Source organism: Panthera onca, chromosome D1 (genome assembly GCF_046562875.1).
Source record: "Panthera onca isolate mPanOnc1 chromosome D1, mPanOnc1 haplotype 2, whole genome shotgun sequence".
Lineage (NCBI taxonomy): Eukaryota > Metazoa > Chordata > Mammalia > Carnivora > Felidae > Panthera > Panthera onca.
This window is the reverse complement of record NC_138348.1, coordinates 109,806,108-109,878,196: the sequence shown is the minus strand read 5'-3', so window position 1 is coordinate 109,878,196 and position 72,089 is coordinate 109,806,108. Positions and strand designations below refer to the sequence as shown.

Genomic DNA, 72,089 nt, shown 5'->3' with positions numbered 1-72,089 from the left:
ATGAGTACTGGCCTAGTATTTTGCAGGATATAGATTTGTCTCATTAGACTAAGTTACGAGTTTTGGGGAAGAAGACCACAGAGGTGAAGTATTGTTCTTGTTCTCATCACATCATATCAATGATACTTATTATCCATGTGACTTTTTGTTGTTGATGTTAACCTTGATCACCTGACTGAAGTGTTTGTTAGTTTTCTCCCAATGTAAATTTACCTTTTTTCTTGCTTTCCCATACTGTACTCCTTGGAAGAAAGTTAATATGCATAACCCACACTTAAGGAGTGAGGAGTTATATTCCATCTCCTTGAGGATGGAGTATCTATATAAATTATTTGGTATTTATCTGCACTGAACATTGTCTCTTCTGCATATTTATTTAAATATTGCTTGACATCAGCATACACCATGGATACTCATTTTTTTTTACTTTGTGATATAATTCAGTATTTTATTTTTTAAGTCTTTTTTCTCAATTTTAGTATAGTTAACATACAGTTAACTATACAGGTGTACAATATAGTGATTCAGTACTTCCATGCATCACTCACCCATGGATTGCTTCTTAATTCCCACCACCTATTTCATTCATCCTTCTACTCAGCTCCCCTCTGGTAACCATCAGTGTGTTTGGAGTTGAGAGTCTGTTTCTTGGCTTGTCCCTTTTTTGTTTAACTTTGTTCATTTGTTTTGTTTCTTAAATTCCATACATGAGCAAAATCATATGGTATTTGTCTTTCTCTGGCTGTCTTATTTTGTTTAGTATTATACTCTGTAGTTCCATCCATGTTGCTGCAAATGGCAAGATTTTATTGTTTTTTTATGGTTGAACAATATTCCATTGTATATATGTACCACATCTTCTGTGTCTATTGAGGGGCACTTAGATTGCTTTCATAATTTGGCTATTGTAGATACTGCTACAATAAACATGAGAGCATATGTATCCCTTTGAATTAGTGTTTTTTTATTCTTTGAGTAAATACCCATTAGTGCAATTCTTTGATTGAAGGGTGGTTTTATTTTTAACTTTTTGTGGAATCTCCATACTGTTTTTCAGAGTGGCTGCTCCAGTTAGCATTTCCACCAACAGTGCATGAAGGTTCCTTTTCTCCACATCCTCACCAACCCTTGCTGTTTTTTGTGGTTTTGATTTTAGCCATCCTGACATGTGTGAGGTGATATCTCATCATAGTGTTGATATGTATTTCCCTGACGATCAGTGATGTTGACCATCTTTCCATGTGTTGCCATCTGGATGTCTTCTTTGAGAATTGTCTGTTCCTGGCTTTTGCCCATTTTTAATTGGATAATTCATTTTGGGATGGTTGAGTTGTATAGGTTCTTTACATATTGGATACTAACCCTTTACCAAATATGTCATTTGAAAATATCTTATCCCATTCCATAGGTTGTCTTTTAGTTTTTTTGATTAGTTCCTTCATTATGCAGAGGCCTTTTATCTTGATGTAGTCCTGATAGTTTATTTTTCATTTTGTTTCCCTTGTCTCAGGATTTTTATATAGAAAAATGTTGCTATGGCTGATGTCAGAGAAATTACTGCCTGTGCTCTCTTCTAGGATTTTTACGGTTTCAGGTCTCATATTTAGGTCTTTAATCCATTTTAAGTTGATTGTTATGTATGGTGTAAGAAAGTGGTTCAGTTCTATTCTTTTGCATGTAGCTGTCCAGTTTGCCTAACACCATTTGTTGAAGAGACTTCTTCCCATTGCATAGTCTTGCCTCTCAAAACTACACATTCATTTTCTTGTTCAAGTTGTTCTAAATTTGGCCATTATAAGCTCTTTCAGTTGGCTTCTGTGTCCCTTTGACATATTTTTCATCATTTCCTTTTATCCTATAGCACTTCCTTACTTTCCAGCACTACAGAATGCTTCAGCTCATTTTTCTGCTCCAGTTTTTCAAGTAGCCTTTTCTTCAAGGAGCCCTGGTTCCTTGTATTAGAGAATGGTTTTAGATAAACCAAGAGCCGGGTACTATCCTGGAGACTTGGTGCATCTATCTACCACTTTCTCACTATGAATCAACTTCTATTTTTTCCTCCTGTGTTCTAATTTCTACTCCTCAAATGATTATTTCATACCTTCTCTTTTCTCTTCAAACTTTTTCACCCTGACCCATCCCTTTCACTTTTACTTGATGATCTCTCCTCATATTATATATTTTGTTGAGAACATTGATGCAAAAAGGAAACCTCCCATATTTTCACTACCAAAACTACTGATATATCCATCTTTACCCAGATCGTGCCATTTCATCCAATACTGAGGTTGAAATGTCCACATTCTGGGAACTGAGGAAATTAAGGAAAAGTTAATTTCTTGATATTACATGTGAAAAACCCCACCTAATTTTTTTGTTGTCAATATTCTCACCTTTGTCCACAGCTAATTGTGTCTTATTTTCCTGAGTCACTTGCCTCTTTGGTTCAACTTCTGTAGACAGAAAACTTCCATCTTCCACTGTGATGGAGATGAAGTGTCACTGGTAAGAGTAGAAAAAGTTGAATTCACCTGTTTGAGTCCACTTCAGTCACCAATCTTCAGAGATACCTAGGACACCACTTCCCGAGCTTTTCTAGGTTCTGTGGTTTAAAGAAATACCTTTGGAGACTCCGTTCTCTCACATCATCCCACTTCCCCCGCCCAAGTCTGCAACCTATTCCCAATCACTTAGGTTTTATTTTCTTTATCAAAATAGTTGCCATTCAGGGGCACTTGGGTGACTCAGTGGGTTAAGCATCCAGCTCTTCATTTCAGCTCAGGTCATGATCTCATGGTTTGTGGTGTTGAGCCTTGTACTGACAGCATAGAGTCTGGGGTTCAATATCTCTCTCTCTCTCTCTCTCTCTCTCTGTCTCTCTCTCTCTCTCTCTCTCTGTCTCTCTCTGCCCCTCCTTCACTCACACTTTCTCTATCAATATAAATAAATAAATATTTTAGGGGCGCCTGGGTGGCTTGGTCGGTTGGGTGTCCGACTTCGGCTCAGGTCATGATCTCACGGCCCGTGAGTTCGAGCCCCGCATCGGGCTCTGTGCTGACCGCTCAGAGCCTGTAGCCTGTTTCAGATTCTGTGTCTCCCTCTCTCTCTGCCCCTCCCCTGTTCATGCTCTGTCTCTCTCTGTCTCAAAAATAAATAAACGTTGAAAAAAAAATTTTAAAAAAATAAATATTTTAAAAAGTAGTTGTTATTCACAAATATATTTTCTATACTCCATGACTTCTTATCTGCTATTTTCTCCTCTCATTAGTCTGTACGATTTATTATTTTTTGATTCATTTACCATCACTTTAGTGAGATTTTGGGAAAGAGATGTAAGAAACATGGTCAGTCTGCCATACTTTATCAAAAGTCTCAGATTTCAGCAATCCTGTTTTCTGATATTTACTCTTCTATTTAATCACCTATTTCTTCCCAAACTTGCAGATTCCATCATCATTGCTGGAGTTGAAGAACCAAGATCTAGAAGGAAAATAACTTTTTTTCTTTGAAGGCAAGAGTCTCTGACTTGGATCTTAGTCATTCTGTCTACAGTTACATACCATCAAAATTAGCAGTGTAGGCTTAAACCAGCAGAAGTCCTTTGTTTCACAATTTCCTAGGTCGGAAATCCACTATGAGTGTTGCAGCGGGGTCATCCCTTCTCCAGATGCTCTAGGGGAGGTTGCTTTCCTGAACTTTTGTAGCTTCACTCTTCCTTGGCTTCTGGCTGCATCTTTCCAATTGCTGCCTCCATCTTCACATTACCTTCTTACCTGTGTCTATCTTTCTCCACTTCTTTCTATTTAAAAACACTTGTCAAAATCCCTAATCCTAAATTGCATCTGCAAAGACCCTTTTTCCAAATAAGTCAATCTTCATAAGTCCCAAGAATTGGATCTTTATATCCTTGCACATTCATTATCCAACCTACTATTGTAGGTGTGTCATTGAGGGCTTTTGCTGCAAAAAACAGGAATTGACCCTGTTTGTCTTAGAATAGCAGGAATCTACAGAAGGCAGATACTGGAAGCTGATAGTTGGAGACCTAAAATTCAGTTTGGGGAAATGGTGAAGAACAAAGAAGGTGTGTCTGGAGGCTAGGTAGCAGGTACATTCTGCCCCAGGAAAATGTCACTGTGAATAAATTGTAACCAAACTTTTGCCTTTGATTTATTTGATCAAGATTCAAAGCTTTTCCCAAGAGCATCTGGTTGACTGAGACTAGGTCATGTGTCAAGTCTCCAGTTCTCAAAGGCAGAGACATTGAGGCCCTTGTTAAAAATAAGTATCTTCAAATAGGAGAATGGGGTTAGATGTTAGAAAAAAAAAAAAGGAAGCAAGTGGGCAAGGAAGGAAGGTGTCCCCTGGAATGAATAACCAAATTCCTCGATTTAAGAAGATGAAGAAACAGGTAATCAATTCAGTAAGCATGGGAAATAGGATCAAATTCTGAGGCTACTAACTACATAGTTTATATTCCTTTAGTCACTGATGATGCCTTCTGCTCTACCAAAATTCAATGTAATTATAGGAGACTTTGGCATTAATAAAATAATTATGTGGATATATATATATATATATATATATATATATACATATATATACATACATAAGTATATACATATATATACATATTATACATATATATGTGTGTATATATATATACATACATAAGTATATACATATATATACATATATATGTGTGTGTGTGTATATATATATATATATATATATATATATATATGTGTGTGTGTGTGTGTGTGTGTGTGTGTGTGTGTATCTCCATCCTAATTCACATTGGTAAATAAATGCCAAAAACATAAATAACTGGTTGAATAAAAATTGGGCTCTCCCCCAGCATGGAATATAAAAACATTCAAACTCCATCCTTCAAATATATATTAAACAGTACCCATTCAAATCTAATCCTGAAAATTCTATTTTTGAAAATAATGCTTCCATTACTCAAAACAGTTTTAGAACTCCTATTTTTAAAATTAAGACCACAGTCCCAAGTTTGTGTCTTAAAACCCAATCATGCGTGTTTAAATTATGTTGTTGTGTCTACTGAAATATTCATTTTAAATGACATCCTGGAAAAAAAATGATGCTTTCAAGAAACAATTTTTTGCCCAAATTTATTCTGCAAACAACTTGTCAGAAAATGCTGGTTGCTACAGAAACCACTAAATTCAGATTTCAAGTTCTATAAAAAGTTAGAAAAAGGGGAAACCACCAACCTTTATGAAGATATTCCTGACTTGCCAGCTTCGTAAGAAAACAGAATGTCCATTTTATTATTAAATTAAGAGAGCTTCTCTCTCTCTCTCTCTCTCTCTCTCTCTATACACACACACACACACACACACACACACACACACACACACACACACATATTTCAAGATCTTAGAGCTATAAGCACTCAGAGTTTTAATCCTAGACTAACAGCGAAACCCATGCACATTTTAAACTTAAAAAAAGATAAGAGAAAGCAGAGTTGTATCTTAATTTTCTTTGCAAGAAAGATGAGGTAGCTCCTGAAATACAAGTAGGGGATAAATGAAGAGTTTCTTTGTTTCTCTCACTTGATGCAGATTTGACAGAATCTCCACATGTGAGCAGTAGGGGGGAAGAAAGACTTTTCAATGGGAGATAGCAAATAATCCCTTCATAGGTTTCAAAGCAAAAGCAAAACGAAGATTATGGTTTAAAACAGGTGCCTAGTGAAAGAAATATTAAATCACATTAGCACATTCTTTTACAAAATGGTCCTTAAAATTCTAAGTTTAGTTGTTTTAATGAAGATTTCCTCTGTTGATTGTTTCAAAGACAGTATATGAGAAGAAAAAGGGGTTTGTCTCTCTTATTTAGTTATCTATTAAGCGACATTTTTTCAGGGCATGTGATTCAGGCTTATTAGACCACAGTCTCAAATATTTGGAATTATGATCTTCCAGGGAAACATTAAACACATACTTAAAGCCCTGTTAAACAAATAACTTGACATTTGATGTACCTGCTGCCTAACTGCACAGCCCCTTTCTAGCTGGTGGCTTCTGCTCATTCTTTCTACCCAGCTCACACAGTTTCAGCTCTGTAAAGCCTTACTCAGCCTTCATTAACAGAGCACTGGCACAATCCTGGATGATCTTGATTCTATCTGGGCTATGCTGGTAATTACTTATGAGCCTGTCTCACATGTGTGTATGAGTACCTCAAAGATAGGAGTCGTGAATTACAAAGTTTTTTTTTTTCCCATTCTGAATGACAAGTATAGCATCTGGTGCAAGTGACTAGAGTTATCGTAAATATTTTTTTAAGTGGATAGAGAATATCTGAATGAATGAGTGTGAGGAAAAAACTGAGCAAAATTCTGTCTCCCATGGAGTAACTGAATACACTGATTCACGAGTCAGTCATATTTTTCCATTATGAGCTCTGGTTTTTATTTTCTGTAAGACTCAGATTATTTTGTCCATGTTGTTGAGAAAATGGTAAGAAGAACAGCAAAAAATGAATATAAAACAGCTGGGAACCTAAGACTGATAAGGAAAGCTAGTCCTATACTAATCTCTGCCAATTATTCAAAGACTCCCACACCAGTTCTTGGAGCCAGCTAAGTGTCTGTGAGTTTAATTTTTTTTAAACATTTATTTATTTTTGAGAGACTGAGAGAGACAGAAAGCAAGTGGGAGAGAGGCAGAGAGAGAATAAGATCAGAAGCAGGCTCCCGTCTCTGAGCTGTCAGCACAGAGCCAGAAGTGAGGCTCTAACTCATGAATAGTAAGATCATGACCTGAGCTGAAGTCAGATGCTCAACGGACTGAGCCACCCATGCGCCCCTAAATACCTGTGAGTTTAAAGAGGACTCCACTCCTGAACTGGGGGCCCACGGTGCAGAGTCTGATGTTCAAGTGGCAAATACAAGCTGAAGCCACTCCTTATTATTTAGCAGGTTGTTTCCCACACTAACACAAAGGCCTTGACATCTACCAAGGTGTAGTTCATTAGAACTGAAGACATACTAGAGAAAGAACTATTTTCTTGTTTTTCTAAATATTAAAAAGCAGTCACTTCTTAGATTTTTCACCTGAGGCTTTGGGTTCATTCTCAGAGGCAGAAGGGTGGTGGGTGATGACTCCTGTCCCAGTAACATTTTTGAGATCATGAAAAGCACATGTTTATTTCTCTAAGTAGATTTGAGACCTTTGACCTCTTCTGTGTGAACTGGTAGCTCCTTTGTAAATACTTATAGGAGTTGTAAAAGTCATAAGGATGGGAAGTGAATATATATATTTTCTCATCTTTTTAAAGAGAAGACTGTAAATCCTCTACTAAGTTATTCAGCCAGGGAAACATCAAAACCATGTGTTAGGGGAAAATGATTATTAAGTCAATTAGTAGAGAATCAAAACATTAGTGTATGCTATCTATATACAATTGAATTAGGCAAAATTTTTCTAATTCTACAGTGCTGGAGAGCTTAGAACATGCTAAATCCATCTACAATTACTCGAAGAAGTCTGATTTTCTTTCTAACCTAAAAACTTTTTAAAGACAGAGACTGTAACTGTTCTCTTGGTAGCTTTGTTGCCACTGTCTAGCTTTATATATTTTCACTGTTGAGTGCCAATATTAACCTGAGTGAATTCTTTTCTTTAAAGGCTTTTTTCTTCTAATATTTAGGAGAAGCAAGGGACAGTTTGCTTAAAGCTCTCTTCTACATCATCTGCTTAATCACTGCTCTGGTGAAATACTTGACTTTATGTTGGAAAGGTAAGTCTAGAAAATCATGTGCCAGAAATAAGAGGACCATGAAAGGGAAATGAGGTATTGTCAAAATAACACATGAACCATCTAGAATAGACTCTCACTGCCCAGAGATGGAACAATATGAGCATCAAAAATAATGATAGCTGTAATTGATTAAAACACATTTAATATAAAAAGGTGAAGCATTCATAAATGTTTCTTTTTAAAGAAACAAACCAAAACTCATTGGACTTTGGACATCTATCTGAGATTTTTTGGGCACCAATTCAATATTCTGAATATTGGTAACTGAAAGAGAAGAACTCAGCATTTACCTTGCCATTTGGAAGTAAATGGTATTTCAGGATCTCACACAAGTCCTATGGATGTAGGAAAGAATTTCATATGAAAGTGTTCCCAGTTGATAAATGCAGAATGATTTATGGAATGATGGAATTAGGAAATCATTATGCAATCATTAATAAAGTAACTAACAGGCAGTCATCATCAATAGATGACAAAATCACTAAATGTGAAATTGGTGAGTAATCTATAATCCAAACAGAGACACTTTGCAAGTGAAAGATGCACTGTTAGTAATCATGCCAGGACAACAGGCATAAACCGTGACAATCTAGGGAAAGATTTCAGGTCATCCAATGCCCAGGAAACTGACTATAAAGAGAACAGGATGTCACTGTCTGAATTCACTGATGGATTTTAGCAGACCAAAGACAACCAAATATGATGTGCCTTGCGATGTGAGGCAATATGAAGAATTAAGCACTGTCTATGATGCATACGTGTATGTGTGTATGTATACATTATATAATTACATAATATACATAATATAATTTCTAATTATGTAATTATAATTATCGAAAGTTATATAATTTATTATATATTATATTGCATATATTATATATAATAAATACAGTTTATCATTATATTACATATAATATATATGCATATATCAAGACTTTAAATCTTATCTCCAGTCACAGGAAACACAGGGGATGGAAAACAAGTCAAATGATACGAGGGGAAGTACTTACCCAAATCCATAATATGGAGTCTTTCTAAGTTCCTTCAACATTGCAATAGTGGTTTAGAAAATGATTAAAATAGCCTTGAAAGAGACTAAAACAGATTTAATGATTTTTAAGTTGACTTCTAGAAAGTATGATTCAAATAAATTAACTGACAAAAAGCAGTTTGGTGACTAGTTGGGTAAATTTTAATATAAATTTGGCATTAGATGATATTAAGGAATTGTTGATTAATGTAGAGGTGAGACAATGACCTCATGATGCTGTAAGAAGTTTCTTGTCCCCCTCACTCTGTTTTTTTAAGAAATGTGTTGGAATATCTGGGAGTAAACAACATGATGACTGGAGATTGTTTTAAATTACTGCAGCTGAAAAGGAAGGAGGGTATATGAAACAACTCTGGCAAAATATTGATGATTGTTGAAGGGATGCATGTGGGTTAAAGTTGGTGGACCCTCTACCCTGTTTCTCCACGCCTCCCAATCCTCTGCACTGTGTCACAGGTCACCACTGCCTCCTTCCTGCTGGCTGTGGACTGGGAGTTACTATGACAGTCCTTAAATCTCTTTTTGAGCCACTTGTTATTTTTCTCAACCTACCACCTAGCACCACACAAAGTTGTACTGTTAATCAAACTTTATGAACAGCTAGAAGGAGAAGAAACTAAATGAAATGACAATACAGGAAAGAATGCCTCTTTAGGCTTTATTCTGACATCTATTTTGTAAAATTCCACCTGTAGGGGTGGAAAACGTTCCTCCTCCCTTCTAGGTTTTTTGGCTGGTCTAATTCAATTGACATAAGATAGATGATCAGAAAAAACAAATTTTGAATGTATGGTAGCCCCATAAAAATATAAGACTCCCCTGAAGTCAGGTAATTGAGGCTTACGTACAATCCTGAGCCAAGGAGGAGAGGGTAGGGGTCAAGGGCTACAAAGGGGAGGAAGGGAATTCACAGGAAAATGAGAAGAGCAAATGTTTCCTAAACAAATGTTTGTTCTGCAATGAAAATACCTTTCTGATATAAAAAAGTTATCTCTGGCAGTAGCTTTCTTCCTGGCATAGGCCCCCTATCTCAATTCTTTTCTTCAGTTAAAGGGGAGGTTAAAAGTTCTCCGTGAATCTGCTGGGGCTTTATTGTCTTCAGCTTGAAATAATCCACCTGCCACAGTGGCACATTCTGGAATGGCATGTTCTGGGAAGCTGATGGTAAATTATAACTATAGTAGTACATTTCTGTCAATCTGACTAAAATGATTGAATTTCACACAGCATAAGTACAAATACACACACATGCACACACATATACACACCACTTTCCCAAGAATTATCATTAATACTCTACCATTTCATGGCCTACTGAGGAAAAAAAAAACTATCCCTGGCTGCTTCATAACTGCAGCTCAGCTTGTACACTTGGTCAATTTGTCTTTTATATTATTATGCAGGGTGGTGGTAGTTCCTTCTCTTCAGTGGCACCTTGGTCCAAAATAAGTATTCTTGAACATACTTGAAAAAATAAAAAGACTCTGTGAGCCACATATCCTTTAATGACATATCCCTTAGCTATAAATAGTTTATGTCATGGGTTTAAAATTGTAATTTGTATAAAGACCCAACTCTGTCTCCAGACCAGGTACTGTCCTTTCCCCCATCTGCTCTGGAATTAGGGAGATGGGTTCCAGCCTCCCAGTTACGTTAATTTTAATCAAATTAAATCAACTTAAATTGATCTGGCAGCTCTGAAAGTCATGTTGTCATGTAAAGTTTGAGATTTGAGTGATAAAATATATTCCAGGGAAAGTAGCATCAAAATTACCAAAATTGGGACAAGTACTACTTCAGTTACTTCAGGGAATTAGACTCTAGATAGTACTGATTCTTTTTCAACAGAAAAATTAGAAGCCCTGGAAACAAAAGCTGTAAGCTAAGGACTGCTTACTTGAGTAACAAAAGCTGACATTGAACCATACCCCACAGGATCACAGATTTGGGCACATTTTCTATAACCTCAGAACTTAGTGGGCTTGGAATCAGACTGAAAGAAGTGTCGGAGTTAGAATGGAGTGTAATACGTGGTGTGTAACCTTCTTTCATAGCAGTGCCTTCTGAATCCACACTAGTAACCTGACAGTAGGCATTGGGCTAAGTCTTATGTTTAGGACCTCATAACATGAAGGGGACTTAAAATTATGTTACATGGATAAAACAAGCCTGATCATATGAAAAAGTCAAACATGAAAAGTCAATAGCCAAGCTGCTTTTAAAAGTAATAAAAGAAAAAATGCTTTGAAAATTAATATGGTTTTTGAGACAGAAGTAAGAACAATGAGTTCTGAAAAAGAAGTGGGCAGATTGCTTTTTACCCAAGGAGACCAGAGAGGCATTCTAGCAAAGATGTGTCTTGACCTTGGATTTGGGGAGAAAAAGATGGAAAGGAGGGAGAATTCCAAACAGTGGAAGAATAGATGAAAAGCACCAAACAGTGAAATTCAACAGTTCACAGACTGATGAACTCTATAGTAGGGAATCACTGGGAAATAAAAATGAAAAGATATGTTGATAATATTGTCTTGGATTCCCTTACCTAAACATTCAGATCCTGTCCTCTCCTGGGGTGTGTACTAAAGCACATAGCTCACTGGCTTACCAGCAAAGTGGTGAGTCAGTCCTGTGGCTGAAAACCCTAGGACTTTCTTCTGAAGAGTTTCCTGTTCTCCCCTCCTAAAACTTTGCTATTGTTGAGCTAGGCCTTGCCTGAGTCTTTTCCTCTTGGTGTTCCAGAAAAAAATCAAGCCCATTTCCTTATAAAACTCAATGTTAAGTATTCAAGACTATAGATTGAATACATTTATTTTATTTACACAAATCCAGACTTCAGACTTCTGAGTGTGACTTCCCCATTCCCAAACTAAGGTATTGATTAATTTCATTAATTCACTGTTCCTTTTCTTCTTTTAGTCTTGTGTAATGTTCCTCATTGCTCTTTATTTTTTAGTCTGTCCAGTGGAATCCCATTTTCTCATTTATTTTAATTCAGGAGTTTACTTGCTTGACTATTTTTCCTGAAATTGGCTGATTTAAGAATCCTGGCTCTGACTGTTTTTAGCTAATTGATTTTAAAAATCTACTATTAGGCAAAACGTTGTTAACTTTTCCATTAAATGCATCCTTAACATGAAACAAGCAAAGCACCATGTATCATTCCTGCCCCACTAACACTACCAACCTTGCCCACTCCCTGGATTTAAGCAAACGAATGTAGGTTACATTAGAACATAAAATGGTCTTTGATAGCTTAAAGTTGATGGCTCATTTGTTTGAAATGAATAAACATCTTCTCACAATAGGATAAAGAAAGGATAGATTATTCTACAAATACCAATGAACTAGAAAATAAACATTAACAGGGACTAAGGCAGCCCTAGGGAAGGGCTACTCACTTTCTCTCAGTTACCATGGGGTATCTCCTCTTTTAACTTCTGTATGTCACTCTGTGTATCTACCTGAGGCAGCCTCTGTATCAATCAGCATTTTGTACACTTGTAAAAATTCTCATTCTTCAAAATTTCAACTTTGCCTTACCATGCCCATTCCAGCCTGGATCCCCCCTCATCGGATTCCTCTAGAAAAATTTTGTCTTCTAATATTTTCAGTTGAATAATTCCTTGACAGGAAATGGACTTCCCAGTATATCTTTTCATGCCAAACCATGGATTTAAAATTATAGATTATACAATAATTTTTTGGCTTTCCAACTGGCTCATTGTACTCGGGTCAAGTGTCCAACTTTGACAGTCTATCACTAAGGGGTCAGGATATTTTTGTACAAAATTTGGTCACTATCCCCTCACCAGTGCCCTAGGTGGAGTTATTTCTCTTTGAAGTAGACATGGGAAGCACTAAATTCTTTTTTTTTTTTTTTAGTTTATTTATTTATCTTGAGACCAAGAGAAAGAGAGAGTCAGGCAGAGAAAGAGGGAGAGAGAGAATGCCAAGCAACCTCTATGCTCAGTTTGGAGCCTGACAAGGGGCTTGATCTCACAACCAATCAGATCATGACCTGAGCTGAAATCAAGAGTCAGACACTTAACTGATTGAGCCACCCAGACCCCCTTGGAAAGCCCTAAACCTTTTAAATATAGATGTACCACAATCCTCAGAAATGGACCCATTAGCAATATGAAACAGCTGGACTTTGTACCCACCATGAGAAGAAGATATTCTTAGCTCAGGGTTAGTTTTAGGAAAAACTCAAACAGTTTGCTGACTTTAGGGATATGAGTCAGGCTCTGGATCTGTCATAGTTTCTCTGTTCAGACACTGAAGGATGCCTAAGGATTCTTTGAAGGCATTTCCTTCTGAATAACCCCTCTTCAGGATTCCTGAAAAGGGGTCATCCTGTTTCAACATTGATACCTCTGGTTGGTATGTGCATGTTTCATTATAAAGAACAACGTTTTCAGTTGCCTGTGCATCAGTTAAGATGTAAATAGCAGAAACAGGCTCTGCTAAAGCACAAAATAAATATATTGATGGAGTATTTCTGTATCAAAAACCTTAGAGAAGACTTGGGGAAAACAGGAATCAGAGCATCCCTGAGACTTCAATGAGTTTGCGGATCTTTCCCCTAAATACTGCAAGTAATATTACTCAGTTACCAATAGCTCTTCCCCCTGTGTTTCCAAATTTAAAATTCTGAATTATTAAGAAGAATCATTTGACCAGAAAAGGGTCAGCGATCCACCCTTTAGTAGTCAGCTACGGCTATAGGGTCAGCTGACAGGAACATGCTTCTTGGTGGTGGGCAGCCCTTCTGAGAGAAGGGCTTTGCAGAACACAGTAAATGGCCACCATAGGCATAAATTAAGCTCTTTCAGTTAGTATTCAAATATCTCAGTAATAAGATCTCAACCTGTTTTCAGCATCATGTTTTCCTATTTATTTTCCCTCTTTAACCTTTTCTTTGAGTCAAACTTTATGACATGATGATGACAAATGACACCATTTACCATCATACTTTTTGCTTCTTCTCATACTGTTTCCTCTGCAGGAAAGCCACATCTATAACTGTCCAATAAACTCCTCATTTTTAAATTTCTATCAGTTAGTTTAATAGTATAATTTTAAAGAACAGATTGTCCTTTTCTCTCTTCAAACTTCTTTCTGCTTCTCAGAGGCAACTACTTTCAACCGGTTTTTTTCATCCATGTTACCAAATAAAATTTCTATGCTTTCATTTTACTTTCTTTTCTTTGGGGGGGGGGGAGAGAGGGAGGGAGGAAGAATGCACAAGAGTAGGAGAGGAGCAGAGGGAGAGAGAGAGAATCCCAAGCAGGCTCCATGCTTAGCATGGAAACTGATGCAGAGCTCCATGTCATGAATCGTGAGATCATAACCTGAGCCAAAATCAAGAGTTAGACACTCCACCAACTGAGCCACCCAGGTGCTCCTCTTTTTATTTTCATACCGAATTACTGGCTTCCCACTATGGAAACTTCCTTCTCTATCCACTTAGACTTTTCCTCTCTTCTCTATGCTGCCGAGATAGTTTACTGTTTATAATAATGTAAATGTTACTTAAAACTAAACCACATAGTGTACATTATTTTCTTGCATAATTTTTTCCAAGGAGCTAATAATTGGTTGATTCTTAGTTGCTGTAGTTTCTAAATACTCATTATTAATCCACAAACTCATCCACAGTTTGTCTACCATTAGTATAAATCTTACTGATGTGTTTAAAAGTATCCAACTCACTTTTTTTTTCTTTGAAACATTCCTTCTGGAGTCTTCGTTTTTCCAAGTACAATCTAGATAGGCTGTTTCCTAGAACTGTGGCAACTCTGTTATCCTTGGACGTCTCTTTGCCATCTTCTTGAGGCTTCTCTTTCCTTCTCTCTAGTGTTAATTTCAATATCTTCCTTTCTTTTTGTGTACTCCCAGAACTCCCCCCAAATGCATGGATGGTAATATGTAAAGAGCTTTTATGACAGAAACTATCTTTAAATTTTTTAATGTTTATTTATTTTTGAGAGAGAGACAGAGACAGAGCATGGGTGGGAGAGGGGCAGAGAGAGAGGGAGACACAGAATCCGAAGCAGGCCCCAGACTCTGAGCTGTCATCATACAGCCTGAAGTGGGGCTTGAACCCAAGAACCAAGAGATCATGACCTGAGCCAAAATTTAACACTTAACTGACTGAGCCACCCCTGTGCCCCAAAACTATCTTTATTGTACCCTTACCCTTGATTACTTGGCCTATATAGAATCCTGTGCTGAAATAATTTTTCCTCAGAAGTTTGAAAGCACTGAACCATATTAATGTGGGTTCCACACTTACCATAATAAACTTGATGACATTATAATTCTAGACACTCTGGACATAATCCCTCCATCCCTCCCATTCCTCCTTCTCTCACCCCCTTCTATCTGTTTCAGATTTTAGGACCATCCCATTGTCCACAGTGTTCTGAAATTTCATGATGATGTATGTTGCTGTGTGCCTTTTCTCATCTATTTTGCCAGACAATTGAAAGGTACTCTCAACCTGGAAACTCTCATCCTTCAGTTTCAGAAATTTCTCCTAATTTATTATTTTGATAATTTACTCCCTTTAGATACAGCTCTATATTTCAGGAAGTCCTATTTTTAGTTTTAGAAACTGTAAAATTGATCTTATAGTTTTTTCTCAACTTCTCTCAATCTTGCTTTTTGTTATTCTATTTTCTTGGGGATTTCTTCATAACAGTATCTTAAAGAAAGGGATTCGTGATGAACGTGGGTGTGTTTGTGTGTGTAAGATTCCAAATGCATTGACTGTAAATATTGTTGCCAACAGAATGCCTGTATAAATTTTCTAACTCTTCCACATTCCTAATTCAGTTCCATCTACAGTAAAGATTTCTTCATTCATGTTTCTTAGTCGAGTGGGTAATTTAGTAAGCTAATTAAAATGGCCCTTTGTACCGTGTTCTCCCAAAACCTGTTTTGTGAAGAGCCACCTTGTCACACAAATAAGGAGGTAAAATTAGTCATTCATTTCTTTCTCTTTTAGATTCTTTCTACACCTCTAACCACCCATACCATCATACAACAAAATGATGCTTGTTACTGTTCCCACATTAAGATGCACACAAACGCCCCACTTCCATAAGTATTTGGAAGTTGATGCTGATCATTGTCAGGTAACATACCTGCAATTTGCCAGAGGTCTTCTTTTCCCGATACCTTCACCCAAAGGGTAGTCATTAATGGTGTCACCTGCAATCACCCAACCCGGTGGGGACAGACTGGAGTTGGAACATTCAGAGCCTCTGAGACCACATCACGTAGGCAGGACTCTCTCGCTTATGTGCTGTGAGTACATCTAGAATACAGCCATATAAACAAAGTTGTCTTTTCCCAAAGCCTGCCTGCCTCTTTGTGAATGTTTTGTTTGAGTGAATGGAGTGGTCTAGAATAATTTTTCTCTTCTCTCACTTATATTTTTGGTCACCAAGGCTTTTAGCTATACCTCCTAAATATTTCTGGAAATTTTTAAATCTCTTTTTATTTCCATTGTCACTGTGTGATTTCGTATGGTCATCATTCCTTTCTGAATCACTGTGGTAGCTTCCTCTTACCTCCCTCCCTGCAGCCACACTCACATCTGATTCAGTGTTATTGTTGCAAAATGCACAGTTGATTGTGTACACCCACAGTTTAAAGTACTCTTTATACTGGCTGCTGTTAGTTTTCAAGGAAGACTCAAACTCTGAACCATGCTACTGAAGCCATGTTATGAGCTGACTGGTTGCTTCTGTTCCTGCTCACTTGTGTTCCAGTCAGAACTGGCACATCATTTGAGGGGCCTACCACAAAATGAAAATACAGGTGCCTTGTTTAAATACTTAAGAATTTCAAGATGGTGACAGAAAAGCATTAAAGCAAACATAGGGACTTTCTAAATGTGCAGTTTATGTGATTGTACAGATTGCATGCTCCTGAAGCCAGTTCTTGCCCCAGGCTTTAAACTCTAAAATTAATCCTAATACTGCTACCACTTAATAAAGACCTTTCTCCCATGACCCTTTTCGGAGCCCCACATGTGGTGGCACGATTCTCCAGCCTCCACTCTTGCTTCCTTGGCTCAGACTGTTTTCTCTTCCTGTGTCTGCTGACCTTCCACCATCTTGACCTGGCTAAATATTATTCCTTATAAACTCTTTATAAACTCAGATCAGAGACCTTCAGCTCTGGAAATGTGTTTTTCCTGAACTCTCCCTTCCCTTTAACTTGCAGCCTTGACTACATCTCTCTTGTATGCTCCAATCAACCCATGTGTGTACATTTGTGGTAGATTCTACAATTAAGTCATTTATATCTTTGTCTTTCTCCCAGGTTTGGACTCTTTGACATTCCCTTTGAAATCCTTAGAGCCTCAGACAGCCTTGGCACAGAGTATGCACATAATAAAAGATTGTTGAATATAAAATTAAAGATACACTTAATTTAGGAATAAAGTTCAGAATTTTATTTCTGTGTTATATTGCCTATAATTCTTACCTTTGCACAGAGTTAAAAGTACACATTTGCTAGCATATGCTGTGTTAAAACAGTCTTCACTATGGGTCATGATGATTAGAGGGAATAATTTGACCTTTAAAATTGATAGGAGTCCATACTACAGCTATTAAATAGCCAGTTTTAATTCAACCTTTTAATGCCTCATACTGCAGCCTAGTGAATAATTAACTTTTCAGGAACTTTGAATATTTTAGAAATACTCTGGAGCTTTTAAATTTATTTTTATACATTTTACAGCTTCTTGCTAATATTTTCAGTGACATTTAAAATCTAAAATTTATTTAAGAACCAGGGAAATGGATCTATCAGTATTTTCCCTTTTCCTATGCTCTGTTTTTTGCTGTTGTCAGAAATGATGTGTCTGTTAATATTTGCAGTAGAATTTTAGAGCAAAATATGGTCTCCTGTAGAGTTATCTGGATAAATACAAAATCTTCTTTAACTCAGTTACATAAGCTACCTATTTTAAATAGGAAAAACTAAATTCCTAACATAATGGGTTCCCAAAATTTATTTACTGATAATATTTTAAGAATAATCTAATAAACTAATTAATTAAAGCATCTACAGCTAGTGTTTACTCCAAGGCAGTAGTTAGATATATGAAACCTACTGTACTCAAGATTTTCTCCGCTCCCCACATTTTACATTAGTTACAGGTATACTTAAAATTTTAATTTAATCTCATATCAAAATTATTTCTCCATATTATTAAAAACCATATTAACCTAAATGTGAAAAATTACATAATGTTTTCCTGTGAAGAAAGCTTTATTTAGTTATTTCTTTTTCCTTTTTTTAAAAATTTTTTTTTAACATTTATTTATTTTTGAGACAGGGAGAGACAGAGCATGAACAGGGGAGGGTCAGAGAGAGGGAGACACAGAATCTGAAGCAGGCTTCAGGCTCTGAGCTGTCAGCACAGAGCCCGACGTGGGGCTCAAACTCACGGACCATGAGATCATGACCTGAGCCAAAGTCGCTGCTTAACCGACTGAGCCACCCAGGCGCCCCAGTGATTTCTTTTTCCTATGGGAGTTCTCAGTTGTTTATAAGTTTTTGATGAAATTCATAGTACTCTAATAAATATATACATATAAAGCTTTGAAGATTTTTATTTTCCTAGGATACATGTAAATGGCTCAGACTGCATTGCCAAATTACTTCCCATGTGGACTGCACCAAGTGACATTTCAAATACTTATGCATTAGTCACTTCTAATATTGTGTGTTTTCTTTTTTTTTATATATATATTTTAATGTTTTTTATTTATTTTTGAGAGAGGGAGGGAGACAGAGTACGAGCAGGGGAGGGGCAGAGAGAGAGAATAAACAGAATCCAAAGAAGGCTCCAGGTTCTGAGCTGTCAGCACAGAGCCCGACGGGGGGCTTGAACTTGTCAACCATGAGATCATGACCTGAGCCCAAGTTGGTGCTGAACCAACTGAACCACCCAGGCACACCATGTGTTTTCTTTTACTTCATCTCATTTTGAAAAATATTTAATAAAAAATTTGTTTAAACATACATTTGTTGGAGCGCCTGGGTGGCTCAGTCAGTTACGTGTCCGACTTTGGCTCAGGTTATGATCTCATGATTTGTGGGCTGGAGCCCTGCTATGGGCTCTGTGCTGACAGCTTGCTCAGAGCCTGAAGCCCGCGTTGGATTATGTGTCTCCCTCTCTCTCTGCCCCTCCCCTGCTAGTTCTCTGTCTCTGTCTCTCTGAAAAACAAACATTATTTTTTTAAATAAACACACATTTCTTTCATTACTAATGAGATTTGTGAATTTGTACAAATGATATCTTTTCATTTATCCATTCAAAAAACATATAACAAACATGTATGTTTCCATCATTTTGCTTATGGACCAGAGCAGTGGTTTTCACTTGGAAGCAGTTTTGCCCCTAGGGGATATTGGACAATATCCAGATCAGTTTGGGGGTGTCTCAACTGAGGGATGGGGAGGAGTGCTAGTGGCATCTAGTGTGTAAAAGCCAAGGATGCTGCTAAACATTGTAAAATGAATAGCACTCTTCCTTATAGCAAAGAATCATTCAGCTCCAAATATTAATAGTGCTGTGGCTGAGAAGTCTTGAGCTAGAGCAACAAATTAGATGGAGATAATCCCTATTCCCAGATGGTCCCTACTCACAGTGAACTTGTGGTCAGCTTAAAGTAACCCTTACAAGGGAAAAGTTACAATAGTGGCCACAGGGCTGCAAATATAATTATGTCTGATTCATATTAAATATATAGCACAGCTTTTAGCCCAAGGTAGGTGAACAGTGAATATGTGTTGAGTAATAGAAGAGGTGATGATACAAACCTTCTTGTTTTTGCCCTATATGTTGTTATTTAACTATGAATATATGAATATACATGTATGTGTTTGCATGTGGAAGAATATGTGCCTTTGATGTCTTTTAATAGCTTTATTACAGTACCATGAACATACAGTGTACTATACCATTTGATAAATTTTGATGTGTCTATACCCATGAAAACCTTACAAAAGTTACAATAATGAAGATATCCATCACCACCAAAGGTTACTCATGATGTTTTGAAATTCCTCACTCCTGATTTCTGGTTCCAAAACAACCACTGATCTGATTTCTGCCACTGTAAATTGGTTTTACTTTCTATAATTCTATATAATGGAATCACAAAGTACATACTCTAGCTTGTTTCCTTACTTTCATTTGGTAAAAATATTTTGATAAAAAACATGGTTGTTGCATGTATTAATACTTCATTTCTTGTTGCTAAGTAATACAGATTTTATAGATATACTTCATCCATTGATTTCATCTATTGAATTTTTCAATTTAGACATGATAGTTTTTATCCCTAAAAGTTTGATTTTCTTCCTCTTAAAATATATTTCCAGTTTCTACTCAATGTTTCCTCTAGTTTCTTGTACATGTGGAATGTTTAAATGTCCTTTTCAAATATTTCCACCAGATACGTCTTTCCTTGGCCTTAGAAAGTTTCTTCACAAGGTTTTACTTGTAAGTTCTCACTGACTTCATTAGGAGAACCCTGTGGCTATCTATGGGTTGATCACTTTCTGTGACTTCATCATTTCCAGTACTCTGCCCTTTGAGCTAGCTCTATTGGATCCTTCAGACTTCTGTGTCCATAATTCTGACAGTGTGTCCCGTTCTACCTTGGTTTCCCCCCATGTCTTCCTGCAACCAGGCAAAAAAGCTCACTCAAGACATTATAAAATTTATAGCATTTATAAAAATCTATATATAATGAGACAATATAAAATTTATAGCATTTGTTTTTCTTCTCTCAGCATAACTGCCTTCTTTTGGTCTGACATCCAATGTATTGAAAGCCATTGATTCACCTAGTTTGTTCAGTGTATTTAGTTGTTTCAGATGGAAGGGTAAATCCAGTCGTGGTTACTTTATCTCAACCAGAAGTGAAGTCACTGTTTTTGGAAATTGATTATTTTGCCTTCTTAGATTCAGGTCTATTTTAGGCCAGATAGCTAAGCAGTCCATTTTGCTTTCTGTGCCATATTCCTTAAATAATAGTCTTTAATAAAGTAATGTTTGATGCTCCCTCCCCCTGACCCCCCCCCCCCCGCAAGACAGGGTCCGTATTTATTATATATTAGGGATTTTGAAAGATGTATTACTTATATTCTGCAGTGAAATTACACATGCCGTGTAATTTAGAAGATCACATTATGTGTTTTATGTTCTCTGATCCTAGGAAGTAGAGACAAAGAAAAAATGTCAATTAAAAATATTCCATGATGAAGGTATTTTTATATTATCATAGAAAATACAAAAGCACATATAAAGGCACATAACTATGACAGGATTCATCATCACAAAGTTTTAAGTGTCAACTAATGGGTTTCATAAGCTCTGACAAACTATATCTTCTTGGAGGAAAATCAAGAAAACCATTAGGAAAAGTTCCACAAATTCCCACCATTACATCCACTCAACTGTCTGTTTCTGTACCCAGAGGCTCTGCCTTCTCTTCTGTTACCTTGGATGATCTTTCCGGAACCAAACACATTCCAAACTCTGCACATCACTTTATTTTCTATTCATAAACATTGTCCCAGAAATTCTTTTAATCTTCTGGATCAAGAATTTTTTATTCCTATTTTTTTAATCTTTTTCGCCAGCTTACAAACCTACTTTTAATACTCCCATTGGAGAAGAAAATACCTCTTGGCAGTCACTTCTTGCTCATCTACAATGCCATGTCTCTCCTTCCTCATGCAAATTCCTTACTATCTCCAGTATCTTTCCTTGGTATTCTCTTGAGTCCCATTCTAATCTGGCTTTATCAGATTTGCTATTATCAAAGTTATGAAAATATCTCTGTTTTGCTAAGTACAAGTTCTTAGTTCTCATTCTCCATGAACTAAAAACAATATTTCATACAGTTGATTTCTAATCTCAAGAAAAACACAAACAAGCAACCAAAAAAGACTTCTTTGCCTGCCAAAACAAAACTCTCTAGGCTTATCACTCTGGATGGTCTTTTTCACTTTGCATTACCAAGGTCTTCTCTCTCCCAGCCTCTGTGGGTTCAACCTCAAGGTTCAGAAGTCAGAGGTCTTTGGATCATTACTCTTACTATGCTCATTATATTAAAAATGTTTTGTTGTGACTCTCAATATATATTTTAAGCCCAGCACATTCATCTGGCCTCTTCTACCACCTCTTATAGCATTCAGAGTATATTTTTAAATATAAAGCACAGGAAGACATAATAAAAACAGTAAAATATCATTTTTTTAGCTTTCTCTTATATTAGTTATATAGGATTATATGTATACATTATATATGTTTATATACATAAAATCTACTGCTGAACTGTAAGTCTCCCCGTTAGATGTTTGTGTACAGCTACCAGGTTTTTTTCTAATTATTTGTCTTTAAGTAATTAAAGCAATGATTTGAGCTAGACCAAACTTCTCTCAGGCTGTACTGCATCGACAGTTTCTTCAACCTACAACTTGTTTTATTTTTACAAAGTTCACACACAGCATATTTCTTTCCCTCTTTTTTGTTCCTTGGTATTTCTACGTTGTTGTATTTAAAATTTTAGCTGAAAATTTTATCTTTTTTTTAATGGCCTACATTTTCAAATGTTTTTCTTCCTTATTATTTCTTTCTGCACATAACTTCACCATACTATTAGAAAACTGACAGCATAAATCAATTATTTCATGAGCCTTGTATAAATGATGATATGCGCAATGGTGTTTTTAAGCAGAACTTGCAAATCTGATGGCAAATTTAAAACCCTGGCAACGTGAGTGGGTGCTTTTTACTAAGTTTTGCCAGCAATGATAGCTTTTTTCCTTTTAGGCTGCTTTCTTTTACTGATGAAAATATTAACCCAAACTAAACCAAAGTAAAATGTACATTATAGGCCAGTATTATTCACTTAGATTTCTGGAAGAGAAAACAAAACCAGTCAAATAAATGGATTTATAAAATGCTATATTAGCACAAGTGATAAAGAGAAAATTAAAGCAGAAAAAAAAAGCAGGGATTGTTTTTAGGAAGGGGAAGTTTGAGTTCCTGTGGTCACAGGTGGCCTGAGGTGATATAATTTGATGAAGAAGGTGAGAGACTTAAGTCTTACAGATGTCTGGGAAATGATGAGCAATCAGGGAGAACAGTAAGTCCAAAGGTGCTTGCCTGGAATGTTTAAAGACATGGGGAGCCTGTGTAGTTGTAAATAAGTGTATCAGAGAATAGTAGGACATTAGAACATAGAAGTACAAGAGAGTAGGTTGTTTAAGACTCTCAGGCCTTACTACAAATTTAGGCTTTTTCTCACAGTTTGAAATCTCTTGGGCATTGGGAAGAGTGATTCAGCAAAGGAGTGCTGTGAGCTGAGCTAGATTTTGCTGTGCACTGAATCTTTGTGTCCCCACCCACACCCCCATCCATATGTTGAAACTGCAATCCCCAATATGATGGTATTTGGAGATGATGCCTTTTGTAGGTAATTAGGTGATGGGAATAGAACTCTTATGATAGGGTGAGTGCCCGTAAATAGAAAACACATGAATGTTTACTTCCTCTCTTTGCCACACAAGGACAAGACCAGATTTGAGCGAATTTGAGAATTGTCCGCATATAGAATGTATCTAAAGCCATGATATCATGAGATCTCCAAAGAAGTGGTTATACATTGGGAAGAGTAGAAGTCCAAGTACAAAGCCCTATCACATGCTGACATCAAGTTGATGAATTAGAAGGAACCAGTAAAAGAGATTAAGGAGGAGCAGCTAAAGAGGCAGAAAGAAAACCGACAGGGCTGTGTGGCAGATCAGTGAAGCATTTGGCACAGGGAGCAGGAGATAATCAACCACGTCAAATGGTACAGCTACATCAAGTAGAATTTACTCTTGGATTTACCCCATACAGGTCATTGGTGACTTTGAACAAAGTGGTTTTAGTGGAGTGCTACCAGAGAAAGCAAGATTATAATGGATTTAAGATAGAATGAGAGGTGGAAAACTGAGAACAGAATGGATAGAAAAGGTTTCCAAGGATTTCTGCTGTAGAAAGAAGGGAAGAGATGGAGCAGTAGCTGAGAGGTGAAGTGAAAGCAAAGAGGAATTTTTTGAAGATGCAAATAATAAAAGTATGTTTATTGGCTGATAACAAAGATCCAATGAATCACTGAGGCAGTATCCTTGAGTGAAGCAAGGGGTGTGTGATCTGCTGCTGAAATGTAAGGCGTGATGTTTGCTAGGCTCACTGATATCTACAGAGAGAAGAGGGAAACAGATTCCCTGGCCACAGGTAGAGGCAGGAGGGAAATGTACTGTGGGAATCAGTGGAAACTTCTCTTATTTCTACGGTGTTCACAGTGCAATTGAAAGGAAGATCATCAGTGGAGTATAACACTGGAGGAGAGATGTTGGAATTTGAGAGGAGTATGAAATTGTTATCTCAGAGAGTAAGCAAATCCATGGAAGCGGCAAATACAGTAGACATCAACAAGCTTATTCTGTGAATTCAACTTTCATTTTGTTTTCCAAAAATGGATGCAACAAAGCGGTGGGGGGAGTACAGAGTATAAACAAGGAGTGATTATACTGATAATGATGGTATTTTAGCAAGGTATGGAGGGAAAAGAGGATTGAGGTGTAAGGGACAGTGAAAAGTTGATAGGAGAAATTGACTTTAGCTTCTTTGTTGTGTTGAAGAATTGCTGGAAATGGAGAACTAGAGGGAGTGAGCTAAGTAGGAAGTGGTAGTTAAAGACTAGGACACTTAAAATTGAGCCCACAGAGGCATTTCAGTTATTGATAATTATACGGTAATAGGATATGGTCATAGGCGGCAGTGCCTGAAGTGGGGAGGAGGACGGTGTTACTGGAAGAGAAGTGGTCATGGGTCTGAAATTAATGTGGATAATGTCAGTAGACATCAATAAGGATCCCATAAGGGGAGCCTGGGTGGTTCAGTTGGTTGAACATGTGACACTTCTTTTTTTAATATTTATTTATTTTTGAGAGAGAAAAAAAGTGCAAGGGAGGGGCAGAGGTGGGGGTACAGAGGATCTGAAGCAGGCTCTGTGCTGAGAACTCAGAGCCCGATGTGGGGCTCAAGGTCACAAACTGTAAGATCAGGACCTGAGCCAAAGTTGGTCACTGAACCAACTGAACCACCCAGGTGCCTGCAGAATGTCGTACCCTTGATTTAAGGTCAGGTCATAATCTCACAGTTGTGAAATGGAGCCCCATGTTGGGCTCTGTGCTGAGCGTGGGGCCTGCTTGGGATTCTCTCTTTCCCTTGCTTGCTCTCTACCTCTCCCCTGACTGTGCTTGCTCCAGCATGTGTGTGTGATCTCTCTTTCTTTCTTTCTCTCTCTCTCTCTCTCAAAATAAACATTTAAAAAAATGAGAATCCCCTAAACAGTCTCTTCCCCAGTTTCTATGCTTCTATCAGCTGAAGTTCAGAGGAATCCATAGGACCTAAGTGTGCTCCTGGCCAGACACTTATGTTTATGTGCATGGTGACCATCAGGACTTACTATGTTTTTATTCCTGTTTGCATATGTCACCCCACAAGAAACCCAGGATTCCCTAGTCATCCACCATCCTCCAGACCATAACTCCCATATGACTCTGTTCATTCCCTTCTCTGACACTGCCTTCCACATATACCTATCTTCTGAATCCCTTCACTCTCCTCTCTGGATCTCATAATCAGTCATTAACAAAATGTCCCACATACTCAACATCTTTTTCATTTTCTTTCTCTAACATAAATTGGTCTCTTCTCTGCACATTGCTACCCTACTGTTGCTCTTTAGTGGTAGATGTGTTCTCTCTCACACCCCTCTTACCTCTGGATCTTTAGGTGGGGGTTCCTCACTGTGTCATCCACATTATTTTCCTGCCGTTTTTCTCATAACATACCAGCTATCAATCTCATGTCATTAAACAATGCCACCCACAAACCGTTGTTTCAGTGATTTACTGACCCCATATGACTCCCTGTTACTCCCTGAAGGCTTTAGCTATGTGCCCCCTCCCCATCACCTTCTCAACATGACTTCCATCAAAATCCTTGATGACTTAAATATCCTTCAGTAATATGACCAGTATTACATTAGATTCCACTGGTCTGGAGTGCCTGGGTGGCTCAGTCACTTAAGCGTCGACTTTGGGTCAGGTCATGATCTCGCAATTTGTGAGTTCAAGACCCACATCGGGCTCTGTGCTGATAGCTCAGAGCATGGAGCCTGCTTTGGATTCTGTGTCTCCCTCTCTCTCTGCCCCTTCTTCTCTCTCTCTCTCTCTCTCTCTCTCTCTCTCTCTCTCTCTCTCCCTCTCTCAAATTAATAAGCATTTAAAAACAAAATATTACCATTGGTCCTAGGTCATGTAGGTGGCATCTCCTTGAAAAGTCAGAATGAGTAACTAGATGCCATCTCAAGACTACTTTCACACAAAAAATATGACTTGGTAGACTGAGAAAAAGGAAGAGCAAGTGTTCTAAGTAATTGTCTATAAAATATTTTATAAAGTTGTTCTCAATTGAGAACAACTCCCAAGAGATAATTGCTCCCCAAGAGATAGTTGACATCATTTTGGAATGATCTGGAATCATTTTGGAATGATTTTGGAATCATTTTTTTGTTGTTGTCACAAGTCAGGAGTCGAGTGTGTTACCAGCATCCTGTGAGTAGAGGGTGTATGTGCTACGCAGCCTCCTGTGAGGCATGAGGCACATCCCCACAACAAAGAATTATCCAGCCCAAATTGTCCACAGCACTGGTTGAGAAACCCTGTTACAGGATGATGAATGTTCATCACTTTAAGATTTTCAGCCATGAAAATGTGGTTTATCTCTATTTCGTCTAAAGTAGGACACTAGCAGATGTAGATAAAATAGGAATATAGAAAGTACTTTTAAAAATACTAAAATCTCTGGAGGATTAAAAGATTTTTTAAATATGAAAAGATGATGTTCACATTTTTGAAACCTTCAGGTTTTTAAAATCCCCACCCTCATGAGCACAGAAGTCTTACTAGTGTTTCGTCTGAAGTTGAAATGGAGCTTAGTTCATGACTCCAAGTTTCCGTTTCTTCTTTGTAGCCTAAGGAGCTTTTTATTTAACCTCATTTCTCTTGGGCTTCAATTTGGAAAAAAAATGTTTTGAAACAGAATGTGATGCCATTGATAGAAACTCTTCTGTTTTGTGCACTAGGACTTGGGATTGGTCCTTCAAGTTGCTTTATTTCAAAGTGGGTCAAAGAGAAAAGTTTACCTCAGTGGCGACCAGTGGCCTTACTCTGTAGTGTTCTTGGCTTTCTTCCAGGGTCACTCATTTGTTGTTCACTCATTTCCATGCATTCAGCATCCATTCACATATTTATTTAAAAAGCATTTGTTGAGTGGCACATGGGTGGCTTAGTCTGTTGAGCATTGGACTTTTGATTTCTGCTCAAACTGTGATCCCAGCATCCTGGGATTGGGCCCCACGTTAGGCTCTGCCATAAGCATGGAGCCTGCTTAGGATTCTCTCTCTCCATCTCCCTCTTTACCCTCCCCTGCTCACGCTCTCTCTCTTTAAAAAAAAAATAATAGAAAACATTTGCTGAGTTTCTACCATACGCTAAGCAATGTGTTGACAGTGAGGATATAAAGATATAAATAAGAAAAGGGTTCTCATCTCAACTTGCTTTCACAATGGTGGAGGAGAAAGCCACAGATATAATAATTTAATAAAATATTACTTAATAAATTAATTTAATAATAATACAGTAAGGTAAAAATAAAAAATACTATAATAGCACATAGAAAGAAGTGATTTATAATTCTGTGTGGTGTTGGAAAGAAGTTCCAGCAGATTTACAAGATCACTAGAGCTAAAATTTATGGATTAAAAGAATACACAACTTCATATTTTAGCAGTATCCACCATGAGCCAGATGCTATGCAAGATACTTGATGACCTCTTACTTACCTAATTTTCATAATAACCCTGGATGCTGTTATCTGCACTTCATATATGAGGAAACAAACTCAGATAGATTGGTCAAGGTTATCATGTAAGTAAGTAGCAGAATTGAGATCTGGCCCATACCAGACTCCTCATAATCATGTTCCTTTCAATAAGCCAAAAAGAGGGGACATTGAGGGCGCAGCATACTCAAATTTTTCCAGGTATGCCAGACTTTTCTTTCTCATGTAACCTGCCTTGCCTTGCCTATAGCTTCTGAAATATCTGATTGCCTCCCTACTGCCAAGTACAGGTAATACACAGCGAATCTGTCAACATGCAGAGTGGAGTCAGTAAGACTGTCTCTCAAGAATGTGAACAAAAAGACTACTCATTATGATGTCCATGTGGGAATGGTTTGCTGTGCTGACGGGACACGTCACCATGAGGCTAAAGTAAATCAGAGGGAAGGAAGTGAACCAGTGTCATTTGTAAGCCAACATGCTGTAGGATCAGAAACCATGCATGAGCAGAGAAAACTGTCAGAAGCAGAAGAGACAAGCAAAAAGAAGTTTCTGGAGAACAAAAGCCATTAAGACAGCAGCAGCTATCACTCTTGAAGGAAGATTTCTGTTTCCCTTTAAGCTTAGCTGTATTTTTTCTCAATATCTTACTTCATTTCCCTTCTTGCCACCACCACCATGCAAGTCTTTAGAACTACAGTTTTCTTAGATTTCTTATAATAAAAAGAGATTTGAACTGCACACAGATTAGTAAAGGTAAAAAGAAAAAAAAAAACTATGAGACCGTAAGAGATAATAGCTTAGAATCAATGGAACATAGTGGACACCTTGTTTACACTAATGAATATGGAGAAGGATGAGGCCAGGGCAAGGATATGAACTGCCTTTTGTGTTTGTCCAAGGACTTGAACCCTATTCTCCAAGCTTTTTGGAGCCATGAATGCTCTGAAGCAGCTTCTTGAACTAAAGCGGTTGGTTTTTTTATCCCTGTATCAGTAGCACCTGGCTGAGAGACTTGTACACAATCTATTTTTAATAAATGTTTGTTCTAACAATGAGCAAATGAGAGAAATAAAACTAACTATGGAGTTTCTTCATTCTATTCAGTAACTCTGACCTCTTTGCTAGTCCTTGAAGACACCAGGCATTGTCCTCCTTCAGGGTCTTCACCCTTATTCTGTTCACCCAGAACACTTGTCCCTAATATAACCCCAAAGCTCACTCCATAATTACCTTTGCTTTTCTATAATGTCACCTTAGGAAGGACTTCTCTGTAAGCATCTTAAAATCACACATCTTCTAACCCCAATATTCCCTTCTTCCATTTTTTTAAGACTTCATTTTTCAGAACAGTTATAGATTGACAGCAAAATTGAGAGGTAGGCACAGAGATTTCCCATATACCCTCTGTCCACACACATATGTAGCTTGCCCCATTATCCACACCCTCTCATTATTCACAACCCCCCCCCCATTATCCATATCCCCCATAAGAGGTATATTGGTTAAAGTTTCTCCATGCTCTTTTTTCTTTTAACATTTATCTATTTTTGAGAGAGAGAGAGAGTGCAAGCAGGGGGAGGGGTAAAGAGAGAGAGGGAGACAACAGAATCTGAAGCAGGCTCCAGGCTCTGAGATGTCAGCACAGAGCCCAACGTGGAATTCGAACCCACAAACTACAAGATCATGACCTGAGTCGAAGTCGGATACTTAACCGACTGAACCACCTGGGTGCCCCAGGATTTTTTAGTATAGCATTTATTATCATTTTCCATACTCTATATTTTTTTATTTTGTTTATTATCTCTCTCTTTTACCAAAATGTAAGCTTCAAGGTGACTCATATGTATTCTGTATGAAAGTTTTGTTGGTTTGTCTTGGCCATTCACGTAGAGGAGGAGGATTAAGCTCCTGAAAGATGGGAGACACTGTTTCTGTAAGAAAAAATGTACACTCTAGGACAAAAGCACCAGAATAGACACACCGGCACAGGGAAAACACCCCTCTGTACTATACACTGGACTTGTAAAAATAAAAATATGGAATGAGCTGTATCCAATCCTGACTTCTCTAGGTTAAGCATTCACCTAAATGACAAAGCAATTAAAAGTTGGAAAATTGTAATGAATTGATGACATGTGCCAAATTATTTCTCCTATTCTTCAGTAGGCACTGACAGAAACTCACTTTCAGGCCTTGGGAATATGAGACAGATAGTTGTTAATTTCATGCTTTTGAAATTTTGAGAAATTTTACAGTTCGTTTATTTAAAATGTCATTAAACTTACTGGAGCCAATTTTAACTGTGTAGGAATTCCTTATGTATTTTTTATATCATTGAAGTAAAATTTAAATACAGGAAATAGCATTTATATTATAAAGCTACAGACCAATTTTACAAATTGAACACATATGAGTGTAAATGTTATCCAGATGTCAAAACAAAATATTTCAAGCATTAAGGGGTCTCTTTTGTGTTCCCTCCTGCTCACTATCTGTTGTCAACAATAACCACTATTTTGGCTTATTCCAGATTAATTTTGCTTATTTTTTTTACTTCACATAAGTGGAATGAGATTATATTCAGTATTTTGGTAACAGACCTCTTTTTTTTCAATGTCATTTTTGTAAGATGAATCTACATTGCTGACTGTAGTTGTAGACTGTGTTCTCATTCCTGTATAGTATATAACAATTTGTTTATCCAGTCCACTATAGTGGCTATTTAAGTATTTCCAGTTTGGGCTATTGCACAGCTATCAACATTCCAGTGCACATCTTTTGGTGAACACAACCCACACACACACGCGCGCGCGTACACACACAGTTCTGTTGTACATACACCAAAGAGTGGAATTGTTAGCTTATCAGTTACTATTTAACTTTATTTTTTTATTTTTTAGGAATACTTTTAGTTTTTTATTCTATTTTTGTTTTTATTTTAATTACAGGTAGTTAACATACAGTGTAATATTAGTTTCACATGTACACCGTAGTGATTCAGCACTTCTGTACATCACCTGGTACTCATCACGACAAGTGTTCTCCTTAATCCCCTTCACCTATTGAACCCATCTTTCCCGACCTCCTCTCTGGTACCCATCAGTGTGTTCTCTACAGTTAAGAGTCTCTTTCTTGGTTTGCCTCTGTCTCTCTTTTTCCTTTGCTCATTTGTTTTGTTTCTTAAATTCCACATACGAGTGAAATAATAGGGTATTTGTCTTTCTCTGACTGACTTATTTCGCTTAGCATTATAGTCTGTAGTTTCATCCATGTCCTTAAAATGACATGATTTCATTCTTTTTGATGGCTGGATAACATTCTCTTGTGTACATATCATCTTGTGTACACATCTTCTTAATCCATTCTCAGTCGTTGGACACTTGGGTTGCTTCCATATCTTGGCATTTGTAAATAATGTTACTATAAACATAGGAGTGCATGTATCCCTTTGAATTACTATTCTTATATTCTTTGGGTAAATATTTAGCAGTATGATTACTGGATCATAGGGTAGCTCTATTTTTAACTTTTTGAGGAATCTGCATACTGTTTCCACAGTGGCTGCACCAGTTTGCATTCCTACCAACAGTGCACAAGGGTTCCTTTTCCTCCACATTATGTGTTCAACTTTAGATGATGCTAAATACTGCTGGTGTTCTCATTTTACTTCTTATAATACATAGTGCATTTGATTGTAGGAGACAACATATTTTACTTTGTGGATAGTGCAAGGATATAAGCAAGGTACTGATATGTGCATAATATATTTTGCAATTATATACTATGACAAACTCTCCTTTTACTTTATTTTCTCTTAGGGATCACAGGCCTGTGCTGCCTGTTGCCCAATATTTGTTTTACATATTGTTTCCAGGTTTCACTTTTTTTTCCTGCTTTATTGAAGAACAGTTGACAAATACAATTCTGCATATTGAAGTGTATGATATGATGATTTGATACACATATACATTGTGGAATGATTACCAAGAGCAAGCTAAGTAAACATCCATCACCTCCATAGTTAACTTTTCGTTGCTTTGCTGTGAGAATACTTGCAATTTAATCTCAGAACTTCCAAGTATGCAATACTTGTTTTCCATCAAGCCTCAGTACGTGTACCATTTGACTTACATCTCCCTATCTCCTCATCTCTCCCTCCTTCCAGCTATTGGCAACCACCATTCTATTCTCTGTCTCTATGAAATTTGTTTTTTTTTTTTTTAAGATTCCACGTACATTGTCTCCATTTTTCTACCTACCTATAAAAAGAAATCCCGTATAGTACAGGCTGGAAAGGAAGTCTCTTTCTTTGTCTTTATTTTCTCTCAGTTTGTTTTGAAGTGTTCTATGTAGACGTCTGGCATGAAATTTATTCATTTCCAGATATGTGGTGCTTTTTAATACTATTATAAAATGTATCTTTAAATTTTTTTAATTCTCTTTTTTTTTTTTGCTGATAGAGAGGCACAATTGAATCTTAAGTACTAACCTGGTATCCAGCAACCTTGCTAAGTTCATTGATTAATTCTAATTAACTGTAGATTATTTTTTAACATCTTAATATACAGTTAGTCATGTTTCAGCATATCTAGCTCTGACTGTAAGTCAAAAAGAGGATTAAAGAAAGGTTTCACAGTTGTGGTGACTCTTGATTGTTAAAAAGCACACAGGAAGAGTGGTAGATGAAAGTAGAGAAAAAAGTGGGAGCCAATTGGTAAAAGTCCCTGTAAGTCAAATCTAGGAGTTTGGAGTTTTTCTACTGAGACTTTAGAGTCACCAACATATTTTTACACAGGGGAATAAAGTAGTCAGTTTGAGATTCAAAGACTTCACTCCTGAGGCCCAAACCATCATGTATGACAACAGATGCTTGTAGAGGTCCAGGGATGCCATTTACCTTGCTGCCATGTAAATGGAGCCCCCAGAATTGTGTGCCTTGTGGAAACATGGCGGATAGATTGCAGAGGTGTCCCTGGAGACAGACTACTCTGAAATAAAAGCAAATCCAAATTTAAATGAGAGACTTTTTCAGAAGACAGTATGGTAATCAGGAGAAACTCTGACTATGGGACATGCAAGTGTCTCAAGGTCAGACAGAAAAAGGCATTTCTTAAATGGGGGGGGAGGTTAGTGAGGCTCAAGAACCAGAATGAGCCGATAGAACTGAGAGTGCTCCCCCCTCACTCCACCCAGATGAGCAGATGACTCTGGGTCCTAAGGATGAACAGTTCAGCATTATGATGCTGGGTCAGGCTCCTGTCAAAGCTCAGGGTCCTGTGAGGTAGGGAAAATCTTAAAATTCCATCAGGTCAAATTCGCAAGCATTTTGTCGCTATTGACCAGGGGGACCAACAATTCAGCTAATCACTGATAAAGCATAAAATGGGAATTGGGAGGGTCTGTGCCTGGCCTTGCCCTAAGGTGAACAAGGGGGCTGTTTATTCACAAGTCTTTCTGAGTTATTTAGAAATCTTGGCCTTTTGCGGTAAAACATTTGCCAGCACACAAGGTGTGGGGGATTTCTTTAATTATTGCTACTTTGCAGGATTACCGGGCTCAAGTGAAGTTCAAAATTATCATTATTTAGGAAACTGGTATAAGTGTCCAGGTAGAAACTGATTAGAAATTAATTATTTAAAATTAAAACATTACAGGTATCCAGGATCTCTCTTGGTTTTTGAGCCACAATAAGTGTTAAAGCAGCATCCTTATCTTGCAGAAGTAAAAGGACTTAATGTTTTGTTTTGTTTTCCCAGTGAACATAATGTCTCTGCCTCCAACTGTCTCCACAATAGACCCCCTTTCTATGGTTTTATCCTTTTACCCAAAGAACCCCTAATACTCTTTGCATCTCAATATCTTACTAGGGATGTTATTAGTACTAAAAGTTATAATTAATGTAAAGTATTAACCTAGAGCTTAGTACACAGTGAGCTTTCAATAATTGTTGGATTTTTCTGCTTTTTTTGTTCTTGTTTTGCTGCTGCTGAACAAGGAATATGTTGTCGCTGAGTATACAAATCTACCCTGCAGTCTATTCATGAGTATGGTAGAAAAAAGAAAGCTAGACAAATTTGATTATTAATTACTGGTCAGGTTCTCTAGAAACATAATGCAGATCCACTCTATATAAATCACTGTTCCAAGAAGACACTCAATGATAGAGAACAACTGAGGGTTGCTGGAGGGGAGGCAGGTCAGGGAATGGGCTAGATGGTTGGTGGGTATTAAAGAAGGCGCTTACTGTGATGAGCACTGGATGTTGTATGTAAGTGATGAATCCCTGAATTCTACTCCTGAAACCAATATTACACTATAGGTTAACTAGAATTTAAATTAAAACTTGAAACAAACAAACAAAAATGTTCATTGCTTGAAAAACAAAACAAAACAGGTGCCTGGGTAGCTCAGTTGGTTAAGTGTCTGACGCTTGGTTTCTGTTCAGGTCACAATCTTATGTCATGATCTCATGGTTCGTGAGTTTGAGCCCCACATTGGGCTCTGCACTGACAGTGCAGAGCCTGCTTGGGATTCTCTGTCTCTCTCTCTCTCTCTCTCTCTGTCTCAAAATAAATAAACATTTATAAAAATTTTTTTAAAAATTGATTAAAAAAAAACAAATCACTGTTCCAAATGCCAAAGATAAAAGATACATTTCTGCCCCCACCTTGCCCTGGCTACCACACAAGCATTCACACTTTTCTGCAGTGGGAACTCACAAGTGTGAATTATTTCCATCACTTATTTTCAAGTTACATGCTATACAGCACCACATTCTGTTACAATTCATTGTTCCCAAGTTGCTGGGTGGTCACAGGGAAACTTCTACATTCTATTGTACTATTACTTCCAGTAATCACCTCTAATTTTGCCTCCAACTGAGACAATTAGTAAATAAATATAAATTCCTTTCTTATGGTTTTCATTGGTGATGCAGTGTTCATTTCTGAGAAGCAATGTTAATTTTGGCAGCTTTGAATAATTTCTCTCTTTTCTTACCCTAAACAAAAGGTGTAGTATTCTCAAAAGCTTGCTTCATAGTCATTGCATATTAATGAATGGCATGCAATAAGCAAGACTGATTTTCTAAAGGGACAAACTGCCTTCATGAAACCACAGAGACCATAGGGTAGTAACAAGTTATATATGAACAAAGGAACGGCCCTGAAACATTCTATAAATATTTGTTTACATTCAGAATAACTGAATACATTAGTTTGACAGTTATATGTAACCACCCATCCATACATCTGTTGGTACTCTTCTTGAGAGAAAATTTTTTACAGGAAAAAAAAGGTAAATACTCTCTGCCCAGATGTTCTACCTTAAGACATTGCTGTATGTTCATTGGGTCCTAGGTGCTCTTATATGCAAACTTTGAATAGCAATTTATTCTGCCATCAAAACACATGCAGTCATATCTCAATTCAAGCCAAGAAGATGACATACTTAATTTAGGCTTTGCTTTCAAAGTATGAAAGCAGCAGCTCTATCACCCAGGAGCTTACTGGAAATTTAAAGTAGTCTCTTAAATCAGAATTTGCACTTTTAACAAGATCCCAGATCAGGCAAATGCCTATAAAGTTTGCGAAGCTCTGAGCAAGTCCGAGTCTGTAAATCTCAATCCCCTTAAAACAGTGCACTTGCCAGGCTCCCGAGCCAAATTTGCTGAAAGCAATTCTCTGACGGTGAGATCTAGGAATTGCTAAAAAATTTAAAAAGTGATTTTGATAAAATGCCAGATCTGGAATTACTGATCTAAGGGAATCTTTAGTTACATGGTGATTTGCCTCTGATGCTAATTTGTGAAACCATTCGTCTACACTTGAGAAAAGCAGACTGAAAAAATAAAAATACTAGACTCTATCTTCTCCCATAGGCAAAGATCCAAATATAGAAAATATCTCAGTAGGATAAAATCAGTACTCGTATGAACAGTTGCATATTAACAAGTTTTGAAAGAAATAAATAAATGAAAGAATCCTTGGTTGCTAAGTAATGATCAGTCCAATGTGCTAAAATTTTAATAGATCATGTACAGAAGATGGGTTATAGTTGGCTAAGAAAAACAACAGCTAAGTGACACAGACTTATAAGAATATAGTATAATACTAGAACCCAGGATATATTTATTCATTTATTTATTCTTTATTTCCTCCCATGTATTTATTCTGACAAATACTTTGTTTTATTGGATGCATCCTAAGTGTGGACCTCTCCACCAGGCACTGAATAAGCTGACATGTAAAACTGGGAGTACAGCATACATATTCTCACAGCTACATTCAGATCAATGAGATTGGATAGATTCTTTGCTTGGATAAAGCTATAATTTTAGCAAATGACAGAGTAAGCAGAGTGACTCAACCCTTACTTTACTTCTCTCTGCTCTGCCATTAAGGACAATATCCTAACAGGAAAGGGTAGATCACACTTTGTATAAAAGGAATTAAAACCCAAAAAGGAAATAAGTTATTAAGAGAACACATAGTTACTGTAAATTGACATGCTTGCAAAATTACCTGCCAGTGAGTGGCAGAAACTTGCAGGTGAGCTCCCAGAAATAGAGCAAGCATGGAAAATGTTACCATCACAAGTGACGCTTGCCTTAGGGTTTTGACTCCCTGTACTTTGCCTTTTCCGCTGAACTATGCTATTACTACATCCCGTCAGTATTCTTTACCTCAGTTTCCTCGAGAAACTCTTCTATTACAAACAGGACAAAATGGTTTTTAACCTAGTAGCACTGAAAGCACAGTTATTTCAAAATTAAGGGATATCACTTGTGAGATCTTAGATATGTTATTAATGATGGCTTCCATTCAGTAATATGCTGAAGCTAGGTCCAACGGACCCAGGCAAGCCAATTGGTGTTATTTCTTCCCAACCCTGGATTCAGTGACATCCCATTGGATAGCTTGAAATTGGCCATGCTCAGAGGGTTTACAATATAAAAATCGATGAGGGCTACGGGTTAGGTTCCTTGTTTTTTGAGAGCTGGTTTATCAACACATTATTGGACATTGTATGAGTCTCTTGGTTAAGACCAATAAGAAAATGCACTACCAAAACAAAAATTCAGACAGACCTAAAATTTGTTTAATTTTCTTTTTCCCCAATACCAGCTCTCTTTTATTTTCCCATGCTATGATTCTCAGACACCTCTATAGTTTCCCTGGATAAGATATTGCAATAGCCTTCTTAAATCGTGCAACTTTATGGATTAATTTGGTGTCATAACTCCATACATTAATTATGGAATAAAATGTTGGTGAAAATTTTATAAATGTATTCATTGACTATAAATTCTTTTATATCTGGCATCTTTTTAAAAATTAAAGGATAATTAACGTACAATGCTATATTAGCTTCAGGTGTATAACACACTGATCCGACAATTCTATATGGTACTCCATGCCCACCACTCTTAGTCACCGTACACAATTATCAGAATAATACTGACTATATCCCCTATATTGTACTTTTATCACCATTATTTATTTTATAACTAGAAGTTTGTACCTTTTAATCCCTTTCTCTGTTTCGCCTATCCCCCTACCCTTCCCCTCTTCGACAACCACTAGATTGTTCTCTGTATTTAGGAGTCTGTTTTTGTTTCTTTGTATTTTTAGGTTTCACATATAAATGAAATCATAAAGTATTTGTCTCTTTCTTACTTACTTCACTTAGCATAATATGCTCTATGTCCATCCCTGGTGTCACAAATAGGAAGATCTCATTCTCTTTTATGGCTGAGTAGATAGATAGATAGATAGACAGACAGACAGACAGACAGACATGCCACTTCTTTACACATTCATCTGCTGATGGAAACTCAGGTGGTTTCCTTATCTTGGTTATTGTAAATAACACTGCAATACACATAGGAATGCATATATATACTTGAATTAGTATTTCCTTTTTCTGTGGGTAAATACCCAGTATTGGAATTACTGGATCATATTACATTTCTATATTTAATTTTTTGAGAAACCTCTATACTGTTTTCCACAGTGACTATACCAGATGATATTCCCACCAACAATGCATGAAGTTTCCTTTTTCTCCACATCCTCACCAACACATACTATTTCTTATCTTTTTGATACCAGCCATTCTGATAGATGTAAGGTGATGTGTCATTGTGGTTTTTATTTGCATTTCCCTGATGATTGGTGACGTTAAGCATCTTTTCATGTGCCTGTGGACCACCTGCAATGGTTCCTTTGGGAAAATGTCTGTTCAGCTCCTCTACCTACTTTTAATAGAATTTTCTGTTTGTTTTTTTTGAGTTGTATATGTTCTTTATTTACTTTTGATATTAACCCTTTATTGGACATTTCATTAGCAAATATCTTCTCCAACATGGTAGGTTGCCTTTTCATTTTGTTGATGTTTCCTTTTCTGTGCAGAAGCTTTTTATTTAGGTTTAGTCGCAGTAGTTTATTTTCACTTTTTTCCCCTTTGGTTTAAAAGACATAATCTAGAAAAATGTTGCTAAGGTTTATGTCAAAGAGATTACCATCTATGTTTTCTTTTAAGAATTTTATGGTTTCAGGTCTTATATTTAGGTCTTTAATCCATTTTGAGCTTATTTTTGTGTATAGTGTAAGAAAATAATCCAGATTCATTCTTTTGCATGTATTTGTCTAATATTCCCAGCTCCATTTATTGGAGATTCTGTCTTTTCCCCATTGTATATTCTTGCCTCCTTCATCATAGATTAATTTATCATATAGATGTGTGTTTATTTCTAGACTATCCTGTTCCATTGATCTCTGTGTATATCTTTGTGCCAGTAACAAACTATTTTCATTTCTATAGCTTTATAGAATATCTTGAAATCTGGGAATGTGCTAACTCCAGCTTTGTTGGTGTTTTGGTAGGGATTTCAGTGAAACTGTAGATTTGGGTAATGTGGAAATTTTAATAATATTCTTCATTCTTTGAGCATTGAATATATTTCTGTTTGTTTGTGTTGCCTTCAATTTCTTTTATCAGTGTCTTACAGCTTTCAAAGTATATAGATCTTTCACCTCCTTGGTTAAATTTATTCCTAGGTTTTTTTTATTTTTTCTACAATTGCATATGGAATTGATTTCTTAATTTCTGTTTCTGCTACTTTGTCATTAGTGTCAGAAGTGCACCAGACTTCATTATTATAATTTTGTACCTGCAACATTACTAAATTCAGTAGTCAGATACAATAGATTTTTGGTGTTTTGAGTTTTCTATATACAGTATCATGTCATCTGCAGTATACTATATACATACTATACATACTATATACATACTATACACACTATACTATACATACTACTATACATACTATATACATACATACTATATACATACTATACATACTATATACAGTATCATGTCTTACTTCTTCTTCGTTACCAATTAGATGTCTTTTGTTTCTTTTTCTTATCATTGCAGGTAGGACTTTTAATACTATGTTGAATACAAGTGGTAAAAATCCTTATCTTGTTCCTGAACTTAGAGGAAAAGTTCTCAGTATTTCACCAATGAACATGATGTTTACCCTAGGTTTTTCATATATGGCCCTTATTATGTTGAGGTGTGTTCCCTGAAAACTCACTTTGTTGAGAGATTTTATCATAAGTGTATGTTGTATTTTGTCAAAAAGTTTTTCTGTGCCTTGTGAGAGGATCATGTGATTTGTTTCCTTTCTTTTATTTTTTTATGAAAGAAACTTTTTTAAAGTTTATTTATTTATTTTGAGAAAGAGAGAATGTACATGTGAGCAAGTAGGGGAGGGGCAGAGAGAGAGAGAGAAAGAGAGAGAGAGATTGAAAAAGAGAACCCCAAGAAAGCTCCATACTGTCAGTTGAAATCAAGAGTCAGACACTTAACCAGGCGCCCCTGTCCTTTCTCTTATTAACGTTATATTTCACTTAATAATTTTACTTACTTTACTTAATTTCACTTAATAATTGATTTGCAAAATTGAACCACACTTACATTTCTAGAATAAATCCTATTTAATTGTGGTGAATGATTTTTTTTAATGTATTGTTAATTTCGTTCGCTAATATTTTGTTGAGGATTTTTGCATCTATGTTCATCAAAGATAGTGGTCTTTGCTTTCAGTGTCATTGTCTGGTTTGAATATTAGGGTAATGCTGGCCTTGTAGAGTGAATTTAGAAGTTGTTCTTCCACTTCTCTTTGGAATATATTGAAAATAATAGGCATTAATTCTTGGTTAAATGGTTAGTAATATTCCCCTTTGAAGCGATCTGGTCCTCGTCTTCTGTTTGCCAAGAGTTTTTGGATTACCAATTCAATTTTGTTACTACTATTGGTCTGTTAAAATTTTTATTACTTGGTGACTCAGTTTTGGAAAACTGTGTATTTCTAGGAATTTATCCACTACTTGGTTGTTTACTTTGTTTGCGTATAGTTTATCATAATCTCTTACAATCCTTTATAGTACTGATTTTAACTTACGATCTCTTATTTTCTTGATGAATCTTGCTAAAGATTGATAATTTTTTTTCTATCTTCAAAGAATTAGTTCTTGGTATCATCATATTTCCTATTATTTTTATAGTCTTTATTTCCTTTATTTCTACTCTAGTCCTTTTTCTTTCCTTCCTTCTATTGGCTTAGGGCTCTGGTTTTCCTTTCTTGATTCTTTGATATAAGGTTAGGTGGTGGTTTATTTGAAAATTTTCTTGTTTTATGAGAAAGGCCTATATGAATAAAAATTACTCAGTTTGAATTTATCTTTCTGTATCCCAAATTTTGTACCATTATGACCTCATTTTCATTTGTCTCCACGTATTTTTTTTTACTCCCTCTCTAATATCTTGGTTAACCTACTCATTGTTTAGTAGCATGTTGATTGTCCTCCATATTTTTTATATGAAATGTATTGTCAAATTGGTTTCCAAAAAACACCCAATGCAAATCCCAAATGTGTCCTCTTTAATGCCCATCACCCACTTTCCCCTTCCTCCCACTTCTCCATCAAGCCTCAGTTTGCTCCCAGTATTTAAGAGTCTCTTATGGTTTGCTCCCTTCCCTCCCTATAACTTTTTCCCCCTCCCCCTCCTCCCTGTTCTTCTGTTGAGTTTCTTAGGATCCACATATGGGTAAAATATATAGTATCTGTCTTTCTCTGCCTGACTTATTTTACTTAGCATAACACTCTCCACTTCTATCCACGTTGCTACAAATGGCCAGGTTTCATTCTTTCTCATTGCCAAGTAGTATTCCATTGTATACATAAAACACATCTTCTTTATCCGTTCTTCAGTTGACGGACATTTAAGCTCTTTGCATAATTTGGATATTGTTGACAGTGCTGCTATAAACATTGGGATACAAGTGCCCCTATGCATCAGCACAACTGTATCCCTTGGGTAAATTCCTAGCAGTGCTATTTCTGGGTCATAGGGTAGATCAGATCTATTTTTAATTTTTTGAAAAACCTCCACACTGCTTTCCAGAACGGCTGCACCAGTTTGCATTCCCACCAACAGTGCAAGAGGGTTCCCATTTCTCCACATCCTCTCCAGCATCTATACTCTCCGGATTTGTTCATTTTAGCCACTCTGACCAGTGTGAGGTCGTATCTGAGTTTAGTTTTCATTTGTATTTCCCTGATGAGGAGTGATGTTGAATATCTTTTCATGTGCCTATTGGCCATCTGGATGTCTTCTTTAGAGAAGTGTCTACTCATGTCTTCTGCCCATTTCCTCACTGGATTATTTGTTTTTTGGGTGTGGAGTTTGGTGAGTTCTTTATAGATTTTGGATACTAGCCCTTTACCCAATGTCATTTGCAAATATCTTTTCCCATTCTGTCGGTTGCCTTTTAGTGTTGTTGATTGTTTCCTTTGCAGTGCAGAAGCTTTTTATCTTCATGAGGTCCGAATAGTTCATTTTTGCTTTTAATTCCCTTGTCTTTGGAGATGTGTCAAGTAAGAGATTGCTGCAGCTGAGGTCAGAGAGGTTTTTTCCTGCTTTCTCCCCTAAGGTTTTGATGGTTTCCTGTATCACATTCAGGTCCTTTATCCATTTTGAGTTTGTTTTTGTGAATGGTGTAAGAAAGTGGTCTAGTTTCATCCTTCTGCATGTTGCTGTCCATTTCTCCCAGCACCATTTATTAAAGAGACTGTCTTTTTTCCATTGGATATTCTATCCTGGTTTGTCAAAGATTAGTTGGCCATACATTTGTGGGTCTAATTCTTGAGTCTATTCTATTCCATCAGTTTATGTGTCTGTTTTTGAGCCAATACCATGCTGTCTTGATGATGACAGCTTTGCAGTAGAGGGTAAAGTCTGGGATTGTGTTGCCTCCCCCTTTGGTCTTCCTTTTCAATATTACTTTGGCTATTTGGGGTCTTTTGTGGTTCCATACAAATTTTAGTATTGCTTGTTCTAGCTTCAAGAAGGATGCTGGTGCAATTTTGATTGGGATTGCATTGAATGTGTAGATAGCTTTGGGTAGTATTGACATTTTAACAATATTTATTCTTCCAATCCATGAGCACAAAATTTTTTTCCATTTATTTGTATCTTCTTCAATTTCCTTCATAAATTTTCAGTAGTTTTCAGCATACAGATCTTTTACATCTTTGGTTAGGTTTATTCCTAGGTATTTTATGATTCTTGGTGCAATTGTGAATGGGATCAGTTTCTTTATTTGTCTTTCTGTTGCTTCATTGTTAGTGTATAAGAATGCAACTGATTTCTGTACATTGATTTTGTATCCTGCAACTTTGCTGAATTCATGTATCAGTTCTAGCAGACTTTTGGTGGAGTCTATCAGATTTTCCATGTATAGTATCATGTTATCTACAAAAAGCGAAAGCTTGACTTCATCTTTGCCAATTTTGATGCTTTCGATTTCCTTTTGTTGTCTTATTGCTGATGCTAGCATTTCCAACACTATGTTAAACAACAGCGGTGAGAGTGGACATCCTTGTCATGTTCCTGATCTCAGGGTGAAAGCTCTCAGTTTTTCCCCACTGAGGATGATATTAGCTGTGGGCTTTTGATAAATGGCTTTTATAATGTTTAAGTATGTTCCTTCTATCCCGACTTTCTCGAGGGTTTTTATTAAGAAAGAATGCTGAATTTTGTCAAATGCTTTTTCTGCATCGATTGACAGGATCATATGGTTCTTTTCTTTTCTTTTATTAATGTGATGTATCACATTGATTGATTTGCAAATGTTGAACCAGCCCTGCAGGCCAGGAATGAATCCCACTTGATCATGGTGAATAATTCTTTTTATATGCTGTTGAATTCGATTTGCTAGTATCTTATTGAGAATTTTTGCATCCATATTCATCAGGGATATTGGCCTGTAGTTCTTTTTTTGAGGGGTCTCTCTCTGGTTTGGGATTCACAGTAATGCTGGCTTTATAAAATGAGTCTGGAATTTTCCTTTTCTTTCTATTCTTTGGAATAGCTTGACAAGGATAGGTATTATCTCTGCTTTAAATGTCTGGTAGAATTCACCTGGAAAGCCATCTGATCCTGGACTCTTCTTTGTTGGGAGATTTTTGATAAATGGTTCAATTTCTTTGCTGGTTATGGGTCTGTTCAAATATTCTATTTCTTCCTGTTTGAGTTTTGTGAGTGTGTGGTTGTTTAGGAATTTTTCCATTTCTTCCAGGTTGTCCAGTTGTTGGCATACAGTTTTTCATACTATTCCCTGATAATTGTTTGTATTTCTGAGGGATTGGTTGTAATAATTCCATTTTCATTCATGATTTTATCTATTTGGGTCATCTCCCTTTTCTTTTTGAGAAGCCTGGCTAGAGGTTTATCAATTTCGTTTATTTATTTCAAAAAACCAACTCTTGGTTTCATTGACCTGCTCTACAGTTCTTTTAGATTCTATATTGTGTATTTCTGCTCTGCTCTTTATTTCTCTTCTTCTGCTGGGTTTGGGTGTCTTTGCTGTTCTGCTTCTAGTTCCTTTAGGTGTGCTGTTAGATTTTGTATTTGGGATTTTTCTTGTTTCTTGAGATAGGCCTGGATTGCAATGTATTTTCCTCTCAGGACTACCTTTGCTGCATCCCAAAGCGTTTGGATTGTTGTATTTTCATTTTCAGTTGTTTCCACATATTTTTAAATTTCTTCTCTAATTGCCTGGTTGACCCATTCATTCTTTAGTAGGGTGTTCTTTAACCTCCATGCTTTTGGAGGTTTTGCAGACTTTTTCCTGTGGTTGATTTCAAGCTTCATAGCATTGTGGTCTGAAAGTGTGCATGGGATGATCTCAATTCTTTTATTCTTATGAAGGGCTGTTTTGTGTCCCAGTATGTGCTCTATCTTGGAGAATGTTCCATGTGCACTCGAGAAGAAAGTATATTCTGTTGCTTTGGGATGCAGAGTTCTAAATATATCTGTCAAGTCCATCTGATCCAATGTATCATTCAGGGCCCTTGTTTCTTTATTGATCCTGTGTCTGGATGATCTATCCATTGTTGTAAGTGGGGTATTAAAGTCCCCTGCAATTACTACATTCTTATCAATAAGGTTGCTTTTGTTTGTGATTAATTGTTTTATATATTTGGGGGCTGCCAAATTTGGTGCATAGACATTTATAATTGTTAACTCTTCCTGATGGATAGACCCTGTAATTATTATATAATGCCCTTCTTCATCTCTTGTTACAACCTTTAATTTAAAGTCTAGTTTGTCTGATATAAGTATGCTACTCCAGCTTTCTCTTGATTTCCAGTAGCATGATAGATAGCTCTCTATCCCCTCACTTTCAATCTGAAGATGTCCTCAGGTCTAAAATGAGTCTCTTGTAGACAGAAAATAGATGGTCTTGTTTTTTTATCCGTTCTGATACCCTATGCCTTTTGGTTGGAGCATTTAGTCCATTTACATTCAGTGTTATTATAGAAAGATATGGGTTTAGAGTCATTGTGATGTGTGTTGGTTTCATGCTTGTAGTGATGCCTCTGGTACTTTGTCTCACAGGATCCCCCTTAGGATCTAGGGCTGGTTTAGTCGTGATGAATTCCTTCAGTTTTTGTTTGTTTGGGAAAAACTTTATCTCTCCTTCTATTCTGAATGACAGAGTTGCTGGGTAAAGGATTCTCAGCTGCATATTTTTTCTGTTCATCACATTGAAGATTTCTTGCCATTCCTTTCTGGCCTGCCAAGTTTCAGTAGATAGGTCTGCTACAGTATACCCTTATGTGTCTACCTTTGTATCTTAAGGCCCATTTATCCCTAGCTGCTTTCAGAATTCTCTCTTTATCTTTGTATTTTGCCAGTTTCAGTATATGTCATGCAGAAGATGGATTCAAGTTACATCTGAAGGGAGTTCTCTGTGCCTCTTGGATTTCAATGCCTGTTTCCTTCCCCAGATCAGAAAAGTTCTCAGCTATGATTTGTTCAAATAAACCTTCAACCCCTTTCTGTCTCTTCTTCTTCATCATCTGGAATTCCTATGATATAGATATTATTCCGTTTGATTGCATCACTTAGTTCTCTAATTCTCCCCTTGGACTCCTAGATTTTTTACTTTTTCTCAGCTTCCTCTTTTTCCATAATTTTATCTTCTAATTCACCTATTGTCCCCTCTGCCTCTTCAATCCATGCTGTGGCTGCCTCCATTTTATTTTGCACCTCATTTATAGAATTTTTTAATTCATCATGACTATTTTTTAGTCCCTTGTTCTCTGTAGCAATTGAAGATTCTCTGCTGTCCTCTATGCTTTTTCAAGCCCAGCGATTAATATTATAACTATTATTCTAAATTCTTGTCCCATTATATTGCTTAAATCAGTTTTGAAGCATTTATAGAATTTTTTAATTCATCATGACTATTTTTTAGTCCCTTGATCTCTGTAGCAATTGAAGATTCTCTGCTGTCCTCTATGCTTTTTCAAGCCCAGCGATTAATATTATAACTATTATTCTAAATTCTTGTCCCATTATATTGCTTAAATCAGTTTTGATCAATTCGTTAGCTGTCGCCCCTTCCTGGAGAATCTTTTGAGGAGAATTCTTCTGTTTTGTCATTTTGGCTAGTTTTCTGTCCTTTATGCAATTTAAAAGCTTGTTGTGTGCTCTGTACCTGCAAGCACTGCTATATTAAAGGAGGGTCATACACTGTCCAGGGCCTGTACTTCCACAGGTATTTTTTGGGGGATTGTTACTTGTTCTCTGTTGTGACTTTGGTTATTTTATTTATTACCCTACTCATAGTAATATTTTGGATTCTCCACCAGGTGTGCTTTGATTTGTTCCTTGGCATAGCCCTGTAAAGGAAAACAGATAGACAAACCAGACAAAAATACGCAAACACACAAATACACAAAAACAAAAAACTGAAGACTAAAAACAAAAAAGCAAAAAACACCAACTACAAGTAAAGAAGAGGGTAGAGGTGGTCCTGATGGAAAAGCACATACAAAGAGAGAAATGACAGGAGCAGAGGGTGGTGGGGAAGAAAAAATAAACATTGATTAGTCAGAGAGACTATAAGGTTTAATCCAGAGAGAGATAAAGGAAAATAAAGAAGGAGGCAGGGAAAATGAAACAAAGATAATGTTACCCAGACAGAGAAACTATATAGCTTGATTATTCCAGAGAGAGAAAGGAGTGTAAAGAAGGAGGTGTAAAATATGTATCAAGACAATGGATTAAATATGTCCATTTAGTCAGACCAATAACCAAAGTGACGAGCCAAGGAAAGGAAGAGATAAGGAGGAGAAATGGGGGTGTGTGGGGAGAATATATCTATATATCCAGAATTGACCTAGAGTTAATCCAGGCAATGATGCATCGCTTGTAGGAGGTAGCTGTCCACAGGGTCTGTGCAGCTCTGGTGTATACCTAGTTACCCAGTTCAAGGGGGTGTGGTTTGGGGTAATCTGGTTTGGGAGTGGTTTGGCCCACTTCCACTCATCTGGGAGTGATCCCTGAGGCCCCGCCTTGGTGGTGGTGTGGTGGGGGGTGGGGAGGGAATAGTGATCCCCTAGTCTCTTTTCCATAGTGCCAGACCCGGTGGACTCAGTTTGAGTCGTACTCGCTGTGCCACAGCACATGGCACATGGAGGGTCCCTCCTCTCCATTCCCACATTTCCTTTTTTTCTCCCCCAGTTCACAGTTACCCACCTATTTTTTTCCAGCTTTCCCATTTTCTTCCTAGTAGTTTTAGTCTCTTTCCCTCCCAGGCTCTGGTGTTCAAAGTCTTGTGGCTTCTTTGTTTGAGAGACATGGGAAGTATGGCTTCCCCCTACTTCTCCACCATGTCAGCCTAGAAGCCTGTCCTCCATATTTTTGTGTTTTCCAGATTTTTTTTCTTGTGGTTGTTTTCTAACTGCATCTTGTATGGTTGGAAAAATGCTCGATGTGATTTCAATATTCTTAAATTTATTGAGACTTGTTTTGTGGACCAACATGTGATTTATCCTGGAGAATGTTTCATGTGCATTTAAAAAGAATGTGCATTCTGTTGGTTAGGGATGGAATGTTCTGTATGTAACTCTTAGGTCCATCTAGTCTAAGGTGTTGCTCAAAGCCATTTATTAATTTTCTGTCTGGATGATCTATCCATAGATGTTAAGTAATGTGTTTAAAGTCCTCTACTATTACTGTGTTACAGTCAATTTCTCCCTTTATGTCTGTTAATATTTGTTTTATGTATTTAGGTCCTTCAATGTTGGTTGCACAGTTATTTATAATCGTTATATCCTCTTGTTGGATGGATTTCTTTATCATTATGTAGTGCCCTTCATTGACTCTTAATAAAGACTTTGTTTTAAACTCTGTCTTATCTGATATAAGTGTTACCACCCCAAATCTTCTTTCCCTGATTTTCATGCTATATGTTTTTCTGAACTTTCACTGTCTATATGTGTCTTTAGGTCTGAAGTGAGTCTTTTATAGGCAGCATATAGATGGGTCTTGTTTTTGTTTTGTTTCATTCATGCAGTCACCCAATGTCTTTTCTTGGAGCAGTTAGTCCATTACATTGAAAGTAATCCTTCATAGGCATGTACTTAGTGCCACCTTGTTAATTTCTTTCTGGTTGTTTTTGGTTTTTAGTTTTAGTTCATCCCTGTTCCTTTCTCCTTCTTTTGTTCTATTCCCTTGTGTTTTGATAGCTTTCTTTACAGAAAGAAAAGTATTACTTGTATACTTGTATAACTTGTATAATTTATACTTAGTATAACTTCTATAGGTTTTTGATTTGAGATTATCATGGAGTTTATATATAGCATTTATGTTTATAGGAGTCTATATTAAGCTGATGACTGCTTAAGTTTGAATACATTCCAAAAGCACTAAATCACATTTTACACATATGATTGCATATATTACATCTTTTTATTTTGTGTATCCCTTAACTAATTTTTGTAGATAAAACGGAGTTTACTACTTTTGGTTTTAACCTCCTTATTGACTTTATAATTGATTAATCTACCTTTAATATATATATATTTTTTACCTGTGAGATTTTTTTACCATTTGCAATTTTCTTCATAGTTTTCATAATTTCTTACCTTTTCTTTCCCCTTAAGGAATTCCCTTTAACATTTCTTGTATGACTGGTTTAGTGGTGATGAGCCCCTTTAAATTTTATGCCTGGGAAATTCTTCATCTCTCTTTCTCATCTAAATGACAAATTTGCCAGGTAGATCATTCTTGGTTTTAGGTTTTTCCTTTCAGCACTTTGAACATATCATACTGCATTCTTGTGGCATGCAAATTTCTGTTGAAAAATCAGCTGATAGACTCATGGGGTTTCACTTATATGTAACTTTTTCTCTTGTTGCTGTTAAAATCATTGCTTCATCATTACTTTTTGCCATTTTAATTATAATGTGTTTCAGTGTGAACACTAGGTTCTACTTCTTAGGGGCTCTCTGTGCCTCCTTGATATAAATATCTGTGTTATTTTTACCCAGATTAGGGAGTTTTTCAACTATTACCTCCTCAGATAAATTTTCTGCCCCCTTCTCTTTCTCTTCTTCTAGGATGTGTATAATGCAAATGTTACTGTGTTTGGTAATGTTGCTGAGTTCCCTTAACCTACCCTCATTTTTCATTATTCTTTTTTCTTTTTGCTGTTCAACTTACTTTCCATTACCCTGTCTTCCAGATTGCTGATCTGTTCTTCTCTATCCTCTAATCTGCTATTGATTCCCTCTAGTATCTTTTTTATTTATTAAATTCTTCACTTCTGACTGGATCTTTTCTGTATTTTTTATCTCTTTGTTGAAGTTTTCATTGAGTTTATCCACTCTTTTGTCACACCCAGTGAGATCTTAATAATAATTACTTTAAATTCTTAATCAGGATATTTTGGTTTTCCTCATGTCATTTAGTTTTTTTACTATGATTTTGTCTTGTTCTTTGATGTGTGACATATTCCTTTGTCTTACAGTTTTATCTAATTCCCTCTGTGTGTTTCTGTGTATTAGGTAGATCAGATGTGCCTCCTGTTCTTGAGAATAGTGGTCTTGTGTAAAAGAGGTCCCACAGTGCCCTGTAGTGCAATCTACCTTGGTCACCAGAATGAGGTGCTCAGGGAGTGCCCACTGTGTGGGCTGCATGCACCCTGCTGTTGTGGCTGAGCCATAATTGCCTTCAGCCCAGCCTGCTGCAATGATCTGCTTTGCCTGCTATGGGTACATTAGACAAGTTTTATTGCAAGATTTCTATGAGATCACAAAGTGAGACTCTAGTTGGTAGATATAACCAGCAGTCAGCCTAGCTTGTATAATTAGCCTGTCTGCCACAGTTGCTGGAACACCAAAGAGTAGGGCTTGTTTCATGCATGGCCAAATGAGAGGGGCCACTCTCATTGGAGGGGCCACTCTCCTTGGTGAGTGGGGCCAGTAGTCAGAGTAGCTGTCCACAATTAGTCTCTGCCACAGATGCTGGGCACTAAGGGCAGTGGTTGCTCCCTGTGCCACCAGCTAAGAGGCCAGGCTGCTGGAACTATGGGTGCACTGGTGTGTGAAGTTAACTCTCCCTCCCCAGGGCAGGAGTCACTTTGGAATTGTGCTTGTCCCTGCTAGGGCTACCTGCAGGGTGTGGTGGGGCAGGAGCCCTTTTGAGGGATGCCTGCCAATGCAAGCATGTTGGGCAGGTCTGCAGTGAGGGAGCACTGTGGCAGGGCAGAACTGCTCCTTGCAAGCGTCTGGTAATCTAGGCTGGGGAGGGGAGAGAAATGGCACCCACAACACTATTGTCTCTAGAGAAATTTCCGGAAGGTCCTTGTTCTGCAGCACACATTCAGAGATTAGTCAGTAAATCTTCACTTTATCCCAGACACTTTACAAACTGCTGCTTCTGGCTATGTCTTGGGCTTTGAGGTATTTATTATGTTGACCCTTTAAGGATATATAATGCAATTTCCATTCACCCTCCAGCTCTCCCACAATTTAGCTCTGCTAATTTTATTTATTTATTTATTTATTTATTTATTTATTTATTTAATTTATGAGAGAGAGAGAGAATGATTTGGGGTGAGGTGCAGAGGGAGAGAGAGAGGGAATCTTAAACAGGCTCCATGCTCAGTGAGGAGCCTGACATGGGGCTCAATCCCATGACACTGGGATCTTGACCTGAGCTAAAATCAAGAATCAGATGCTAAGCTAATTGAGCCACCCAGGCACCCCAAGCTCTGCTAATTTTCAAAGCTTCTGAAGTTCAGTCCTGCTGTTTTTCACAGCCAGATGTTAATAAGGATTCATTTTCTCAGTGTAGGTCTCCTGTGGCAGAGGTGTCTGGTGTGAGGTCTGAGTCTTTTGCTTCTCCTTGCTTGTAGTGTCCTTGTTACCTGGGCTGGTCCCACCAGGGATTTGGTTCCCAGCCCATCTCTGCCTCTCCCAGCCTTAATGATGTGGCCTCCTCTTTAGGATTAACTGTAGAAGGTCTATTTTGTGAGTCTTAATGTTGTTTTCAGAGTTACTTGCACAGATGCAGGTGTTATCTCAGTGTCCATGGAGTAAGTGGAGCTTAGGATCCTCCTACTCCACCATCTTCCTGCTTCTCTTCCTCCATGTCTGGCATCTTTTGTTCATTATTATGCTAATAATACTTACCCATATTGTTACGTTAAACTAGAATTTATTCATTTTCATTGCTGTACACCATACCCTGTAATATACAACATTTTCTCCCAATTACATTTTATAAGCATTTGAAGTATATCCTGTTTGGTGCTACTACAACTGTTCATTCATATGTATTTTTGTTGGATAGAGTTAGGACTAAAATATATGGATCAAAGAATATGTGTATGTTTCAACTTTAGTAAATACTGCTAAAGACTTTTACAAAGTGCTATAGTAATTTATATCCCTGTTCAGCAATGTATGAGAGTTGACTTACTTTATATTTCATATGCACTTGGCACCGCCAGACTTTTTAGTTTTAGTCATATTGGTGGATGCATAGTGGATTGTCATTGTGGTTGTAATCTTCATTTCTTTGATTATCAAGGAAGAAGTATGTCTTTTCAGTGCTCAGTGGTCATTTAGATGTCCTCATTTTTGAAGTTCCTCTTCAAGGTTTTTTTTGTGGGTTTTTTTTACCAATTTTTCAAATGATTTCACTTTTTCTATTGATTTGTGGAAGTACTCGATACATTTTAGAAATGAGCCCTTTATCAGATGTAATTATTGAGAGTATATTCTCATTTGTGGATTTGCCTTTTGTCTCTTTTAATGGAATCTTTACTAATGAAATATTTAAGTTTAAGATAGTCAAATTAATGCTTTTGTCAAGATTAAAAATTAAAAATATAAAAACTATATTTTATACTTTACCCTTCATGTTTAGATGTAATTTCACATGGAATTTTTGTTTCATCATGAGCTAGAATTCAGATTTCCACTTCTCTCACAGATACCTAATTGTTCCAACACTATATTCTGAACAATCTTTATTTATAATCCTAATTTTTATAATCCAAATGTCTATATATGTGTGGATCTATTTTTAGAATCTCTATTCTAAATCATTGGTTTATTATTTACCTTTAGAGAAATAGCATATGACTTTGGTTTACATATACATTATAGAAATAGCTTGCCAGTTCACTCACACACACACACACACACACACACACACATACACACACACTGGAATTTTGAAAAAAATCATAGTCTCATGTATTTTCTTCTTTTTTTCTAGGTTTTGATATCAAGATCACATAGATCACATACATCTTGGTAAGTGTTCCAGTCTTACTTTCTAGAAAATTTTTGTAACACTGTGTTGTCATGTCTTTAACTGTTAGTTAAACATTCATCAAACATTTATATGAAAGCATCTGAGCATGGAGTTTTCTTTTGGGGAAGGTTTTGAATGATGAATACAATTCATTTCATAGATATAGGAGTAATCTGTTATTCTTGGGGACACATTTGGTAATTTGTGATTTTCTAGGATTTTGTTCATCCCCCCCATGTATAGCCAGAAAGTTTTTTACTTTATCCTTACAGTATTATTTTTAATTCCTGTATTTCTTATCTTTATTATTTTCCCTTTAATTTTCTTTGAGTTAATTTTCTGTTCTTTTCCCAAATTCTTGAAATGGATGCTTAAATAACTGATTGTCACTTATAATATATACATTAACATCTATAAATATCTTTCTCAGTATGCATTTAGTTATATATCACATGTTTTCAGATGTGTTGTTTTCATTATGATTCAGTTCCAAAGATTTTTTTAATTGTCATTTGTAATTTCTTCATTGCACCATGAGTTATTTAAAAGTATATTTTAAAATTTCCAAATATGATGGAATTTCTTAGGTTTTTAAATTACTTCTAACATCATTCCCTTCTAAAGTGGTCGGATAACATATCTGGTATGTTTTGAATTTTCCTAAATCTGTCAAGACTCACTTACCACCTTTTATATTGTCAATGTAGTTAATGTGCAGTTAAAAAGAATGGGTGTTCTAGAGATTTATATGCAGTGTTGTACATAGTAAATTGGGTCAATTTTGTAAATATAGTGTTCTATTGTTCTGTAGTTTTGGTGACTTTTTTTTCTCTTGTCTTATTAGTTACTGAGAGACATGTACTAAAGTCTTCCACTATAAATGTATATATATCATATATTTCTCATTGTGTCATTTAATTTTTCCTTTTATCACTTATTTGTTTTATTATTATAAACTTCATCATAAATTAGCTTCTTAAAGTATTAGATTTAAAAATCAAATAAGTTATAAAGCAGTCTCTTCATTTCAATCTTTTATCATGCAAGCATAGTTATACTGTACTTGTATCTTGATTGATACAGTGTGACAGACAGAAATAACCACTTTCCTGCTCCTGCTCAGTGGAGACTCACAGTTGTATTTAATAGTCAAGAGTTCAGGTTTTACTGCTCAGTCCATGCACAAAGTGGCTATGGTACCACCATTGACCCACTGGCCATAGGTCAACAAAAAACAAAGAATCCAAGTGAAAATAATAAGTTTACTTAGGCTGCCACTGCAACATTAAAATATAAATTAGCAACAAAACATTCAGAATTATTAGGCATGAAGAAAGTCTTAAATATTGGGTGTAATTAAGTGAGCTCCTCAAAGACAGAAACTATGCCTTATGGATTATTTCAGTCTTAGGGCTGAGCCTTCTTCTTGGCATTTGGTGACAGCCCATAAATATTTGTTGAAGGAACTTGTTGGTCCTGCTTGAACAGAGAAGAAAGAACAGTAAGTCACATTTCAGTGAGCCTGGAAAACCATGACAGCACAGGTGGGTCTCTAAGGCTTCAGCAATCTCAAGAAATAACACATTTTCTCTAGCAAAATACAAAAACCAAAAGACAGGTAAAGCTACCTACACCAGGATAATCTCTACAATGACTGCTACCTTCCTGTGTTTTAGATCATTGGAGGAAAAGGTTACATTCATCAGCCCTGGAAATTGGATCACCCAGCCCAAGTTAAATCTGGGCAGCTTAATGATTCTTCTTTCTTTCTCTTCCTCTTCTCTTGGTATGCAAACTTAAAACAGCAGCATCCCTTCTCAAGAATGACTAATGAAGTTTCAAAGGAGAAAAGATATATTTAACTGAGAGTCCCATGATTAGTCTCCGTGTAGTATATTTTCAGAGATAATTATTTTAAAAGTAATTCACCCTTTATAAAAAAGCACCCTGATCATGTAACATCAGTCCTTCAGAAGAGAGGAGTCTAAACACAAATGGGTTAAAGAAACAGGTGTCCTTGTACTTGTACATTGGGCCATTTACATAAAATTTGTGAGGCAGATGCATCTTACACTCAACGATATTACTGTTGCCTTGCCTCCTGCCCTCCTCTCTTTCTTATCTCCTCCATCCTCCTAAGCCATCTCCTCTCTCCCTCATTCTCTCCCTTCCTCCCTCCTCCACTCCTGCCTTCCCTTTATACTAAATTCTAAACAAACCGCTCTTCCACACACCCCAACCCTGACTCCACAACACACACTATTCACTGCTTTGTGTTCTTGTTCTTTCCTTTGTCAAAACTAATTTAGTCATACTGGTTTAAACTACCTATTGTATCTTTACTTTGTTTGACTTTTTAAGGTAATATTTATATATTAATAAGGGCTTTTATTTGAATAAATCCAGAACGGAGAAGTCTTAATCTAGTAAGACACGATAATGCTATAGTGACAAGGTTGAACTTTTGTATACTGGAGAGAGAGGAGAATTATATTTATCAGATTGCTACACATGAGGCAAATGGGTGGAGAGAATAAAATAATGCAAGTTGTTTTGTTCATATTACCTCAACCATTTGAGTGACAGAGACCTCAGTGGCATAGTTTGTTCAGAGAGGCATGAAATTCCATGAAGTTAGCTTTCTCGCAGACAATGTCTTAGGATTGCCTGGGGGTCCAAAAGAACAGTCAGTGTCTGACCCTAGTATTTATTGCCATTTTCATACATATATTTCTCATTCATTTGACTCAACTGGAATATCTTCTTTCGATCCTTGGATCCATAGATTGATTGAGTCTTAGATTCCTCTTTTATAAAATAGGAACAACAATTATTTTAAAGAGTCACTGTGAAATTTAAGTAGAAAAATAGGTCTAAAGTATCTAACATAACCGAATGCATAGAAGACACTCTGGTAATGGAAGTATTTTATCACCCTCTAATCCTTCAAAGTGGTCTCTGGGGTATCTGAGTGGCTCAGTCAGTTAAGCGTCTAACTCTTGATTTCAGCTCAGATCATTATCTCACAGTCACGGGAAGGAGTCCCATGTTGGGCTCTGCACTGAGTGCAGAGCCTGCTTGGGATTCTCTTTCTCTCTCTCTCTCTCTCTCTCTCTCTCTCTCTCTCTCTCTCCTTCTCTTTCTCTCCCCCCCCCCCTCTCTCTCTCAAAATCAATAAAATATCATTTAAAAAAACACAAAGTAATCTCTCTCACCTATGATCACCACAATACTTGCATCACTGTCTTTCTGCCTGATTTTCTTTCTTGAATTCTGTCAAAATATTTTTTTTAAAAAGTAGACCACTTGCATAGTGGGACCCTTGAATTGGAGGAGAGTAAATTTTCTCCTATCTCCTCTGTATTCTTTGGAACTTCTGGGGAGACAAGTAAAGAAATCATGTATAGCTTTGACAGCATGGACTAAGTGAGCTGAAGAGAACTTCCCTTAGCTATTTAATATTTGGGGACTTCATGACAAAATGCAGCATCCCGTGGGTACACAAGGTAATTTTTCTGTAGCCCTTTTACAGCCCAGAGGATGGAAATCCAATATGGAGGTCCACCTACTGACATCTGTAAATTTGGTCATGATCTTTCAGCAGAAATAATGACCTGGAGATAATTGCCTTTTAAGTAAAAAGTCAACCAGGTGACCAAATACTTTCATAGACCAAGACAGATGTCATTCACCCTGCTATTTCAAAGAGCTTCCTACAATCGTTTACTTTTTTTTTTTTTTTAAGCCACTAGAGGACACAATTCAAAGAATAGGAATTGCTATGACCTTTCTTCAAAACTCACCTCTTTCAGGGAAACACCAACTGCTTTCTTTGGTTTATAATTGTCTCATCTTTGTTTGGCATCTGGCCACTACTAAATCTAGATGATCTGCTTCTGAATGAGCTGTATCCCACCCAACAGATGGTCTTGAATCTGGGCATTGTATGTTCACAGTTTTGGACCAGCTTCTAGTCTAACTGCCAAACGACAGAGATGTGAGTTTGGCTTACTTCTATTAGGGCAATGATTTACACTGAAAAATTTGCTGAGTGGAAACTGACTGGTTGTAATATGAATATTTAAGTCAGTCTTCCCTTGCTACTGTGAGTCAAATAACAAGCCAGTAGAGCCCTGAGACTCCACTAATTTCCCAGGAGTCCTTGCTCTTGCTTCCTGTCACCCAATTCCATTGCAATAACAAGTCCTGTCAAATTTACTTCTCAAAATACATATTTAGTACACTCATATCTGCCCATCTCCACTCTCTGTCCCAACTACTGTGTTTTCTACTTTGGTCTACTTTCATGTAACTTAACTGACCATCTACGGTCTACTCCTGGCCCCCTCAACACATCTCCTGTGCACAGAAGCAAGTAATCTCTTAACACAGAAGTGGGATCATAGCATTGCTGAACCTTACCACCCTTTAATGATTTCTTTCATGCCTCTCCAAACTTACTATCATTTTCTCCTTCATTGGAATGTAAGTTCCATGAGAGCAGAGTCTATATCTGTCTTGTTCACAGCTGAATTCTAGAATCCAGAATTAATTAATGGAGTTACCATAACTGTAATCCAGCCTTCTATCCTAACTGACTCAATATAACCTCAGTAGAGTGGACTCCTAGCCAATTCAGGAAACCTTTTTCCAGATAAGTTTGTCAGGGCTGGGTCCTGGAATTCTGGATACAAGAACAGTGGTGGCATTGCCCCTACTCAATGACAGGTGATGACAGCACCATGAAAGGTGATGGGAGAGTGAAGACAATGTCTAAAGCATTTTAGGCTAGACAGAACCTAAAAATGAGTCAACAAATCAAACAGGCATAGACAAAGAACAGGAACGGGTGGCGGGGGGGATTAAGATGAAGAGCAAAGGAGATCTGAAGAAAGACCTTTGAATCAGATGCTGGAAAACAGGGACTTGAGAAATTCCTCATCCTAAGTGTAAGGTACAATCTTAGTCTTTAATACTCATGGCATGACCCTGCTGGGAATAAGTAAATTGTCAGAGAGGCAGGTTGCACACAAGTTTTCAACCCTCACCACCATCTTTAAATGTACACAGTACACTTCACAATATACTTACTGTTTTTCTCATTTGCTTATTCATTCATTCGTCATATAATATTCAGAATTTATGAATAGCTTTGGAAACATTAAATACATTGAAATGCAGCTTATTTCAAAATGTAATGCTATCCATCTTTAACCAACTAGACTGATTTGCCCATTTCTAATACTACTCCTTCTTCTCTTACTTGTCCTCAGGATTCAGTAATAGTCTCCCTGTCATCTTGGGTTTTCTAAAATTCCCCCTGGTTTCCCCTTACATAAGATTCTTTTGCATGTACAGTGGCCTCACATCTTTCAAGCCTTGAAGAGTGGCTATCTGTAAAATTTCTAGATTGTGCATGCCTTAAAAACTGGTACACTGTGTTAAATCTGTTGTGTTTTCCTCATATAATTTAGATACGGACATTTAGTGCATAAGTGCTTGGCAAATATTTCAAATCTATTTGCTGCTTAGTAGGGTCACTGTTCCCAGGTTGAGTTATTCCTCTTATTCACTACTTAATTTGGACATATGAGAAGACCTTTCTCAGCAGTTTCAGACTTGTATCGCATCTGTCTGGCAGCCACAATACATTCTCTTGCTCTCTCAACTGGCTCCTATAATATCTTTTTGGTACCCTAAGCCGGAGTAGATTTCTGTTTCTACTTTTTGATTATGGCCAACTTGAGTCCTTTAGTGTAACCGATCCAGGAATTCACAAATATTACAAGTAAATACATTTTAAATACACACACACACATATTCATTTAGAGAATATTGTAAAAACTGCATTTTTTTCAAATTTGATACACTTTTTTTCATTTTCAAAGTAACACATGGAAATTAGAAATTTTTGCCAGAGCAAAGAAAATCTTTATAATTCCAGCTCCACAGTAAGCTTTGCATTGGGAAATATGATTGCATTTTTGTCCGTTTCTCCCTACCCTTTATCTATTCACTTTGGAGCCTTTTTCTTTTTCCACTTCATATGGAAATCTTTCATGACATACTTATCAGTTGCCTCATACTCTTTGTTATCCTCTTTGCTTCAAATCTGTCGACTTCCCTTGAGAAATTTAAATAAAACAAAAGGGAGGTGCAAGGTACTGAATATTGTATCAGGAACAATGTTCTGTGTTGTACGTCCTTCAATTAATTTTAATATTTCTGTGAGCCATCTGTATACTCTGTTAATAATATTGGAGTCAGCAATTCATGTGCAGAGGCAGTGATGCAAACAAGGGCTCACTTTTATTTTGGCTTGTGTTAGTGCCTTCCTGGTCCTAGAGGTCCATTGTTTGGTCACTCACACAAACACACACCTGCAGGATATGGCTCTGTGGGGGTGGTCAGGAGAGGCACATCAGTCTCAAAAGAGAAGGGGGGGGAGGGCAGATAAGGCAGGATGAAAGCAAGTCTCAAGTGGAGTCCTCTTCAGGTTCAATTGCTTTTGCAGCTTTTCTCTTGTTCTTTGTACAGAGTTGGAAGTGTGACATTTTAAAGTTAGTTTTTATAGAAACAAATGTCAGGAGAGGTGAGTCATTCTAATATCTCTAAAAATAAATCCAGGTTGTCAAAGAAATCAAAACTTTGTTCTCAAGTTTAGCCTGCAAGAGAGCAAGAGTCTTCCCACCCTGTGGGTTGTGCAGCTGCTTGAGGTAATCCCAGAATTTGAGGGCAGCACAGGGCTGCAAAGGTTGAAAATAGGTAGTAGAAAGAGCTTGGGAGTTAGTCTTTATTTAACTGGAATGTAGCCCTCAGGAAATGTACTATATTGAGAAGAAGAGAAAAGATTTGACTGTTTCAAATGAGGGCTAAGACAGACTTACCTCCATTGTTCAGATTTGAAGTGTAGCTTTATCAGCAGCCTAGAAAGTTAACATTTGATAATAAGCATCCATAGTGGAATGAATTAAGAGGGGAAAAAAATCTCCAAACCCCTTAGCAGGATGTTTGGGATCCTAGGCTAGGCCCAGCATGTGCCCTAATGTAAACACATCAGTTCAAAAGGAAATAAAAATTGAGTTTTTTATTTCAGGGTCAGTAAAGCTGTCTGTGTTTGGTTTTCTCCCATGTGCCTTCTCTGTAGCCCTCTCTCCCATTTCAACAGCCATCCAGTATCCTTTGGCTTTCTTGTACAGGGCTGGCCAAAGAATAAGTGAATATTTTGTCCTGCCTGTTCTCTTGAGAATAGAAAGTGATCACATTTTGTTGTTGTTGGTTTATGTGTCCCAATGAGAACATCCCTGTGTTGTGCTAGGGATTAGTGTTAGGGTGTTAAGTAAGAAAAAGTCTGTATGATGGAGATTCCATTTCACTGTGAAAACCAAAGAGTGACCATACAAACAATAAGTAAATAGTATAACTGATGTGGGGTCATTGGGCACAAGGGTCAATAAATAATTCTTAAGACATTTTACAGTGAAAAAAGGTGTTTTATATTATAGCCCAGGAACAGGACCTGTGGGCAGAAAGAGCCACTCTGTGATTGTGAAACATGACTAATAATATATTTTTAAGTTGGGGATGGGGAGTTGGTTAGAGATAACAGAAGTCTCCAAAGGGATTTCCTTATGTTAGAGAAAATTTACAGGATCCTGGAGGCCTGGCTATTGTCAAGCTGAGGTTGCTTTTAGTCTCTAGTAAAGCATCAATATTAAGACAGTTGTGAGTTCCTTGAGGGATGTCACATGCTGCGTGTCTCAGGGACTTATCAATGAGCTGCAAGTTATAAGGAAATTTAATTTTATCTACATTTCTCTTGCCTTTGTTCTCCTCATCATTTTCCCCCTGACCTTTAAATATTTAAGATTGCTGAGGGTGGAAAGTCTCTTCTTCTATATCTACTTCCTGCTGAATATGAGCATAGGGATGTCTCTACCTATGGGTGACATTGGTCATTTGGGGAATTTATATACTGGAGTAACCAAAGGCAGAGGCAGCCCAGTACAAGGTAGACAATATATATGAATTTCCTTGAGTAGAAAGGATCATCTGTCAGCCGGAAGTTGTGGCAGTGAAGGAGTCTCGGCACCAGGCAGAGAAACATCAGAAAACACAACAAAATAAGATTAATATGAGAAAAAGAAGCCCAATAAAAAGACCTGATACTTGTCCAAAATCCTCTTCCAGTCCAGGAGTTTACAGAGCGAGGTCGTTTAAAGCACCAATCCATATCTTTTTGCAATCCTGTTATATTTTTGTGATAATCTGCAACATACAGAACATTCTGTTTTATTAATGAAGCATGTTCCTCCTGTTGCTGTTAAGACATCTCAGACCATTCAATTTTGCTTTATGCATTTGAGTTATTTCAATGTTTCATAATGTAATGCTATTTTGAGAGTCACTTAAGGCCTTAATTGTGTAGCAGGTGGTGTTAGCCATCATATAGACTGTTTTATTCAGCAAGCAATTCAGTAATCAATAAGAGGAACTTCTATGGAAACAAAAGAAAATTTTCAGTTAATGGTTGTAGAAAATTACAAACTTAGTGTCTTAGTCTCCAGTGCTGCCAATGAGAAGATTTTTAGATTTCAGAATTGAAGCATCCTCAGATGGAGTGGGAACAGGCAGCAGGAATCAGATGACTTTTGGTTTATAATTCAAATGTTTCTGGTGATCCTTTTGAATGACCCATACAGCAACAAGCACGAAGATTCTCCATACACAAGTTTTGTGACACTTTCTCTGAAGCCCACCTCACGTTGTCCAGCATCAATTTTCAGGGCTTCAGGAAAAAGGGAAATTTTGGTTTTTAATGACTTTAAATTATTACATTGAGAGAATATTGGAAACTTTAATTTGGAGAGCCATAGCCAGATATTTGAGAAACCCAGAAGAATTCAGATTTTAGTGTACTTTACAGTAAATAGTATTAAAATCTAACATCTACAAATATGTGTTATGAAAACACATTTTCTCTCTATAATCACAATCATTTTTATCAAAGATAGCCAAATCAAGACTAATTTGTTTGTAAAACAAGCCAGTTTTAATAAACTTGGCATGATTATTTATATAAACTCACCAAGAATAATGACTGAGCATCATAGATCTTTTGAAATCTGCCTTGCTGGAACTTTTTATAAGGAATCTCTAGAATGAACTTTTAAGCACCTCTTAAGGCCAGAAGCCATGCCATCAGGCTTGCCTGCAGTGCCTGTAGATTTGGGCAAATTCCTCTTCTCAAGGGCCTCCAAATATCCGAGATTCCTGTACCTGCCAGGAAGTGACATTCTTTACTCACGTGGTAAGGCTTCTGGGAACTCTGTATGCAAGGTATCAGGCCAACATTTCCAAAGGGGATTTATTGGCTCCATGCTTCATGAAGTCAGCCGTAGTTCCTTAAAACTGTATGGTCATGTTTCCGATTCTGTGTCTCCCTCTCTCTCTGCCCCTCCCCCGTTCATGCTCTGTCTCTCTCTGTCCCAAAAATAAAAAAAAAAAAAAAAAAAAAAAAACGTTGAAAAAAAAAATAAATAAAAAAAGGGGCGCCTGGGTGGCGCAGTCGGTTAAGCGTCCGACTTCAGCCAGGTCACGATCTCGCGGTCCGTGAGTTCGAGCCCCGCGTCAGGCTCTGGGCTGATGGCTCGGAGCCTGGAGCCTGTTTCCGATTCTGTGTCTCCCTCTCTCTCTGCCCCTCCCCCGTTCATGCTCTGTCTCTCTCTGTCCCAAAAATAAAAAATAAAAAAAAATAAAAAATAAAAAAAAAAACGTTGAAAAAAAAAAAACTGTATGGTCATATCTGAGTCTATGCATGTCTGTCAAACATGACATTCCAGTCAAAGCTTTGGTAATATAACTGATGTTTCCACTGGTATCCTGTTACATGGAGAACAGATTCTCATTAAACTTATGCAAATGATTATAATTGCCACAGAAGAAAAATATTCACTGACAGTTTCTGAGTTTCAGAGGGTTCAGATAGGGAGAAAAGTTAAACACTTCAGTTGTTCACAAAGGAATATTTTATCATGTTTTCATATATCATGGATATCTTAAGAGAAAGTAAACAGTCTGGAAGAACAAACATTAGAGAACCAACAATATTTCAAACAGGAGTCACAAAACTATAATCATGTTTCTCAATTAATTTAGTCCCATGTTACTAATTCTTGTTCGGTTTGAATGCAACTTTTTCCATTAATTCTGGAAATTCTTACCCATTTCAGTTTTGCGACTTTAAATATATCAAAACCCTGCAATTGGGGGCACCTGGTTGGCCAGTTGGTTAAGCATCCGACTGTGTTTTGGCTCAGGTCATGATCTCATGTTCATAAGATCAAGCTCCTCACTAGGCTCCACACTGGGCATGGAGACTGTTTAAGATTCTCTCTCCTTCTGCTCTTCACCCACTTGTGCTCTGCCTCTCTCTCTCCCTCTCTCTCTCAAAAACAAAACAAAACAAAAAACCTGTATTTGTCAAAAGTCATTTTAACGAATCTTCCTGAAGATGAAACACATTTTGCAAGAGAATAAGAACAATAACTATAAATGACAAAAGACTCAAAAATGAACATGGTTAAGGAGAGAATTTTTTACAATAGAGCTGACAAGGAAATCCAGTTATTTCTATAACACTTGACTAATCAGAATACCAAGTGATAGTCTTATACCAAAACATATCAAAACTTTAGAAATTACATATAATTCCTGGAACAGTTACAGCATTATCCAAACAATACAATCTAAGTCTTACTATTCATTTGACAGTGCTTCCCAAATAACTTCACATACCAATTAAACCAACCTAATTAATCAAAAAGACTTCATTTACAACTCAAATGTCATCAAGCTTGTCAAAACCCTCAGAAAAATTTGAAGCTCATACCTAAGTAGGATTATAGATCATTACAAAACTAGTATTTACATTTAACCAAGGGAGCAATAAGGAATTTTACAGGAAGTTATATATAAAAACGTAGCTTCTTTGATACTGACAAAGTTTTGTTGTTGTTGTTTGTTTTTATTTTATTTTATTTTTTTTATTTTAGAGAGACGATGTGAGTAGGGGAGAGGGAGAGAACGAATCTCCATGCTGAGCATGGAGCGTGATGCAGAGCTCAATCCCACAACACCAAGAACATGACCTAAGCCAAAATCAAAAGTTGAATGCTCAACCAAATGAGTCACCCAGGTGCCCCATATTGAGGAAGTTTTCACTATCATAAGTAATCAAAGATGAGGAAGACAGAACATAGAAACCTTGTTTTTCTGGGAAGATAAAGAAAAAAAACCTTTTTTTATAATTCCTATTAAGAACAGACCCACAAATCAAGAAAACTTTGTCTTTTTAATAAAGAGAATAGCAGAATGTCAATCTTACACCAGTGTACTTTTAAAGTCCATTCATTTGAACTTTTGTCCTGACCACACACAAAATTATTTTGCAAAGATTACCCTTCACAAACCTTGTACAATTTCCTTTTTCATACAGATTTTGTCCTAAGCCTTTTCTCTCTAATTAGCCAGTCTTATTTTAGGAGAAAATTACTTCCTTTTTTCCTCAACAAAATATATTCTAATTCCTTTTATCTTTCTCATACACCTCCTCCTTTCCTGCACACTGCTTTGCTTCTCCAATCATCCCCAAGTGTCTTAACTATATTTATCAGAACTTTGATCTAAGAAACCTTAGTTTCCAGTGAAAACTAAGCAGTGACTGATATGGAAATGTTGGGGTTTAGAGCAAATGGTCAAGAGAGAATTCTTGAGATGTCTTAGGTGCGAAAAGGCGGTTTTACTAAAACACGGGGACAGGTCCCCTGGACAGACCTGCATTGGAGTCATGAGAAGTGACTGATTATATACTTTCACATTGGGAGGGGGTTAGGGATAGCTTAAGTCTCTAAGAAATTTTGGAAACAAGGTTTCCAGGACCTTGAGGTGGCTAGCTGTTGTTAGGAAAACGTCATTTAATGAGGTTCCTGGGTGGCTCAGTCAGTTAAGCATCCGACTGTTGGTTTCAGCTCATGTCATGATCTCTTGGTTCATGAGTTTGAGCCCAGCATCAGGCTCTGCACTGACAGCATGGAACCTTCTTGGGATTCTCTCTCTCCCTCTCTGCCCCTCCTCTGTTCCCTGGTGTCTCTCTCTCTCTCTCTCTCTCTCTCTCTCTCTCTCTTTCTCTCTCTCAAAATAAATAAATAAACTTTAAAATTATTTTTAAAAAAGAAAATGTCATTTATTACTGTTTAGTAAAAATTCAGTCCTTAGACCCTTCAGATGTGTATCAGTGGGTCATATGCTTGAGGGATGTTTGCCATCATCATATATCTTGGGGGGTAAAGATAAAGGAAGTTTCCAAAGGAAGTGGGTTTTTTTATTTGTTTGTTTTGGGTTTTTTTGTTTGTTTTTAGAGACAGAGAGAGAGTAAGTGGAAGAGGTTACAAGAGTAATTTGTCAATGGGTTGTAGTAGTAAGGAAATTTAATTTTTTATGCCATTGTCTCCAACATCAGTAACCAGTTGTGAACTGTTTGTTACACCAGAATTCTCTATATTTGAACTTTATAAATACAATTTGAAATTCCTAAAAACATGCTTTTCCATAGTACAGTCTTACAGCAAAGCACAGGGCACGTTTACCAACAAACCCAAGAATCCTTAGTTTCTGTGCAATGAGATGCCAAAAGCACAAACCTACATTCAGTAATCAAAGCTTCAGTATTTTATCTTATTTGGAGAAGACATATATCCAGTGAATTCAATCCAGTTTATCATCTAACTTAGTAAAAGTTGAAAGTTTTAGGTTACCAAATATCTTGAAAGCTCTGAAACTTTTTATTTATTCATTCTACTTGTTTTTTAACAATAACCCATGAAACCTTTGAGACAGAAAAAGTTAACCTTCATATGAAGTCATATTTTTTGCTGAAAAATTGCAACAGAAATAACACACGCTTATTTGGCTTTCAGTAAACCTTGGTAGAATTAAAGTTTTATATTTAATGCTGCTAACTCTAAAGATGTGTATCTTAATTAAACTAACACACTTAAATTAGTTTGAATACAAAATATGATGCACCTATGTCCACTTAAAAGTCAGTTCTTCACTGTCAACTTTTCCCTGGGGCACTTGTGGGAAAATCTGAAGTGGGTGGTTGAAGTCCAGGGAGGAGTCCCTGGACACCCCGTTGATTAAGGAGGTGCTCCAGTTTGAATCTCATAAAGGTGTGGCCCAAGAGCTTGGAGTGCTAGTTGCTCCTTGAAAGCGAGGGTAGGAGGACCAGGAGCCAGTGGCACTGGAGGCACAGAGGGTGGTATAGGAGTGGATTATGCAAGCCACACCCACGGCGGTGCAGAAACAGAATGGGCAAGGGGAAGGCAGAAGAGGCGAGGTTCCACCAGCAAGGCCGGAGGCAGATAAGAGCCCAGAGGGCAGAAAAAGAAGCTTCCCAATCCTAAAGCTGGTCAGCTCAGACAGATGAACAGATACACGTTTTCTTTTCACCAGCAAAAAGTGAAAATAGGCAGTCCATGTTGGGCAGGGGAAGACAAGGAACCGCCCTGAAACAAAGGAGTTTGGGCAGCTGCTTGGGAAGATTCCCTAAAGTCCCCATCCCAAGCTACACTAACCAGACAATTGACCCCCATTATCATAACCATTAACCTGGGAAATGAATGAGGGAGAAAAATCCCCCATACAAGAGTCAGGCCACATTTGTCCAATCCTCTCAAGATACACTTCACATCTTGAAAAGAAACAAAGATGAGACAGTAATTCAGGAAAAAGAGGGAAGTATGTACAGGATCTTAGCAGAGATGGGGTATTGAAGTTTAAGAACGCATTAAACGGCTATTTTTCCTCATCTAAGGAGTACTGAGGCCACGTGTTAATGGAGAAGAAGACAGGTTTTTTCTTCTTTATATCTTTCAATCCACATTGGCTCCAACGGGTTAACAGAATAAAATACATGAAAACAAAATTAACCAAGGAGGTAACAGATGTGCACACTGAAAACTACAAACATTGCTGGAAGAAATTACAGAAGAAACCAATACAGGCACACCTCAGAGATAGTGCAGGTTTGGTTCCAGACCGCTGCAAAAAAGTAAGTTGAATGAATTTTTTTTGTTTACCAGTGCGTATAAAATTTATGATTACACTATATTGTAGTCTCTTAAGTATGCAATAGCATTATTTCTAACAAACCAATGTATATACCTTAATTTAAAAATATTGCTAAACAACGTTAATCATCACCCGAGCTTTCAGTGAGTCTTAATCTTTGTGCTGGTGGAGGGTCTTGCCTCCATGTTGATGATTGCTGACTGATGACTGATCATGGTGGTGGTTGCGGAAGGTTCAGGCAGCTGTGGCAATTTCTTAAAAGGAGTCAACAATGGTGTCTGCCTCCTTGACTGACTCTTCCTTTCATGAGCTATTTCTCTGTAGCATGTGATGCTGTTTCAAAGCATTTTATCCACAACAGAACTTCTTTCAAAACTGAAATGATTCCTCTCAAACTCTACTGCTGCTTTATCAACAAAGTTTATGTAATATTCTAAATCCTTTGTTGTAATGTCATCAGTCATGACAGCATCTTCAGCAGGAATAGATTCCGTCTTAAGAAACCATTAATAGAAGCAACTCATCATTCATTAAAGTTTTATCATGGGATTGTAGCACTTTTGATATAATCATGAAAACATTTGAAAATGTGACATGGAGACATGAAGTAAACAAATCCTGTTGAGAAATAACACCAATAGACTTGGCTGATGCAGGGTTACCACAGACTTTTTGTTAAAAAAAAAAAAAAAAAAAAAAAAAAAAAAAAAAAAAAAAAAAAGCACTATCTGTAATAAGGTATGCCTGTAAGTAGAAAGGCATCCCATGTTCATTGACTAGAAAACTTAAGTTGTTAAAATGTCAGTACTACTCAAAATGATCTACAGATTCAGAGCAATCCTATTAAACATTGACTTTTTTTGCGGATGTAGAAAAATTTATCATAAAATTCATATGGAGTTGCAAAGGACCTTGAATAGCCAAAACAATCTGAAAAAAAAGTTGCTCTTACCCTTCCTGATTTCAATTAATGCAAAGCTACAGTTGTAGAAACACTGTGGTGGTGGCATGAAGACAGGTATACAGAACAATAAATGGGATTAACAGTTCACAAATAAACCCTCACATATACAGTCAAGTGATTTTTATGAGGGTGTCAAATGGATTCAGTGGGAAAGAAAAGTCTTTTCAAAAAAATGATTGTGGGAAAACTGGACATTGGAAACAATGCAAAAAATTTTAGATCCTTGTGTTATACCATATCTAATTAACTCAGATATATCTAGAACATATAAAGAAAACTTGTACAACTCAACAGAAAAACAACTCAATGTAAAAATTGGGCAAAGAATGTGAATAGACATTTCTCCAAAGAAGATACACTCATGGCAAAATAAGCACAGAGGATGTTCAGTATCACTAATCATTAGGGAAATACCAAAACCACAATGAGATACCACTTTACAGCCATTAATTAGGCTACCTATTATTAAAAAACAAAAAGAATGTTTACAAAATTAGTGTTGGTGAAGTTGTGGAGAAATCAGAACCCATGTGCACTAGTGGTCAGAATGAAAAATGGGGCAGCTGCTAAGGAAATCAGTATAGTAGTTTCTCAGAAAGAAAATTTAAGACTAGAACTACCATATCATCTAGCGATTCTCCTCTGGGTATATACTCAAAAGAATTTAAAGGAAGGACCCAAACAGTTATTCGTACCCCCATGCTCATACCAGCATTACTAACAATAGCCAAAATGTGAAAGAACCCAAGTGTCTATCAGTTGATAAAGGGATAAACACGATGTGGTATATGCGTGCATTAGAATATTTTCAGCCTTTAAAACATATGGAATTCTGGTACATGTTAGAACATACATGAGCCTTGAAAAAGTTAGGCCAACTGAAACAAGCCAGTTAGCAAAGGATACTTACTGTATTATTCTACTTACCTGAGACATGTAGATCAGTCAAATCCATAGAGATAGAAACCAGAATAATGGTGACTAGGGACTGGTGGGAGGAGGTATGGGAGTTGCCTTTTCATGGGTATAGAGTTCCAGTTTGGGGTGATGAAAACGTCCCAGAAATGGATAGTATTGATAGTTGCGCAATGATGTGTATCTACTTAATGCCACTGAACTGTACACTTAACACTAGTAATTTTTTAAATGTTTCTTTTTGAGAGAGAGAGACAGCATGAGCAGGGAAGTGGCAGAGAGAGAGAGACAGAGGATCTGAAGGAGGCTCTGTGCTGACAGCAGAGAGCCCAATATGGGGCTCAAACTCATGAACCATGAGATCATGACCAGAGCTGAAGTCCAGTGCTTAACTGAATGAGCCACCTGTGTGCTCCTAAAAATAGTAAATTTTATGCTACATGTGTTTTACCACAATAAAAAATAAATGTCATAGTATGGGATTAGGGAGGCATATAGGAAATTTCATTACTTTTCTCGTAATTTTGCTGTGAACCTGAGTCTGATCCTTAAAAACGTTATAACATTCGGTTTTCTTGTGGTTGTCCACTTGTAAAGTACAAGGGTTGAGATAAATTTTACAACATTTTGGCCAAGTCCAACAATAAAGAAAAAGCAGTAATCTGTCATATTCCCATCATCCCACTTTGAGATGTATTCTGGGGCCATGTTGCATTGGCTGTACCATTGTAAAGTGGCTGTACCATTGCAAGGTGGCTGTACCATTTGCGTTCCCACCAGCCATGAATTAGTTTCCATTGCTCTACATTCTCATAAGCATTTGGCATTGTCAGTATTCCGGATTTTGACCAATCTATTAGGTATGTAGTAGCATCACGTTGTTTTAATTGGAATTTTCCTAATGGCATATGGTGTTGAGCTTTTTTTCATATATCTATTTGCCATCTGTGTATCTTTTTTTATTTAGTGTGGTCTCTGGTAAGATCTTTGGTGCAATTTTTAATCTGGGTGTTTGTTTTCTTACTGTTGAGTTCTAAGAGTTCTTTGTAGATGTTGTATGGCAGCCATCTATCAGGTGTGTCTTTTGCAAATATTTTCTCCCACACTGTGGCTTGTCTTCTCATTGTCTTGACATTGTCTTTAACATAACAGAAGTTTTTCATTTAAATGAAGTCTGGCTTATCAATACTTTCATAGTTTCTGCATTTTGTATTTTTTTAGTGTTTTTTGTTTATTTTTGAGAGAGAATGTGCATGTGCCAGGGAGGAGCAGAGAGAGAGGGAGACAGATAATCCCAAGTTAGGGAGACATGAGATGCACAGAGGTCCTACATGAGACTTGAACTCATGAACTGTGACATCATGACCTGAGCTGAAATCAAGAGATGGATGGATGCTTCACTGACTGAGCCACCAGGCAACCCTGCCTCTGGTGTTTTATGTAAAAAGGCATCACCATTCCTAAGGTCATCTGGGTTTTCTTTTGTGTTTTATCTCCTAAGAGTTTCATAGTTTTACATTTTGCATTTAGGTATGTGGTCCATTTTGATATTTTTGATGAAGAGTGTAAGGTCTTTGTCTATATTCCTTTTTGTTTGTTTGTTTGTTTGTTTGTTTGTTTGTTTGTTTTTTTGCTTGTGGATGCCCTGTTGTTCCAGCACTATTTCTTGAAATAACTATTTTTGCTCCATTGTATTTCCTCTGCTCCTTTGTCAAAGATAACTATATTTATGTGGGTATATTTCTGAGGTGCCTATTTTGTTCTACTGATGCATTTGTTTATCCTTTCACCAATACCACACTGTGTGGATTTCTATAGTTTTATAGTAAATCTTGAAGTTAGGTCAGTCCTCTGAGTTTTTCTTTTCTTTCAGGATTGTGTTGTCTACTTTGGGTCTTTTTTGCCTTTCCATATAAACTGTAGAAACAGTTTGTCAGTATCCACAAAATAACTTGCTGAGATATTAATTGGGGTTGCATGGAATTTATAGATTAAGTTGGGAAGACCTGACATCTTGACAATATTGAGTCTTCCTATCCATGACCAGAGAATGTCTCTCCTTTTATTTCTTTGATTTCTTTTATCAAAGTTTTGTGGGTATTTTATTTATTTTAATTTTTGGAGTGCTAATTTAAATGGTATTTCAGTTTTAATTTCAAATTCCACTTGTCATTGCTGTTATATAGGAAATAATTGACTTTTGTATATTAACATTGTGTCCTACAACCTTGCTAATAGCCTTGTTTGTTATTTATTATTATTTATAAATCTTGTTTATTATTTACAGGAGGAGTTTTTTTAGTAGATTCTTTCAGATTTTCCACATAGACAATTATGCCATCTGTGAAGAGAATCATTTTTATTTTTTCCTCTCTGATATGTATACCTTTATTTCCTTTTCTTGTCTTACTGTATTAGCTGGAACTTCCAGTATGATGTTGAAAAGCAGTGATGAGATGGGATATCCCTGCCTTGTATCTGATCTTATTAGGAACGTTTTGAGTTTCTCACCATTAAGTATGATAACTAGGTTGTTTTACAGATACCTTCTATTAAGTTGAGGAAGTTCCATTATATTCCTAGTTTACTAAGAGTATTTTTATATTGAATGGATGTTGGATTTTGTCAGTTGCTTTCTCTGAATCTACTGATGGGATCATAAGATTTTTCTTCTTCTTCTTCTTTTTTTGTCTATTGATGCAATGGATTTATTGATTCTCAAATGTTGAACCAGACTTGTATACCTGGGGTAAATCCCACTTGGTTATGGCATGTAATTCTTTCTATATAGTGTTACATTCAATTTGCTAATATTTTGTTGCATTCCTGCTTTTTCTGCATCAACAAAGGAGAGATCTGGGCCCATGCTACAGCTTTCAAGCAGAAATCAGAGAGGAGAATGTGATCGTGCTTCTACAGGCCAGTCCTCATGAGCAGATCATCCCAGAGCTATGAAATACTTGGTTTTGGTTAAGAATCTTGAGTGTTCTATCCCATAGACAGATGCTGATTAAATCAGCAGGCCTAAAAAGAAAGATAAAAATTACCTTTTGAAAAAGTTATTGGATACATTTTTCACTCTCTGCTACACTGTAAATTGCTCTGAGGTAACAAAGAACTCAAGAAGTTGGGACAAACATGCTGAAATAGAACTCTCTATAGCTTTGAACATTTTGTGGATCATGGAGTTGCAGAAATAAGAGAGATAATTTTGAATTTAGAAGCCACCTTAAATAATGGGTCAAATACTAAACAATTTTTTGGCTTTTCTGAAAATTTGGCCTGGTTGATTTTGTATCTGATTTTCTTAAATCACGAGCTTGGATTTAAATGGTAGAATGTTGGTACCCATGTATCTTTTTGGAATAGACTGAATTTAAAAGAGTCTTTTTTCAGGGGAGGGTGGGTGACGGGTATTGAAGAGGGCATCTTTTGGGATGAGCACTGGGTGTTGTATGGAAACCAATTTGACAATAAAAAAAATATATTAAAAAAAAGTCTTTTTTCTATTTAGGTACCTAAAGTACTTGACATTATCAAACTGTTCCATCAAATGCTCTGTTGAAAGGAATAGGGACACCTTTCAATGGGAAATAGATGAACAAGAGACAAAATAATCTCCATCAGATTACAAAACAAATTATAAGAGGACACTTGAAAGAAAAAAAATAGGTTATATCACATTCTCAAATGGAATATGTTTTATGTGACTTAAGAGCTGCTGAATAGCTGTTTCTGCCCCAAATTATCCTTTATTTCATTTTTTCTGTTCTACCCGAAATTCTGCCAATTAGAGATTCATTTTAGAAAATTAAGTCTTAAATAAAAACTCCAGGGCTCTGAGCCTCTTCATTGTTCACACATTTGTATCATTTAGTTTTATTTTGTTTTGTTCCTCATTGAGCTGAACTGTGCTGAAGGAAGTGATAGTGGATGATGGGAAGAGATGGAGAGGTAATCCTGGGGCATTTAATATGCTATCATTAACCACTCTAAGGCAGTGGTCTGAATCCTGGTCCTTACCA

At 36.9% G+C, this 72,089-nt stretch overlaps 1 long non-coding RNA gene across 1 annotated transcript; it reads right to left on the bottom strand.

Moving 5' to 3' along the window:
* Positions 1–53,335: 53,335 nt before the first annotated feature.
* LOC144613024 (uncharacterized) lies at positions 53,336–60,314 on the bottom strand. The gene is made up of 3 exons (XR_013550332.2): positions 60,215–60,314; positions 54,619–54,719; positions 53,336–53,528 (listed from the first exon to the last, which is right to left on the bottom strand). It is a non-coding gene; the product is annotated as an uncharacterized LOC144613024 (long non-coding RNA).
* Positions 60,315–72,089: the final 11,775 nt, after the last annotated feature.